The 72,089-nt window shown below is 41.0% G+C and overlaps 1 protein-coding gene across 1 annotated transcript; it reads right to left on the reverse strand.

The window, feature by feature from the left end:
- Positions 1-3,067: 3,067 nt before the first annotated feature.
- Positions 3,068-60,239, reverse strand: TEX26 (testis expressed 26). Its single transcript, XM_066254423.1, is given in 11 exon segments — positions 3,068-3,164; positions 10,938-10,991; positions 27,866-27,956; positions 27,959-28,030; positions 29,796-29,866; positions 29,868-29,958; positions 50,306-50,459; positions 52,311-52,484; positions 53,570-53,594; positions 58,866-58,950; positions 60,068-60,239. Coding segments are annotated over 11 exon segments (1,086 nt in total).
- Positions 60,240-72,089: the final 11,850 nt, after the last annotated feature.

Raw genomic sequence — 72,089 nt, forward strand, 5'->3', positions numbered from 1 at the left:
ACCAGGTGGTGGCGCAGTGGATAGAGCATCGAACTGGGATGCAGAGGACCCGAGTTTGAGGCCCCGAGGTCGCCAGCTTGAGTGCGGGCTCATCTGGTTTGAGGAAAAGCCCACCAGCTTGAACCCAAGGTTGCTGGCTCCAGCAAGGGGTTACTCGGTCTGTGGAAGGCTCACGGTCAAGGCACATATGGGAAAGCAATCAATGAACAACTAAGGTGTTGCAACGTGCAATGAAAAACTAATGATTGATGCTTCTCATCTCTCTCCATTCTTGTATGTCTGTCCCTGTCTACCCCTCTCTCTGACTCATTCTCTGACTCTGTAAAAAATAAATTAATTAATTAAAAAAAACGGTGCTGGGAAAACTGGAAAGCCACATGCAAAAGAATGAAACTCAACTACAGCTTGTCCCCTTGTACAAAAATTAATTCAAAATGGATCAAAGACCTAAATAGAAGACCTGAAACAATAAAGTACATAGAAGAAGACATAGGTACTAAACTCATGGACCTGGGTTTTAAAGAGCATTTTATGAATTTGACTCCAAAGGCAAGAGAAGTGAAGGCAAAGATAAATGAATGGGACTACATCAGAATAAAAAGTTTTTGCTCATCAAGAGAAACTGACAACAAAATAAACAGACAGCCAACTAAATGGGAAATGATATTTTCAAGCAACAGCTCAGATAAGGGCCTAATATCCAAAATTTACAAAGAACTCATAAAACTCAACAACAAACAAACAATCCAATAAAAAAATGGGAAGAGGATATGAACAGACACTTCTCCCAGGAAGAAATACAAATGGCTAACAGATATATGAAAAGATGCTCATCTTCATTAATTATTAGAGAAATGCAAATCAAAAGTAAATGCGATACCACCTCACACCTGTTGGATTAGCTATTATCAACAAGACAGGTAATAGCAAATGCTGGAGAGGCTGTGGAGAAAAAGGAACTCTCAATCACTGTTGGTGGGACTGTAAAGTAGTGCAACCATTATGGAAGAAAGTATGGTGGTTCCTCAAAAAACTGAAAATAGAACTACCTTATGACCCAGCAATTCCTCTACTGGGTATATACCCCAAAAACTCAGAAACATTGATACGTAAAGACACATTCAGCCCCATGTTCATTGCAGCATTGTTCACAGTGGCCAAAACATGGAAACAACCAAAAAGCCCTTCAATAGAAGACTGGATAAAGAAGATGTGGTACATATACACTATGGAATACTACTCAGCCATAAGAAATGATGACATCGGATCATTTACAACAAAATGGTGGGATCTTGATAACATTATACAGAGTGAAATTAGTAAATCAGAAAAAAACAAGAACTACATGATTCCATTCATTGGTGGGACATAAAAACGAGACTAAGAGACATGGACAAAAGTGTGGTGGTTACTGGGGGTGGGGAGGAGGGGGGGCGCAGGAGGGAAGGAGGAGAGGGGGAGGGGCACAAAGAAAACTAGATAAAAGGTTACAGAGGACAATCTGACTTTGGGCGATGGGTATGCAATATACGTGAATGACAAGATAATCTGGACATGTTTTCTTTGAATATATGTACCCTGATTTATTGATGTCACCCCATTAACATTAATAAAAATTTATAAAGAAAAATAAAAATAAAACCACGGCCTCAGAGGATCCTATGACCTGTCCTTCCACCTGCCTGCCCTCACCTCCTACCATTTTCCCTTACTTCCTTGGGACCTCAGGGACCTTCTCTTGGTGCACATAGGCCTTCTGCCCCTGTCATCTGCATCTGGATGGCTCTTCCCTGGTGTCTACAGTACTCTTCCCTGCTCCCTCTCTTCTGTTAGGATTGAGTGTGATGCCATCTTAGGTAGGCTCCTTGCCAACTCGCCTAAGAGAGCGACCCCTGACACCTCACTACCCTGAGTCCTGCTGTTTCACTCTATACTCCTGGATTTAATGCTGGATTATATATTGTATACAAAATACATATTTGCATTATAATGTACATTTTTTTATATTTCTGTAATTGTCATCTTCGCATATATGTATTATTTATGTTATTAGTTTTCTCCCTTCAGAACCTGAGCTCCATTGACATCTGTTTCTCTTTCCCTGCTAAATCCCCACAGCGTAGAGATGAGCCTAGTACAGGTGAAGAAAGTTGCCCCAAACTGGAGGCAAACAGTGAGTAAACTGTGCTACAGCCATGCTCAGCAATAAAAAGGAACAAATTACTATAGGTTACACAACAACAAAAATAATCTCAGTTCGTTTTGGTAAATGAGAGAAGCCAGACATAGAAGGTTAGATATTGTCTGATTCCCTTTATAGAAGTGGTCCCCAACCCCTGGGCCACAGACCGGTACCGGTCCATGGGCCATTTGGTACCAGTCCACAGAGAAAGAATAAATAACTTACATTATTTCCGTTTTATTTATATTTAAGCCTGAACAATGTTTTATTTTTAAAAAATGACCAGATTTCCTCTGTTATATCCATCTAAGACTCACCCCTTGATGCTTGTCTCGGTCACGTGATACATTTATCCATCCCACCCTAAAGGCCAGTGCATGAAAATATTTTTAGAATGATCAGAGAGATGCCAGGTGAAGAAAGTCTTGCTGCTTTCTTGTGAGGTGTGGCCAGGGCTGCTGAGCGCCCCCTGCAGTGTGGTTTGCTTCACTGGCCAGGGTCTGTAATGGAGCAGCGAGGTTCTCCTTGCTCAGCTCCTCCCCAGGACATGGATCCTGTCACATGTGAAAGTAAAATGCTAACCTGAAGCTGGGAGGTGTAGTGGGAGGAGATTAAACCAGTCCGTGGCCCAAAAAAGGTTGGGGACCACTGCTTTACAGGACATTCTGGAAACATCAAAACTAGAGGGATAAAAACAAAGGGCGTTCCTTCTTTTCTATCATGATTCTGCTGTTGGATGTAGTACTTTAGGCACCTACACGCCAAAAAGAGTGTATTTTATTGTGTATAAATTATACAAAACATTTCTGGATTTTCTTAAAATCGTCCCTAACTGATACAGTCTGATTGGTTGACAGTTGACTAGAGAGAGCTTTGGCAGCCCCGTTAGGCACAGCGGATGCTCTCCAGCTTGCCAGAGTCCTCACCACTCTTACGATCTCCCAATTGGCCCGCTTCCCTCATGTAAGTTACCCGCAGGCCCCTGTAGGTGTTTAAGTTTGAGAGTTGCTTTGGAAAATGCCCTAATTATAGTGCCATTACCTCTCATGAAGATCTGGGCCCTACACTGTTTAGGCAACCTGGCCTGACCCTTTGGGCTGCGTTAGGCAAGCCACTCCAAAATCCATAGCCCCCTGTGTGTGGCTCTATCAGACCACTCTTCCAAGTTTATTGACATTTTTTTCCTGTGTGAGTTAGAATGCTATTGATTCCTGTGGCAGAAATTCAGCTCAGTCCAGCTTTAGTCAAATGGGACCAAACTGGACTGGTCAGTGTGGCAGGGGTGGAGCTGGCCTCAAGAACTCACTCTCCAGCCTCCTCAGGGTCCTCTCTCACTGGCCCTCTCTCAGACATCCATGCGTGTGGGTTGGTTGTCCTCATGAGGCTGGAAGAAAAACTACAGGAAGCTCTGGACATGTCTGCGTACAGCCTCATGACCACAGAGGAAAGAAAGTTCTGCCACATCTCCGCTGGGGGAACCTGGAATTGAACCCCAACCGTGGCCAGAATGAAGATGTACCACACTTGGTCCAGCCTGGGCAGGGCACAGTGAGGTTCCAGCTGACATCAGAACCATGTCGTTGGAGTTTGGAGTGAAAATGTCCCCAAAGTGATACATACTACTCTGGGCTGAAAAAAGATCATATTTGCTAACTTGTCTTTATTTTCCACCAGGCTTTCTGATCTTTTAAGAACAGATCCCGCTTCTTTGATTTCTACAATATATCTAATACAGTACAGTGTTGGGCAGAAAAACACTTTTAAACAGTATTTTTAAATCAATGGTGACTGAAGGATAAAGTTTAAAGGGTCATAACCAGTAATGTTGCACTTTCTGAAACAATCCCAATGTCATAAAATATGTTTTTTTTTTTTTTTATTAAGATGAGTCTTTAAATTCATAATTATTTTCAACTTATGTTTTGTGAAGCATTTTATAAAGTTACATTTGGACATCATGTTCAGTCCTCGGCACACTCTCTATTGGTTTTGGTTCAGAAAACTTAGCTGTTGTGATGATTTATATTTTTTGTCCTCCACATCCCTTTCAATGCCTTCTCCAGAGCTTTGTATCACTGGAGGCCGACCCTGTGGCTTCATTGCCTGCACTGCTTTCTGGTGGGCATGTTGGTCTTGGCTGGTGGGAACCACTGCAGGCCACACTCTAGCAGAGGGAAGGACAAAGGGAGAGTGGGTTATTATTTCTCCCCTTTCTCTCCCTGTTTTGTATCTCTCCTTTGTGGCTACAGCTCCCAGGGGACAGCCGCTGAGCCACACGCCCAGGCCTCCCTGAGCTGCAGTCACAGTGTGCGTTCAGGTTTACCGGTGGTACCAGCATTCACTCGTTGGTGCTCTCTGTGAAGCTCACCTGCAGAGGTGTGAACTCCCATCGTATAAAACAAATGGAGTGGCTGCTGTTTCCTGCTTAGCCCTTGACTGAACTATCAGCTTAGCCCTAGCATGTACTGTTGTCAATTAGGTCATTTCTCTAGGTCAGTAGTTTTCCTCTGCTCCATGAGGAAATCATCTGGGGAACTTTAGGACAGACTGTTGCTGGGTTCCATCCCCAGAATATCTGATGTCATTGGTCCAAGAAGTGGCCTGGGCATCAGGTTTTGAAAATCTCTGCATGCCCTTCTGATGTTAACACAGCCAAGGTTAAGAAGCATTGCTCTGACTCGTACACCTCCAGTACAGAGAGGAGATTTGTGGCTTATAATTAAAGGTCAACCACACAGTTGACCCTTGAACAGTGTAGGTTTGAACTTCACAGGTCAACTTATATGTGGATTTTTAAAAATTGGCTCTTGCTGCTCAAACCCATGTTGTTCAAGGATCAAATGGTGGTTGAGAATCCACATATTCAGAGGGCTGATTTAAGTTATACACAAATTTTCAACTGTGTGGGTGGTTGGTACCCTAGACCCTTGCATTGTTCAAGGGTCAACTGTGTATCATCCTTTATGGAGTATTTATTTATTATAAATTTGCCATCTCAGTTGAAAATAATGTTATTTTTCTGCTCTTCTATTCATGAAAGCATTTTTTAAGCAAAATAGAACAAGTTTAAACACACTTATCCAAAGGTTTCAAGTGTTTAAATGCAAAGACAAGATGTTTCTAGAAAGAATAGAAATCTATTCGATGTACTTTTTGGTTTAGATGGGTGGGTGGTGGGGAGAGTTTTGCAAGAGAGCGGAAAGGAAAACAAAAGCTCCATTGGGGGTTACCACAGGAGAAGATTTGTGTTGAAACTCTGCTCTCTTTGAACAGCAATAATAGAAGTACTGGTATGACATAATTAACTCATATCCAGTACACCGACTTATCTGGTCTTATCAACGTGCACTGAGAAGGAACCACATTGAAGCAGCAGCTCATGTCCTTTGGCACATTAAATTCAGCCACAGTTTCTGGGCTCATGAAAACCTTTCAAAGGTTCAGTGTTTAAGATGCCTTCACTGTTTGGTCAGTTTTTAAATACAAAAGAACCACAACCACACTCTTTTATTTAAAAGACTACACATTTGTTAGTAGTGATCAGACTGAAAATTCTTAAGAGGGAGAACTTACTCTGTTGAGGCTTTCATTTTATTTTGATGTTTTCAGAGCTGTCCCATCTAAATAAATACTGTGCCTGTATCGATTAGCTGTTGCTACATTAATCTCAGTGGCATGAAACAAAAAGCATTTATTTCTCATAGTTTGTGGGTCACTAGGGCAGGTCAGCTGGGGTAGCTGTACTAGTTTGTTTGGGCTATCATAACCAAATACCATAAACTGACCAGTTAACAAACAACATATATATATTTCTTGTAGTTCTAGAGGCTTGGAATTATAAGATAATGGGGCCAGTAGATTCCAGGACTGCTGAGAGCTTCCTAGTTCATATACAGTTAGTAGTCTTTTCTTGTGTCCTCACATGGTAGAAGGGACAAGGGAGCTCTTTTATAAGGGCATCAACCTCATTCATGAAAACTTTACACTCATGACCTAACCACCTCCTAATACTACCACCTAAAGAAATAGTATGTCCACATATGAATTTTAGGGGGACACAAACACTCAGACCCTAATGGTAGTTCTCTTCTATGTGTCTCATCCTACTCTGGTGGGTCAGTGGGCAGCCCAGGTTAGTGTCTGCTAACCTCTTATTGGCTAAAGCAAGTCACATGGTCAAGCTCCCAGTCAAAGGCTGGAGAAAGACATTCCATCTTTAATAAGAGGAACTATAAAGTTACACAGCCAAGTGGATACAAGGAAAGATTAGGAGATGGGGACAATAATTCAATTTACCACAGTGCTTAGAAAGAATGTCTGTTGAATGGTCCATCCCAACACTGTATTTATGGGAGACTCTCTGGATTTTACCTGTTCTACAACTCTGTAAGTAGGACACATATATGTGTCCAGCCTGATGTAGGGTGATTACTCATCCACAGACTGTCTGCCAAAGGCAATGGAGGTGATGTTAACTTATCTTGACTGTCCTGGCCATTATTACACCAAAAGTATCTCCAAAGACATAATGAAGGGTTTAGGGGCAGGAGGGTTGAGCCCATGAAGCACAGAGGATATTTTAGGGTGGTAAAATTATTCTATAATATGACACTGATATAACACTATGCTTTTGTCAAAACTCATGGAACTTTACAACACAAAGAGTGAACTTTAATGCATAGATATTTATAAAAACATCACTTAGGAGATCAGGGATCCCCTTGCGGACTCCAGCCTGTATGGCTTGTTCCTTTTGGAGGCAGGTGAGAAGCTTGAGATGCACCCATGATGTGTCTGCCATGGCTGAAAACTCCCACCTCAGACAAAGCTTTGGTAGTGCAGTTTGAAGGAGAGGGTTAGCATAAAACCCAACCATGCTCATGAGTGAGAACAACTGAATCAGCAGAAATGTATTGAATATTCTGGAACACAGAAAGTAGAATGTGAGTCCATGCTATCACTAACCATTGGCAGAGTCAATGGAGAAGGTAAAAGATACGTTTTACAAAAGTTAACTAACTGAAAGAAATTCAGTTACAGAGAAAAGGATGACTTTCTAGAATAAAAGCTAAAAATAAATTTGATACATAGAGTTTAAAATATGTTATACAGAACAATCACTGCCAAGAACCAAACTGATGTTGTGAGAAAAGGAAGAAATGTCACAGAAATAAAAAACTAGAAACTATAAACAAAAAGAAGATTTGAATAACAGATCCAAGAGGCCTCTCATGCAAATATGACTTCATTCAGAAGGAGAAAATGTATTGCAGAGAGTAACAGATAAGAAAAATAATAATTAAAAAAAAAATAAAAAATTTATTTTAAGGTAAAGAGTCTAAATGAAATTGAACATAGCCTTGTAAAATTACTAAACTATTTCAAAGGTAAAGAGACAATCCTATAAACATTCAGGAACCCCCCCCAATATCATTTAATGGTGGTGATTGAATCTGACTTATAAATTATACTCCAACTCAAGATGATGGAATGGCAAAGCACTACTGAGAACATAAGAATAAGACCCAAAAATTCTATACCCAGCCATGATATAATTTAATGCAAAAGAATGACATTTTGGGACTAGTAAGGATTCAGTGTGTTGCTGCCCTAGGAATCTATCTTAGAAAATATATAGACACTATTCTATCCAAATAAGAGTAAATCATAAGATAACTTTCAGAATTTGGAAAAATAAGAGCTGTAGGAAACAGTGATAATTAAATATAAATGGATGATATGACATTAACATGACTGAGAATTTGTAATAAGCCTTGTTTAAACAAAAAAGGAAATTGTAAGGACATCCCTGATAAAAGCTTGAAGTGAAAATTTCCTACTTTCTCAACAATGAGGTGCACATGTAGGGGTGTCCATGTGCATAGGCAAAGGCAGGGGGAGTGCAATACAGGGAAAACTAAAGCTCTACTAGTAATTGGGCATGAGAGGAATTGTGAAGGAGAAGGTACTGTGGCATAGGGATTATGGAATTTGTTTAAATTAGTTTTCCAAATTGTTATATATTAGAAACCCAAATTTAGTAATAGCCAAATGTGATAAGTAAATCTACTAGTAGAGTGAAAAATGGTATCATTTAAATTTTTTTAAGTGAAAAGAGGAGAGATAGAGAGACAGACTCTCACATGCCCCCTGATAGGGATCCACCTGACAAATCGGTCTGGGGCTGATGCTCATACCAACCCAGCCATGGGCTGCAAGAGGGGAAGAGGGAGAGAAGGGGGAGGAGAAGAGAAGCAAATGGTCACTTCTTATGAGTGCCCTGACCAGGGATCAAACCCAGGATATCCTATCATTTACAGTCATCCCTCACCGTATCGTGGTTCACTTTTTGCAGGCTCACCATATCGTGGACTTTAAAATTCTATAAATATATATCTGATTTTATATCATAAGTTTTTCACTATATTGTGGGATATTGCGGTATATAGGTATTTTTATATATTTATTATTTTAATTATTTTTGTGGTAAAATAAACAAAATAAGTGTGGGAAAGGTTAATAACAGTGTGAGAAAGGTTTATAAGAGTGTAGGGAGGGTTTATAAAGCCTATAAGTGGATTTTTGCCTATCGCAGGGGGTTCTGGAAAATAACCCCATAATACAAGAGGGACCACTGTAATTATTTTTAGAGAGAGAGAAAGAGGAAAGGAGAGAGAGGGAAGAAGGAAAAGAGAGAGGCATCAACTCATTGCTTTAATTAGTTGGGCATTGATTATTTCTCATACATGCCTTGACCAGGGATTAAACTGGTGACCTCAGGCTCAAGCTGACAACTCTGCTCAAACCAGCAACCTTGGGCTAAAGCTGGTGACCTCAGGATCCAGCCAGAGAACTCAGATTTCTAACTGGTGACCTTGACAGTCCAGGTCAATGACATTCCAAGTCAATGCTCTATCCACTATGCCACAACCAGTCAGGCAAAAAATAGTATTAACAATGAAGAGTGTAATAAAGAAATTAGAAAAAGTGAAACTAAAATGAAAAACAAAGAATAGCAAACAAAAATTACATAGAAATCATGAAACCAAGTATGTAGGGCTTCATAATTACTAGGTATTGACTAAATTCTCCTATCAAAAGATGAACTGGCATTATAATATAAAACCCAGACATAAGGTATTTCTATAAACACACAGAAACAAAATTACAAAGAAATATTGAAAATTAAGGCAAGACAAACATATACTAAGCAAAGGCAAAAGGGATAAAATAGAACTGAGCATTAATATCAACTAAAGTGTAACTCAAGGATAAAAGCATTAATAAGGTCAAAGAGGAAAAAAGTAATGAGGTAAAGTTAATGAACAAATTGTATATAAATCATAAACATTAATAAACAATATGGGGTAAGACAAGATGGCGATGGAGTAGACAGACGTACCAACTTCCACCTCCCAGAACCAAAGTGGATTACAAACTACTTATAAGAACCATCATCTGGAAAAACCAACTTTGGACTAAACTAAGAGGACTCTGCAACCAAGGAACACTGAAGAAGCCACACTGAGACTGGTAGGGAAAGTGGAAACACAGAGAGGGCTGCCCAGCTCCCCAGAACGAATGCAGCCAGGAGAGACTCGCATGGCAGGAAGTGAGTTTAGGGAAAGGGGAGGGTCCTGAGTCCCAGGAACAAAGCCCCAGCCTGCAGCCCAGAGCCTAGAAGAGGCGTATGGACAGTATTTAGCTGGAAACAAGACAGGATACAGTTTGTGAGAAAGAGACTGATTTCTCAGACCCAGGATTTTTCTTAAAGGGACCGTGCAGAAAACCTCTCTCACAACCACCCACCTGGGGCCCCGAGGGATGGAGAGAAAGGAGAGGACTGGAGCAATGGGAAAAGAGTGTAATCTAGGAGGCACAGAGAGAAACATTTTGAGAGACAGCCACCCTAACCCCTGGGACGATTCACTCCCCAAATCTGAAGTGAATATTTCCCCTGGAAACAGCAATACCAGCAAAGGGAAGCAGGACACCAGCCAAACAAGCTCTCCTGCGGCACTCAGAGCAGAGTTGCTTAGAAGGAGGGAGCATTTGGGACTACAGTAGTGAGTCTTAGGGTCTGAGCTGCAGCACCCCCACCTACATGGCTGAGGGATCACCCAAGGGCGGGTGGCAGTGGGATGTGGAAACGCGGTTCTGTCGGTAAGGGTGGAAGCTGGCTGGCCACCACTGAGGCCCAGGTGTGAGCTCAGTCTTGCCCAGCTGGGGAGGAGGTGGTGTGCAAAAGTGGTCAAGCCCAGCTACAGGCAGCCTGCAATCCAGCCTGTGAGGGAAGGGCAGGAATCCGGAAGGGGCAGAGACCTGCCCTTGAGCAAGGGCACAGGAGCACAGCTTTGTCCCACTCACAGAACTGAGGCTTGCAGCCTGACTTTGGGGCTGGCTCCTCCCTTGGGGGTGGAGCCAAAAGCCCAGAACAAGCAGAGTCCTGCTACTGAGCATGGGCATGCAGTCCTGCCTGGTCTGTGGAGCCAAGGCTTGCAGACCTCCTGTGAGGGGGCTCCTCCTGCAAGGGCCGGGTGAAAGCCCAGAATCAGGTGGAGACCCACAGCTGAGCAAAGGTGCTCACCGCTGTCCTTAGGGCTGAGCATAATGCCGCCCGTGGGGGCAGGGCGAAGGCTAAGGCCAAGGCCACCAAGGCTTGTACACCCGAGCACGTGATCATAGCCACTCCCATGAAGGAGAGGCAGAAACCACAGCAACAGCCCCAGTGGGCAGGCACCGGCGACGCCCATACCTGAACATCCTAGGCAGCAGCAGAGGGGGTGGCGGGCCTGCAGTGAGACCACACCTAGGGAACACAGAGGCCACACTCAGTAGACTCCAGTGGCCAAAACCTTCTTTTACACAGACAAAATGAGAAGGCAGAGAAATGCAACACAAATGAATCAAGAGAAATCCCCAGAAAAGGACCTGAATGAGTCAGATATAACCAAATTACCAGATGCAGAGTTTAAAATAAAGACTGTTAGGATGCTTAAAGATATTAAAACAACAATAGATGGTCATTATGAACACCTAAATAAAGAGATAGCAAATATAAAAAAAGACATTGAAATAATAAAAAAGAATCAGTCAGAAATGAAAATACAATATCAGAAATGAAGAACACAGTGGAAGGAATTAAAAGCAGAATGGATAAAGCTGAGAATTGAATCAGTGAGTTAGAGGACAAGATAAATAAAGGCATGGAAGCAGAGCAGAAAAAAGAAAAGAGACTCAAAAAGTCTGAAGAAACTCTAAGAGAGCTCTGTGACAACATGAAGAGAAATAACATCCGCATTATAGGGGTTCCTAAAGAAAAGATAGAACAAGGGATAGAGACTTTGTTCAACATATCATAGCTAAAAACTTCCCTCAATTAAGGCAGGAAAACACCTCACAAGTTCAAGAAGCACAGAGAACTTCACTAAAAAGAAACCCAAAGAAACCTACACCAAGACACATCATAATTAAAATACCAAAGCTAAGTGATAAAGAGAAAATATTAAAAGCTGTTAGAGAAAAAAAGACTATCACCTACAAAGGAGCCCCCATAAGGATGACTTTCGACTTCTCAACAGAAACACTTGAGGCCAGAAGGGAATGGCAAGATATATTCAAAGTAATGCAGAACAAGAGCCTACAACCAAGACTTTTTTATCCAGCAAGGCTATCGTTTAAAATTGAAGGACAAATAAAAAGCTTTCCAGACAAAAAAAAAAAAAAAAAAAAAAACCTCAAGAAATTTACTACAACCAAACCACAGCTGCAAGAAATGCTAAGGGGCCTGTTGTAAACAGATCAAAGGAGAAAAAGAATACAGCAAAAGAGGAATACAATTTTAAAGAATAAAATGGCAATAAACAACTATATATCAATAATAACCTTAAATGTAAATGGATCAAATGATCCAATCAAACAACATAGGGTATCTGTGTGGATAAGAAAACAGGACCCATACATATGCTGTCTACAAGAGACACACCTCAAAACAAAAGATGCACGTAGACTGAAGATAAAAGGATGGAAAAAAAATTTTATGCAAATGGAAACAAAAAAAAAAAGCTGAGGTAACAATACTTAGACAAAATGGACTTTAAAACAAAGACTACAGTAAAGGATAAAGAAGGTCACTACATAATGATAAGGGAGCAATCCAATAGGAAGATATAGCCATTATAAACATCTATGCACCTAATATAGGAGCACCTAAATATATAAAGCAGACTTTGATGGATATAAAGGGCGAGATCAACAGCAATACTATAATAGTAGGGGATTTCAATACCCCACTAACATCACTAGATAGATTCTCAAGAAAGAAAATTAACAAAGAAACAGCAGACTTAAAGGACATACTAGATCAACTTGATTTAATAGATATCTTCAGAACCTTTCACCCTAAAGGAGCAGAATATATATTCTTTTCAAGTGCTCATGGTAAATTCTCTAGGATAGACCACATGTTAGAGCACAAAAGCAGTCTCAACAAATTTAAGAAGTTAGAAATCATATCGAGCACTTTCTCTGATTACAATGGCATGAAACTAGAAATCAACCACAACAGAAAAACTGAAAATTACTCAAACACTTGGAAACTAAATAGCATGTTATTAAATAATGAATGGGTTAACGAGATCAAAGAAGAAATTAAAAATTCCTAGAAATGAACAATAACGAGAATATATCAACTCAAAATTTATGGGACACAGCAAAAGCAGTCCTGAGAGGGAAGTTCATAGCATTACAGGCATACCTCAAGAAGCTAGAAAAAGGTCAAATAAGCAACTTGACCCTGCATCTAAAAGAACTAAAAAAAGAACAGCAAGTAAAGCCCAGGGGTAGTAGAAGGAAGGAAATAATAAACATCAGAGCAGAAATAAATGACATAGAGGCTAAAGAAACAATACAGAGGATCAATAAAACCAGGAGCTGGTTCTTTGAAAAGGTAAACAAGATCGATGAACCTTTAACCAGACTCATCAAGAAAAAAAGAGAGAGAACTCAAATAAATAAAATTAGAAATGAGAGTGGAGAGATAACAACTGATAAAACAGAAATACAAAATATTGTAAGAAAATACTATGAAGAACTGTATGCCAAAAAACTAGACAACCTAGATGAAATGGACAAATTCCTTGAAACATATAATCTTCCAAAAATTAATCTGGAAGAATCAGAAAACCTAAACAGACCAATTACAACAAATGAGATTGAAACAGTTATCAAAAAACTCCCAAAAAAGAAAAATCCTGGACCTGATGGCTTCACAAGTGAATTCTACCAAATATTCAAAGAAGAACTAACTCCTATCCTTCTCAAGCTATTTCAAAAAATTCAAGAGGAAGGAAGACTTCCAAGCTCCTTTTATGAGGCGAGTATAATTCTGATTCCAAAACCAGGCAAAGGCAACACAAAGAAAAAAAATTATAGGCCAATATCCCTGATGAATTTAGATGCTGAAATCCTCAACAAAATATTAGCAAACCGGATCCAGCAATATATGAAAAAAAATCATACACCATGATCAAGTGTGATTTATTCTTGGGAGGCAAGGCTGGTACAATATTTGCAAATCAATCAATGTAATTCATCACATAAACAAAAGGAAGGAGAAAAACCACATGATAATTTCAATAGATGCAGAAAAAGCAATTGATAAAATCCAGCATCCAGTCATGATCAAAACTCTCAGCAAAGTGGGAATACAGGGAACATACCTCCACATGATAAAGGCCATCTATGACAAACACACAGCCAACATCATACTCAATGGGCAAAAATTAAAAGCAATCCCCTTAAGATCAGGAACAAGGAAGGGGTGCCCCCTTTCACCACTCTTATTCAACATACTTCTGGAAGTCTTAGCTACAGCTATCAGACAAGAAAAAGAAATAAAAGGCATCCAAATTGGAAAAAAAGAAGTAAAACTATCATTATTTGCAGATGATCTGACATTGTATATAAAAAACCCTAAAGTCTTAGTTAAAAAACTACTAGACCTGATAAATGAATTCAGCAAGGTGGCAGGATATAAGATTAATACTCAGAAATCAGAGGCATTTTTATACACTAACAATGAACTGTCAGAAAGAGAAATTAAGGAAGCAATCCCCTTCACCATTGCAACCAAAAAAATAAAGTACCTAGGAATAAATTTAACCAGGGAGATTAAAGAATTGTACTTGGAATATTATAAAATATTGATAAAAGAAATCAAGGAAGATAAAAACTGGTGGAAGCATATACCATGCTCATGATTAGGAAAAATAAACATCAATAAAATGTCTATATTACCCAAAGCAATTTATAAATTCAATGCGATTAAAATACCAATGACTTACTTCAAAGATATAGAACACATATTCCAAAAATTTATATGGAACCAAAAGAGAACACGAATAGCCTCAGCAATCTTGAAAAGGACAAATAAAGTGGGAGGCATCACATTTCCTGATATCAAGTTATACTACAAGGCAATTGTACTCAAAACAGCCTGTTACTGGCATAAGAACAGGCATATAGATCAATGGAACAGAACTGAGAACCCAGAAATAAACCCACAGTTCTATGGACAACTGATATTTGAGAAAGGAGGTAAGAGCATACATTGGAGTAAAGACAGCCTCTTCAACAAATGGTGTTGGGAAAATTGAACAGCTATCTGTAAAAAAATGAAACTAGACCACCAACTTACACCATTCACAAAAAATAAACTCAAAATGGATAAAAGACTTAAATGTAAGCTGTAAAACTATAAGTATCTTGGAAAAAAACATAGGCAGTAAGCTTTCTGACATCTCTTGCAGCAATATATTTGCTGATTTATCTCCACGGGCAAGTGAAATAAAAGACAGGATAAACAACTGGGACTATATAAAACTAAAAAGCTTCTGCACAGCTAAAGACAATAAGAACAGAATAAAAAGACAAACTACACAATGGGAGAACATATTTGACAATACGTCTGATAAGGGGTTAATAACCAAAATTTATAAAGAATTTGTAAAACTCAATACCAAGAAGACAAAAAAATCCAATCAAAAAATGGGCCAAAGAAATGAATAAACACTTCTCCAAAGAGGACATACCGATGGCCAATAGGCATATGAAAAATGCTCAATATCACTAATCATTGGAGAAGTGCAAATGAAAACCAGTCAAAATGGCACTTACCAACAAAACAACACATAATAAGTGCTGGCGAGGATGTGGAGAAAAGGGAACTCTCCTGCACTGCTGGCTGGAATACAGACTGGTGCAGCCACTGTGGAAAACAGTATGGAGATTCCTCAAAAATTTAAAAATCGAACTGCCTTTTGACCTAGCTATACCACTTTTAGGAATATACCCAAGAACACCATAGCACTGTTTGAAAAGAAGAAATGCATCCCCATGTTTATGGCAGCGTTGTTCACAATAGCGAAGATCTGGAAACAGCCCAAGTGTCCATCAGTAGATGAATGGATTAAAAAGCTTTGGTACATATATACTATAGAATACTACTCAGCCATAAGAAATGATGACATTGGATCATTTACAACAACATGGATGGACCTTGATAATATTATACTGAGCGAAAGAAGTAAATCAGAATAAACTAAGAACTATATGATTTCATACATAGGTGGGACATAAAAATGAGACTCAGAGACATGGACAAGAGCGTGGGGGTTACAGGGTGGGGGGGGGAGAATGGGAAGGAGGTTGGGGAGTGGAGGGGCACAAAGAAAACCAGTTAGAGGTGACGGAAGACAATTGGACTTTGGGTGATGGGAATGCAGCATAATCAAATGTCAAAATAACCTAGAGATGTTTTCTCTAAACATATGTACCCTAATTTATCAATGTCACCCCATTAAAATTAATAAAAAAACCCCACAATATGGCAGCCACTATATATAGCAAAATCCCAGGAATACAAGGAGATATTAATGAAAACATTTTAATTGTGGAATATTATTAATGTTTTTTCAGAATTTGGCATTCAAGTATATAATTGCCGAAAAGATACAAGTGATTTGAAAAAATACAATAAACTATACAATTTTTCTTATACTCAAATAATACAGAAATTAATCATATACTTCGCATAAGATAAACTTTGCGAAATTTCCCAGTTTTTTTAACTTTCAAACAAAGAATAAATAATAAAAAATTTTTTTAAATCCTCTAATTATTAGAAAATTTAAAAACCTCTTCCACATAATTCCTGGTTCAAAGAGGAAGTAGGAAATAAAATCACAAATTAAGTATGCAAAAGAGAATAGAAAAAAACTTTCTATCAAAACAGACTGGATCAGTTACAGAGCTATGTAGGTGGGGATATATAGCCTTGAAAAAAACAAAAAATTACAGAGTCATGACTATCATATTTGAAACTAATTGGATATTTTTTTTCTTTATTTTTAATAAAAAGGCCCAGTGGGTCTTTTCACAGCTTTTTAGATTTTCTTCATTTGGACTGTTTTCTTTTTCATTCTGTTTCTTTGTCAAAATCACAGTAGAAGTGAACAAAATGATCAAAATTTTTCTGTCTTAAACTTATGAAGAAAAACAAGATAAAAATTTTCATTTAATGCTATTTAACTTCTTATATTAAATAGTTATCTATTTAACTTCTAAATAGAGAAATTCTAGGAGGCTGGCAAATATCTGATAATAGTACTCTATGTACAAATTTGATGAGACCAACATAATTAAAGGACATTATATCTAATAGCTAAAAACACAGTTCTGTGATTATTGATTTTTAAAAAAGCAACAATATTCAGGGATCAGCAAGGCATGGGAGAGCATGGATTTTGGAGTGAAAAAGATGTAGGTTTCAGTTCTGCACTGGTGACTAATAGAAAGTCATTTAACCTCCCTCTTTTAAAAATTTTTCTTATCTTTGAATTCAAGTACTAGTACTTAATCATGCACAGGTGTGGGAATGGATTAGGAATGCTAGGTGTGAGGCGCCTAGACAGTGCCTAGTCCATGAAGACACGCAATAAATGTTATAGCTTTACCCTTTTGTTACTGGGTTCACAGTAGTAAATAGTGCTAATAATGAAAGAGACCATTATTCCAAAAGTTCCACTGAAGCCAGGACTGTGTTTCTTTTCACCACCATTGGTAGGCTTGGCTCTTTTGAGTGATAAATGACTGTGGGAAGGCCTTTCAACTCCTTTGCCTCCATTCCCTCCTCTGGAAAACAAGGAATCTTGCCTGGTCTTAACATCTGTGGTTCGCTGATCTTAACTACATATTTTAAATAGTAGAGGGTAGGGCTGTGAAACTTTGCTCATGCCTGTCAACTGGCACCTGTGTAGCCTAAACCAAAAGAACCAAGAGAGGAAGAATGCAAGTGATAACTTGTTATCACAGTCAGTGTTAAAAATGCCAGCTGAGGTCTACATATCAGGTGTGTGTTACTGTTTTCTCTCCAATTAGGTTTGCATTTAGTTGTTTTTGTGGTCTCATATTTAATTTTGAACCATTTCTACTCTATCCAGACCATTTTTGATCCCAGCATTTTTTTAAGTTGAAATTTTACACTTTATAAAAAGGTTACTGCACTGATATTCCAGTCTAGTCAATGACTTAGCACTTGTGCACATGTAGACCACACCCATATAACAGTGTAGATTATGTCCACCACCCCATAAACACCCAGCATGCTCCTTCCCGGTCAATAGCTAGCGTCCCAAGATGGAGGCTTCTGAGGTCCTTCCCATAGATAAGTTTGGCCTGTTGCAGACCTTTGAATAAATGAAATCATGCACAATGTATTACTTGATGTCTGGCTTCTTTTGCTCAGCATACTGTTTTTGAGGTCATACTTTGTGTTGAATATATCAATAATTTATTCTTTTCATTCTCTAGGAGTATATCATTATATGAGTACATCACAGTTTGTTTATGAGAGAGATCTGGGTTCTACCCAGTTTGGGACTCTTAAAAATAAATGGTTCTAAACATTTTTGTACAAGTCCTTTTGTGGATCCAGCTGGTTTTTTCCCTTAAGCAAATACCTGAAGTGGAATTTCTGGGTAATAGGGTTGGGATATGTTCAGCTCTGTATGCCAGAGTGGTTGTACTATTGTATAACTACTAGCAATGTACTGCCCTGTAGAGTCAATATTTGCTATCATCAGTCCTTTTAATTTTAAACCTAAAATGTCTCTATTTTTCACTCTTATACCAAAGAAGAGTTGATTTTAAGAGAAGAAAAAAAATGGTGGCTCGATATCAAAGATAAGCATATAAGTTGAATCAATCAAGTTTGGCATGAATTAATAAAAAAGACAAGGTTGTATCAAATTTAATGTCAACTTAAATAACTTCAAAAAGGCCACCAATTGTAATCCAAATACTATTCATATTTATTATCTGTAGATACAGATTTAGGCCCCTATGGTTTTATTTATGCTGTTTTCTCTGTTTAGGAATAGCCCTGCTTCTCCTTATCATGCGGCCCATCCTTGACACATAAAGGCTGCCTCCTCTGAGCAGCCTTCCTTAATCCACTGCCAACCCACAGGGTTGAGAGTGCCCCTTGCAGGCTTCTAGTGGACCTAAAGAGTACTTCGATTACAGAATGTGATAGCCACGTACTCTCTTCCACCCTTGACACAGATTCCCTGAGAAAAAGAACTTGTTTTTCTATATATTTTTGTGTCACGTGAGCATTATAGGCATTCAGCCAGTGGTTGAGTGAATACATGCATTTTTAACAATAATGAATACACCCTAAAAAGAAATACCCTTTGAACATCCATATTCATGGGAGCTTCAACTGGAGACAGAGATAGTGAGGGAGACATAGCTGAAATATTCTGAAAAGCAGATGTCAGATAAATTTATCTTTCAAGGGGGGGATAAATGGGGAGCTGTTTTCACCAATACTCAACAGAGGCCCAAAGGTTAATCTGCTGGGTACCCCAATCACATGGAGATTAAAACCATTTTGGAAGCAGAACGGCCACTGAAGATGTCTAGTTCAGATCCCTTAGGTTGTAAGTACAGAAACTCGGCGCCAAACAGCAGTCAGTGGGAGCGAAGATTCCCCTTCCGCTGTGTTGGTCAAATAAGTTTGCAAATATGATGTATATGTTTGCTCGTTTATAGTTTGCATTGAGTGTGGGGGACAGGCTGTAAGCAGGCAGGGTTGTTATAGTTTTAAGCCTAAGCCTTTCCCACCCTTTTGAGGAATCCCATATGCCTCAGATAAGTGACTTTGTATCAGACTTCCTCTTTTGTATATTGGATTAAGGTTTTGATTTCTACACTATAAAATGGGACAGAGGAGCCCATGCTGGAGGAGAGCAGAGAAAGGCCACATGGAGGAGAGGAAAAGCAGGCAAGATAGTGAGTGCTGAAGGAGAAGCCAGTTTGTGCAGAGTTTGAGCAGAGAGAAGAGATGGGGAACAGAGGTGAATAAGGCTGGTGAGGTTAGAAACCTTTGATTCTAGGAAACTCGGATAAGTCAGTGGCTTTGGGAGCCCTGAATGGAAAGGGAAGTGTTTTCCCACTGTGTGTATTTCTTGCCCGCTGGGTGCAAGCTAGGATTAAAGCTAATGACCCACCAGTTCTTGGCTCCGTTGTTTCATTATCGTCTGTCCGAATCAAATGCGAACCTGCATGGGCCAGGCGGCTGTGATGGTGGCTGTGGCTACTGGCTTTACACGCTGCTCCTGCTTTCTTCTCCCAACCTTTATTTTGAGTCTTTCTTGATAGATATATAAAATTCCAATATTTGGTGCCGAAACCTGGGGCAGGGTACTAACTGCTGGGACGATACCTCTTTGCCATCCAAACTTACAACCAGGGAGGCAATGGGTAGTGGCAGCTCGTCCCAGGATTACTCCCTGATTCTGTTTGGACGTGTAATTGTAGGTTGATTGGCCAGCGATCTGTCCCTGTCCCAAACCCCTGCTGAACCAGAAAGGTAAGGAGTTTTCTCCCTTCCCCTTCCCTGGTCAGCTTCTCTTTTGCACAAAAATTTTCTCTGGTTGGACAGTTTTCTCTGACACGCCTCAGCTTTTGAGGGGTTTGACTTTCAGTCTCAGTGGACTGCATGGAAGACTAGGCGCCTAGCCAAACTCTCCACTCTCTCTCTCTCGGAGCTCCCTCACAGGTGGTGATGACCTCTATCAGGGATGACTCCCCCACATGGAGATTTTCTCCTCTTGGGACAGTGACAAAGGTGGGGACGCCTCCTCTTGCTCACCTGTCTCCACGGCTCTTCAGAGTCTAGCCTTCCGACCAGACCCCTCTAGGATGTCTCATAAAAATCCTCACTAAGTTGGGCCTCTCTGACCTTAAGCCAAAAAAACCTCATTTTCTTCTGTAACATGGTGTGGCCCCAATACAAATTAGACAATGACTCCCATTGGCCTGAAAATGGGACATTCGATTACAATATTCTGAGAGATCTAGATAATCTTTGCCACTGGATGGGAAAGGCTTCTGAAATCCCTTACATGCAGGCTTCCTTTTACTTTCGCTCTTGTCCTTAATTTCTGGGCCACCTGTTCTACACACAGGCTGTTTTTTTGGCCAGAGAAACCTCACCTAAAATCTCCGCTCCTAATCTTTCCTTCTCCACAGACTCCCAACTCTCTCCCCCTCCTGCCTAACCCCCAGTGGCACCCCTCTTGGGACCCCTCTCTGGTCCCTCTGCAAATCTCTTTCGCTCGAGTCTCTTCCCTCCAAAAGCTCCCCCTCCTTTGCAAAATCCTGTTTCTTATTTACCTGCAAATACCAGTCTCTGTTTCTCCTCCCCTGTTGGTCAGGGGCCCCTCCCTTCTCCACTGTGTTCTTAAAACCCTCCTCCCTTTTTACAGATCAGCTTTGGCTGTCTCTTTTTCTTCTTCAACCCATCCTCCCCCCTCCTCAGAGACTGACTGTGCCTTCCACTACCCCTCATCATCTCCCCTCTCCTCAGAGCTCTAAATCTTTTTAACTCCTCTGTCCATGTGGCACCACCACCAGCACTTCAACCTCCTCCTCCTCCTCCTCCTACAGATTCTGACCCTCCTTCTTTCCTTCTCATGTCCCTCTTTCCACAGCAAAGACGTGTAAACCGGTAATGCCGGGAAGCCTGGCAGGCTTCCGTGACCCTCACACTGTCCATCCATCTGCTTCCTCCCTTCCCCCCTCTATGTTGGCAACTCCCTGCCATCTTGAAAAGCTTTAAAAAAGCAGAGTTGTCTATTGAGTTATGTGAGTGAGTAATCTGTTTTGTCTCTTTGTCAGAAAATATCTCTAGTATAATTTTAATTGAAACAAGTAAAGCATGTTCATTTAAATTCCTTAATTTATAATTTGTATGTGAAATCTTTGTTTAATGTGTAACTGTGTCTGTTTCTAAGGCCTTAAACCAATAATTACCCACCTCTTAAATCAGGCTTACTCATCCACGGACTCTCCCTGCAATACCCCCATCCTTCCTGTTCAAAAACCTTCAGAAGCTTATCACCTTGTACAAGATTTACACCTGATCAATAAGGTACTTATTCCCCTCCATCCAATAGTCCCTAATCTCTACAAGTTACTGTCAAACATTCCCTCAAACACCACTCACTTCACGGTCCTAGACCTCAAGAATGCCTTATTTACCATTCCTCTATACCCTGACTCTTACTTTCTGTTTGCCTTTACCTGGACACTAATGCAGCCCAGCAATTTATGTGGACTGTCTTACCTCAGGGGTTCAAAAACAGCCCACACATGTTTGGGCAGGCACTAGCTCAGGATTTAACAGCATGCAATCTCAAAACTAGTACTCTCTTATAATATGTAAATAGCCTACTTCTCTGCAGCCCCTCCCTGCCTGCCTTAAGGAGATAAATCACCACCCTTCTTAACTTCCTCGCTATGAAGTGATATCATGTCTTCTCTGCTAAGTTTCAACTTCATTCTTAGTCCATAGTCTATCTGGAAATCGCCTTAACCCCCACCACCTGAGGTCTTACCCTAGATTGAATTCAGACTCTCCACAGTCTCCAACCACCTACCACTGCAAATCAAATCCTTTCTTTCCTTAGTCTAATAGGCTTCTTTAGACACTGGATTCCCAATTTTGCTCTCTTAGTCAAGCCCCTTCTGAGCATGGCTTTTAAGGTTTATGACCAAGGAAGTAACAGAAAAGACACATAAGGCCCAAAAGAGATCAGGAAAGACTAGCTTTTGGGATATGCTCTTAAAGGCTCCAGCGCCCTAAAGGGCTTCATAGGATTCCATCAGGGCCCTGCTCCAGAGTGGAAAGAAAGGTATTGAACTGAAACCTGCCAGACTTCCTGACCCCATCGGTTTACACGTCTTTGCTGTGGAAAGAGGGACATGAGAAGGTAAACTGCCCCCTTGCTCCATGGAGGGAGGGTTCAGTCTCTTCTAGCCCTGTTCCAGCTACCTGTGACCTGACCTTGCCCAGCATGCTGGGAATTGCCACTGAAGGCCCAGGGACATCATTCACAAGCCTAAGGTATTTCTTCCAAGTAGCAGATAAACTGATCTCATTTCTTGTGACCATAAAGGCCATCTACTATACCTTGCCTGAATATTTGAGTTTTATTTATCCCTCGAAGATTTCTACTGTAGGCATTGACAGTCTGATTTTGTTACTTTATTTAATGTGTAATATCTCCTTTATTCCTCTTGTATCAATGCCCCATGCCTATTGTAGGCTGGGACCTGTTGCTAATTCCAGCTAGAAGCAGTGGTCACTAGGACTTAAACCCTAACTGCAAAGTGTAGAAATGTAACCACCTTTTCCCTAAGTACTCGCAGGATTTACAGGTTACTCAGCAAACTGTTCAAAGACTGTCCAAGAGGCACTTCCAGCAGTACATCACCTAAGGACTGACTTTCACGTGGATAGGTCCACACACCGTCATCCTGACAACCCCCACTGCTGCTAAAGTAGAAATACGGCATAACACCTATATGTGTCTCCCTACTAATTAGACAGAAACCTGTACCCTAATCTATCTCACCCCAAATATCAACCTAATCTCACCCCATGAGCCTCTTTCAATTCCAAGTAGACTACCCATCAATCTAAGGATCAAACGAGGTATACAGGTAATTCCTCTTCTTGTTGCTGTAAGAATTTCTATAAAAATAGGTCTAGGGGCAGGGGAACTGGCCACTGCCCTGTCTTATTCTCTTTCTTTCTTTCTCTCTCTCTCTCTCTCTTTCTCTCTGAAGCCCAGCAAATTCATAAACATGGAATCAGTGATTTCTCACAAACTGGGTGTCTTGACTATTGCCTTTCATTGGTCACCTCACTCTCCTATTTATTTTTCTAACTTTTGGACCCTGCCTCTTACGTTTGTTCACTAGTTTCTTACAGATCTGCATGCAGATTTTTGCCAATCAGAAAATTGGAAAAATCTACCTAACCCTACACACCAATCCTAAAACTTGCCCTCGTGAAACAGAAAAATCTGGAACCCTATAAAGACATCCCTACTCTGAACAATGGTGGGAAAACCCCTTATTCTCGATGCTAGCACCAATTATAGGACCAATCCTAATTTTGTGCCTAATTTTAATGCTTGCCTCTTTCTTTATCAGGTTCCTGCAGGCTAGAATGAAAGAAATCTCCAGGATTACCTACAATCAAATGCTTTCGCAATCCTTACTCCAACTACCTCAAGGGAGGGTTCACGAAGGAGGCCCCCAATAGGGATAACAGCAGGAAGTCACTCTAGAAGATGGTTGGTCCAAGCCAAACTTCCTTCCTGAACCCCATACCCTCTCCTTCCTCCCACCTCTTTTCCTTTTTTATCATACCACAGAGTTGAGAAATGATAGATACATAAAATTCCAACATTCCTGGGGATTTTTTAGTCCTCCTTCACCTTTCCACCACCCCCAACTTAAGACATTATGCTGATTCTCCCTCCTCCCCCTCTCTTTCAAACTATACCTGAATGGCTCCTGTGCTAAGAGGGATGACCCCATAAAATAATTTAAGCTGAGGTGGTAATAAGTCAGCCTAACACATCTGCCCGGTCTTTATTCTCCTGCGCCTGCTCAGCCCGACCATGGACAAGCTCTGCTGAGCTAGTTATTCACTAGCTGAAAAGCATTAGTGTCATCCAGATGGTGGAAATGACAAGATGTTTGGGGCTTCAGAATTCACAGCTGGCATCAATGAGCAGGCCATTCTAAAACAAAGCTAAAAGGAAAAAACTAGAATCCACTGGAAGCAGATCCTACATGACTCCAGTCAATGCAAAATGGTGAGGCTGTGGGGCCTGAGCATTGGGGTGCCTGCCTCTGTCCTGTCCCAAGGGAACCAGAGAAGCAGCCAGAGAAGGAGCCACAGCTTAGACTGGCCTACAGCCACATTGTCAGGGGACAGGTCATGTTCAAACTGTCCAGGGGTAAATCCCAACTGGAGGATGGCATCTCTGTGCAGGGTCAACATGCCCAAGGGGTCTTAAAGAAAGCCAACTGAGCGGAGCAGAGGCTTCCAGGGTACTCTGAGGAGTTTTTATCACCTTGAGGGGACATGGCTGAGGCTCTGACTGCAAATGACAGAGAGGGACCCAGAAGCCAGCATGGTTTCCCTGCAGGCAGGGAAGGGAGGGTTCCATCTGCACGGCGAATTCTGGGCAGATGGGAGCATCTGCTTTCAAAAGACAGAAACACTCAATCTATAGGGCCACGCAGCCTGACTAGGTGGTGGTGCAGTGGATAGAGTGTCAGACTGGGATGCAGAAGGACCCAGGTTTGAGACCCCAGGATAGCCAGCTTGAGCGTGGGATCATCTGGCTTGAGCAAAAAAATTCACTAGCATGGACCCAAGGTCACTGGATTGAGCAGGGGGTTACTCAGTCTGCTGAAGGCCCATGGTCATGGCACATATGAGAAGGTAATCAATGAACAACTATGGTGTTGCAACGAAAAACTGATGATTGATGCTTCTCATCTCTGTTCCTGTCTGTCTGTCCCTACCTATCCCTCTATCTGACTCTCTCTCTATTCCTGTAAAAAAAATAAAAATAAAAATTATAGGGCCATGCAGATGTGGCCCTATTGGAGGAAAGAACCGTGAACCCCATAAGTTCCCATTGGGGAACTTTAGTTAAAAACCCTGAATGAATCTCTCTTGGATGCAAACACCAAGAAGCTGTATGAGTAAGTGACCTTTGTTCAGACACAAACGATGGTTTTCTACGTCTGAACCAAAGCTGGAGAAAGGCTCGAGGAGCAGGCACAAGCCACTGCATGCTTCTGCTCTGCTTCCTGGGAAGGTCTGAGTAGTGGGCCTTTTCAAGGAGCCCCCGATATCCCTCTGAGCTGTCAGAGTGGCCCAGAGGCAGCTGTTAACAGTAATGAAGCTCTCAGTGGGAAATACAGGCTTCTGCCTCTGCCTTAGAGAGAGGTAGGATGCCTGCTGCTCGTACCTCCTCGACACCCAACACTCAAACTCTCTCAGGGACCTTTGGGGCATCAACCTTCAGTCTTTAAAAGTGGAAAATACCCCTTTCCCCCAAAATACCCACACACATGTGTAGGGAATCATCCGTGTAACCTTGAACCCTCTATGACTTGGATTGGGGAACTTTAGTTAAAAACCCTGAATGAATCTCTCTTGGATGCAAACACCAAGAAGCTGTATGAGTAAGTGACCTTTGTTCAGACACAAACGAATGCATGTGAACGGGCTTTAGAAAATTAGCCTAGAGAGACACGGACAAGAGTGTGATGGTGGGGGGGGGGGAGGTGAAGGGAGAGGGGGAGGGGCACAAAGAAATCTAGATAGAAGGTGACAGAGGACAATCTGACTTTGGGTGATGGGTATGCAACATAATTGATTGACAAGATAACCTGGACATGTTTTCTTTGAACATATGTACCCTGATTTATTGATGTTACCCCATTAAAATTAATAAAAATTTATTTTAAAAAAAGAAAATTAGTCTAGAGGTTCTAAATTGCCCCTTCCTTGTACTTGTTAATTAGCCAAAGAAAAATAATGTACTGACCCAAATTAGCCCTTTCTCCATGTCAGCAAAATGGCCATTAGTCATTCTTTCCCCTTACCACCTGGCCTCCATCCCTTGTAATCCTGTTACCTCTGTTCTGCTTCTGATAAAATGGAATATTATGGGCTATGAGGAAGAAGGAAATATTACCTTTTGCAGCAAGATGGATGGACCTAGAAACTATTATGTTGAGTGAAATAAGCCAGGCAGAGAAAGAAAAATATCATATGACCTCACTCATTTGAGGAATCCAAGGAACAATGTGAACTGAGGAACAGAATTAAACCTGAAGGGAAGGGGGGAGGGTGCTGTTGGGAGGTGGTAAGGGACATGTTGGGGAGGAACATGGGGGAGGGTATGCTTTTGGGGAGACATTAGAATCTATTTAAACACAATAAATAAATTTTTAAAAAAAAGCTGAGGGAGAAGGAAATTCAGGAGGTCCCTCTTTGCCTCCCTTGTCAGGCCTGCCCCTCTTCCTCTTGACATCAGTTTGTGTCTTGAGTAGGTTTTTTCCACATGACGCTGGTAGTTCCAAGTGGGTTGGAGTGCTACACACATGCACACATAGCACATGCACACAACCGCAGGCACGCACGTCCCCTTTCTAGTATTGCCTCCAGCAGGCTCACAGTCTGGTGTGGGGCAGGAGATTCGTGAATGGAAATGTTTCAGCAAGGATTTCAGAGGAGCAAGCGTCTCTGATCATGGCTACAGACAGAAACTAGGGATCCAAGAGAAGGAGGAAACAGAGAGCAGTGGGAGGGTTGTTGAGTAGTTGGTAGAAGTTCTGAGCTCAAGCCTGACTGCAGGGCACAAAGCACGGCAGTGACCCCTACACAGTGTAGAGCACTGGTCAGGTGAGCAAGACGGTCCATGGGAGCAGGAAGAAATACTAGAGCCTCTCTTATGTTTGCTTCTTACTTTCTCCTTCCACATTTTGTCTGTCTCATGATGTACATCAGACATTAGTTTAGTGGTATATGCATATCCTCTATATAAATATACACATCTGCATTGGGTCATGTGCTCCAAAATGAGGAGTGATAGGGTACAAACTAGCATTGGGTGCTGGGAGGCAGCTGTCAGATGAGTGTAGTCTCCTCTTTTCCAACTCTGATTCTCTGAGTTGACTCTTTACATGCTCAAACTGACAAGTTTCCCCCAAGATGTTCCTAAGTAGATTCCTGTCACCAGGCCCCAATCTGGGGTAAGTTATTGCTATGTGAAGTGAGATAACATGGTTCTGGGATTGGCACTTACTCTCTTAGAGGAAATGATGAAGATATTCATGTACCTCAAAAAAGCCTGTCACAGAAAAGTAGCTCCCAAACCAGAAAATAACGATTATACAGAATAAGACATTAACTATGAGGCAGTTCCAACAGCCACTGGAGGAACCCATCAACTATAAGGAAAAGTCATCCCGGAATAACTCAACCACTGGCAAGTGAGGTCAGCAATGAATGGAAGGCTCAGTATCCTTTTTAACAGTGGGCTTATAATTACTGGGACTTCTTCAAGGAAAAAATATTTTCAGTGGGTTCAGATTCGTACAAAAACCATGGATTTCTTTGAGGCAATATTTTTCTTTTTGTGAACATTTAACTCCCATGGCTGGAAGTTGGAACAATTTCTATTTGGTGTACGGAAATACAGTGTGCCCTGTAAACTCATGTAAAAGTAACCCTACGACATCCTCTCATCTTTTTAGGAAACACTTTGCAGCTGCTGTGTTACCTGAGCGTGAGTGAGTGAATTCAAGAGCATTAAGAATCCAGTTGGACTTTTCCGTAATCACTCTGGTACACAGTCCACTTCTTTCTGTGGTCCTAATTCTTCATGTGGATGGAAGGGACTAGGGGACACACGAGAAGGAGAGACACAGAGGTTGTCACTTAGCAAGGAACTCCTGTCCTTATTTGTCAAGCACACTCCTGACATCCCTGAGCCAGCCTGGTGTCTACTCAGCACCCTTAATGGTACTGGAATGGGGGAGCACTGTGTGAGGGACTCATGCCACCACGCAGCACAACTGGGACTCAGCACTGTTGGTGCGGGAGTGGGAGGGGTTTGAGATACGGCCAGAAGATTGAGTTTGAACACTGTCTTCAGAAAAGTTTTCCCTGGAATTGGCTCTTCTGCAGGTCAACATATTAGGATGGTAAAACAACTCCCCAGGTGCCTTAAGAGCAGTTTGGAAGGAGAATGACATTTACAGTCAGCACTCATTGCACATTCAGACCAATGGAGGTATGAAGGGCAGAGCATTTACATTTGATTCTGAATGTTAATCATTTAATGTAAGTCCTGATAGTCATAGACTCATTAAAAAAAAAGGCAGTGAGGATGATGTGAAAATCTGTCTACATCTTGTCCAGTCTTTTTAAATCTTAACCCTTTGAGTAGTTCAAACATTTATATATGTCCTCATGCCTCCTGACCATCCAGAGTATGACTGATTTATTTTAAAAATGTGTAAGGCAACATTAAAAAAGGGCAAATGTATGTTCTTGTTTCCATAAATTGGTTATCAAACAAATATGATTTTAAGTTACAGTTTTAACTCTAACTGGAACTAATTTTATTTTTTGAAAAAAATCTCACTCCCGACGGTCAGCAAGCATGAAAAAACTCACTACTCGAAGGGTTAAGGACACCATAACTACTGCTTTGGTTCCAGATGTATCCTTGAAATGGACCATTGGCCAGATGGAGAAACCAGGCTGGGGAGGGGACTTGACATAACATCCTGAGAAGAGTGTTTATAGAGTCTAGGAATGTTTAAGTGCAGGAGACTTAGAAGGCATATACTAAAGTTTTTGTAGAACAATAGATCTATACTCTGTGGGAAGAAGAGAACTAATGGGTAGAAGATTATAGCTCTTCAGAACATTCAAACAGTTGAAATATCTAAGAATGGAGGAGCTCCCTGGGGATGAGCACTTGGCTAAAGAGTTTGGGCAGGGATGATGTCACCCCTTGGCAAGGATAGTGTAGCGATGACTCATAGAATGTACGAATCTAGACCAAGTAACATCTCGGCTGCCTTCTAACCCCTGATGCTAAAGCCTGTTCTGTGATTTCTGTGTAAAGTACTACTTGGTCCCAATTCCATGCCAGGAATCAATCACTATCTCAGAATGACACCCAAGAATCCTCTCAACCAGCATGTTGGAGGTGGCTGGGTCATGGAACTTCTAAAAACTTTCCTGTTGAAAATAATAGAAAATCTGGGTCACCCACAAACTCCCCTTCTCAAATCTGAAGGTGCCTTGTACATAAACTTTCAGTGAATAATTGACAAAACTAATTTGATTCCTACCTAATCTCTTTCCCTGAGGATTTATGGCTACTGAATCCTTCCTTTCAAATTTTAATGGATAGAGATGTCCCTCAATCCCATCCCCTGACCCTCTGAGGTTGAGAGTGTACTCATTCTTTGAAATAGCATTCGGTTCTCTTTGAGATTTACTTATTCCCTGAGTCTGAGGCTAGGTACCATGGAAGCATAGTTTTAATTCCATGCTGGCATTCTCTGCAACTTTTAATAAGATCAAGAAGAAACTTGGAACAACAGGATAGATCTATGCAGTTGTTTTAAAAGCTACAGCTGTACTTACCTATACCCTGAGAAGCAATTGGTAAGCTTGAGTAGCATCCATATTTGAAACTAAAATCCTGAAACTCAGGATTGGTAATTGTGTCAATATTCAGTGTCTGCAGGTTGGGGAAGTAACTTTTTCCATTCCAGAAAGACCTGAGAACTTTGCTTAATCTTCTGAACTGGGATGGGGGTAAAAAGAAAAGGCAATGATTACTCCTATTTGGCTACTTCTAAATAGAGCCATATTTTCATTCCATTCTGCTTTGGGCAGTAGCTTTCAATTCATCGTGCCAAACCTCACTCTCCTTGTATATTATATTTAGCGGTATGGTCCATTTCAACTGGGAAATAATTTTCTGCTTTATCAGGCACTAGAGTAATTTCTAGTGAATATGCTTTACGGTGGTTAAGAGAGTTCTTTGTCAGGCTCCAGGGACAGAGAAGGCACTCCTCGCACCAGCAGGCCTGCCTTGTCCCTGGGGCAGGGGTCGGAAGCAAGGAGAGAGGTTTTGAGACAAGGCTGTGGTGCCATATAAAACATAGGACCCCTATTAAATATGAATTTCAGATAAACAATGAATAATTTTTATTGAAGACTGTTTAAGTGCTCAATATTTATGTACTATTTATAGTTCAGATTTAACTGGGCACCTGTGTTTCTGTTTGCTGCATCTGGTAACCCTAGAGGGGCACTTTTACCCCTTTTACCTGGAAAGAACCATGCAGAGCTTATCTCTTACTAGTGGAGGGTTAAATGATGTCATGGTCATTAGTGGACAATAGCACTACTATTTCTTTGAAATAACCCTAACAATTAGTCATTAAATCTACAACTATTATTTATTAAGCACTGACGGAACACCAGGTTACACAAGCACAATACCAGACTGCCATGCAAAAGCCACCCATCTAGACGAGTTCACCCTTAGTTCTGCTCTACACTGTTGGTTCAAAAGCATATGACAGAAACCCAACTTTATTCAGGGAAAAAAATTTTAGAACCATGGATGTCACAAGCAGTATCCAGATAGTGTCAATTACTGTTGAAACTAAACTCAATTTGTATTCCCAATTATTTTTAATAGCTCTTTCTAAAATATATTCAAAAGTATATTATATATCAAAAAATATCTGCTGTCATCCACTGGCACCAGGAGCGTTTTGCTATTGATTTTTTAAAAAATGACCTCATTTACATCAGCACACTTTTAATTTAGATGACTAGGGAAGATAGGACGTGGGCAATCAGTGGCCTCATAATGAACCAATTCACTGCCCCAGGACAAGACAAGTTATACAGAGGAGGAAAATCTGGGACTCGAAATCAGAGATCTCATAAATTATTTTGGAAAATTATCTGGTATTTTTCCTAGTAAGCACCATCTATAACTTTTTAAAAAAATATTTATAGGTTTATAGAAGAAAAAACAAATTTCTGTTGAAATTCTTAATGCTACTACTCAAAAGCAAATGTGTTCAGCTCCTATATGTATTCTGTGCCACAATTAAAGATAATTAAGCCATTGTTCTACATTAAGACACCTTCAAACAGGTATTATTAGAAAAATAGATACAGAATAAACACATATTGAATCTGATGTCTTGCAAGCATAACACTTGGAACAATAATTATCACAAGGAGATAATCCAGCAGAATTACCTGGGATGGTTTTTCCAAATTATACCTGCCGAACCTCATCCCAGATATTGAGAATCTCTAGAAGTGGGACCCAGGCCCTCATATTGTGAACAAGCTTCTCAAATGCTTAAGAATCATTGACTCAGAGCTTTGCATAAGGTACTACAGAAGCCCAGAAACTCTGTTAGGGGAAGTAAAGGAAGACAGGAGTTAAAAGGCAAAGGGCATGCTTTCACAAAGGACCAGACCTGGAGCAAAAGGTGCATAGTGTGCTCATGAAATATGTTCTGGATGGCAGGAGTGCAGGATGGGAGAAGTAGCTGAGGGTGAAGAAGAAGAGGTAATTGAGGAACCAGGCTCTGAGGGTCTGAGGGGTTTGGTCCATGTGGACCTGGATGGATCAACATAAAAGCAGAGCAATTGGAGATGAAGACCCAAAAAAGACAATAATTGCAATAATTGGCATCCAGACTTACTCTCAATTCCTTTAAAGATTAAGTCTATATTTCATTGATCCTTAGTCTTTATCACAGTAATAGACATCATTTAATATTTACTAAATTAATAAGTAAACAAAAGAAAAAACTAGGACAGAATTGCTATAGGTTAGCAATTAATCTGAAGCTCACACTAGTGGCTGCCTATGTAATAATATGCTTAAAATAACTCTTAGTTCTTAGTTCTTTTCAACTGATGCTTTCAGTGTCTTTATTAAATTTTATGTTAATGAGTTCCTTTGGAATTATTAAGGAGAAAAGTTCCTGATACAAAGGGCTCCAACCACCACCTGAAGTCCCAACAGTGGTACTAACGTGTGGATGGAAAAGACAACCTGGAGCAAAGCTAACTGCCCTAAGGCGGCCTGGACCCTCTCTGCTCCTCAGGAGCTCAGGTCCCCTTGTTTCTTTCCCACTTGATAAAGGTGACACATACAGCACTTACAGCCCAAAAAGAGAAACTGGCTCCTTGAAGATTAGGGATGGTGCCTGACCTGTGGTGGCGCAGTGGATAAAGCGTCGACCTGGAAATGCTGAGGTTGCCGGTTCGAAAGCCTGGGCTTGCCCGGTCAAGGCACATATGGGAGTTGATGCTTCCTGCTCCTCTCCCTCTTCTTCCTCTCTCTCTCTCTCCCTCTCTCCTTTCTAAAATGAATAAATAAAAATAAAAAGATTAGGGATGGCATCTGTTGAAAGGTGCAATTCAAAAGGAAATCTACAACACTAGGACCCTCTGCACATAATCCACAGCCAAGTGAGAACCAGTTCTGTTGCTTTTACCTACTGTTCTAAATCATCTCCATACCTGGATTTCATGAGAAAACAAGCACCTTTTAGTGCTTCTCACTCATTCATCCTAATTCAATAATGAAGATACTCAGATAAGACATGGTCCATGATCTTCCAAAGCTTAAAGTATTAGAGAAACAGATACAACAAAGATAATTACAATATTATATGATAAATGCTTTTATAAAAACATATCAGAGAGCCATCCATTTGAACTGGGGGGTGAGAGAAAATTCCTGGGAAAGAAATGGAGCATACATTTAGACTTAAATGATGGACAGTCATGGGCTAAAAGAAAGGAGGAAGAGGCAGTCCACAGGGAGGAGTAGTGTGTGCTAAGGCATGAGGCTGCAGGGGCTTGCTGAGTTTGGAGGATGGAAGGCAGTGAGTCTCGTAGTGTGGGGACTGGCAGAGAGAAATGCTGGACAGTAGGCAACACCAGATTGTACAGAACCTTGAGGACAATGGGAAGTCATTGAAGGGTTTTCAACTAGAAGGTGATATCAATTAGACACTTGGAAATTCACTATGGCTATAGTCTGAACAGTGGAGTAGAACAGACAAAACCAAAAAAGGGAGTTGGACTAGAAGTCATCTCAGGGAAAGACAGTGGTAGCCTGAATGAAGGCAGTGGCTATGGGGAAGGATAGAAACAGATGGAGTTAAAAGTTTTAGGAGGGTGTCTTGAGAGGTCTTTGGCATTTCTTTACACAAAGGTACATGGTAATTTGCACATGCTGAAAGGGCAATTTTGATTGCAAGCTCAATTATATCTTTTAAGAATGCTGGCATTTCAAATATTTTTCCATGACCTTAATGTTCATCTGCAATACGGAATCTGGTACACTAAGAATAGAAGAAGGGTGTAGTGAGATTCTGGACCAGAAAAAAAGAGGGGTTCAGGGAGAGTATGCACAGCAAGCTGAAGACCCTCCATCGCCCCAGTCATGTGCTCAGCATGCCAACAGCCAAATGTTTACCTTTATGAAAAAACTGATCTATAAATACTAGCACAGGGATCCCCAAACAACAGCCCGTGGGCCACATGCGGCCCCCTGAGGCCATTTATCCAGCCCCCGCTGCACTTCCCAAAGGGGCACCTCTTTCATTGGTGGTCAGTGAGAGGAGCATAGTTCCCATTGAAATACTGGTCAGTTTGTTGATTTAAATTTACTTGTTATTTATTTTAAATATTGTATTTGTTCCCATTTTGTTTTTTTTACTTTAAAATAAGATATGTGCAGTGTGCATAAGGATTTGTTCATAGTTTTTTTTATAGTCCGGCCCTCCAGCAGTTTGAGGGACAGTGAACTGATCCCCTGTGTAAAAAGTTTGGGGAACCCTGTACTAGCATTTGGGGATTTCCCAACAAAAAGAGATCTCACCACCTAAATCAAACACCAGCTAACAAGTCCATCGCTGTATGTAGTTTCCCTCAGATTTGAGTACCTCTCTTGTAGATTTTGTGAACCCTAAAGCTTAATATTTTGGGTAAACCCACATTAAGAAAAAAAGAGCCCACAAAAAGGAGACTTCAGTTTTATTAGCTTCGTAGTAATCTGCTTTCATTTCCTTTTAAATTTGAACAAAAACCTAGATTTTCTTTAGACCATTAAGACCCTCAGAGAAAATAGAGATGAAACAAAGGACAGATGAAAACACTTAAAATTAATAACATTCTAAATATCCTAAAATTTGTAAGAGAATGACTGCACCTGTAAAATAAGAACAGAATGCTATTTTTACAAAAGAATCAGTGAGAAGAAGAAAGAAAGCTTGGAAATGAAAAACATGAGAGCTGAAGTTAAGAATTCAATGTAAGACTTGAATTAAAAAGTAAAAAATACTTCAAATAAACATAAAAATACATTAAAAAAGATACTGAAAGAGAAAACTAGAAAATCAAACCAACTCACAAAAGTCCCAGAAGAGAATAGAGAAAAGAAATGGGAGAAAAATAAGAAAAGGGTATACGGAAACACTTTCCAAAATTGAAGGACATAAGTCTCTAGATAAATGTGGAGAAAAGGGAACCCTCCTGCGCTCCTGGTGGGAATGCAAACTGGTGCAGCCACTGTGGAAAACAGTATGGAGTTTCCTCAAAAAATTAAAAATGGAACTGCCTTTTGACCCAGCTATCCCACTTTGGGGAATATATCCTAAGAACACCAAATCACTGATTCAAAAGAAGAAATGCATCCCCATGTTTATTGCAGCATTGTTTATAATAGCCAAGATCAGGAAACAGCCCAAGTGTCCATCAGTAAATAAGTGGTTTAAAAAGCTGAGGTACATATACACAATGGAATACTATGGGGCTGTGAAAAAAAAAGAAATCTTACCTTTTGCAATGGTAAAAAATATGGGTAGCTACATGGATAAGAAAACAGGACCCATACATATGCTGTCTATAAGAGACCCACTTCAGAACAAAAGATACACACAGACTAAAAGTATTTCATGCAAACAGAAATGAAAGAAAAGCTGAGGTAGCAATACTTATATCTAACAAATTAGACTTTAAAACAAAAGCTATAGTAAAGGATAAAGAAGGTCACTACATAGTGATAAAGGGAGCAGTCCAACAGGAGGATATAACCATTATAAATATCTATGTGCCTAATATAGGAGCATCTAAATATATAAAGCAGATTTTGATGAACATAAAGGGCAAGATCAACAGCAATACTATAATAGTAGGGAATTTTACTGCTCCACTTATATCAATGGATAGATCCTCCAGACAGAAAATTAACAGAGAAAAAGCAGCCTTAAATGACACACTAGATCAGCTGGATTTAATAGATATCTTCGGAACATTTCACCCCAATGCAGCAGGATATACATTCTTTTCAAGTGGTCATGGTACATTCTCTAGGATAGACTACATGTTAGAACACAAAACAAGTCTCAATACATTTAAAAAGATTGAAATCATATCATGCATCTTCTTGAATCACAATGGCATGAAACTAGAAATCAACTTCAATAGAAAAACTGGAAAAACATTCCAACACTTGGAGGGTAAATAGCATATTATTAAATAACAAATAGGTTAACAAATGAAAATGAACATAAAACAACTCAAAATTTATGAGACACAGCAAAAGCAGTCCTGAGAAGGAAGTTTATAGCATTACAGGCATACCTTAGAAGCAAGAAAAAGCTCAAATAAAAACCTTAACCCTGCATCTAAAAGAACTAGAAAAAGAACAACAAATGAAGCCCAGAAGAAGTAGAAAAAAGGAAATAATATAGATCAGAGCAGAAATAAATGACATAGAGGCTAAAAAAACAATACAAAAGGTCAATGAAACCAAGAGCTGGTTCTTTGAAAAGGTAAACAAGATTGACGAACCTTTAACCAGACTCATCAAAAAAAAAAAAAAAAGAGAGAGAGAGAGAGAGGACTCAAATAAATAAAATTAGAAATGAAAATGGAGAAGTAACAACTGTCACCACAGAAATACAAAAGATTGTAAGAAAATACTACGAAGATTTATATGCCAAAAAAATGGACAACCTAGGTGAAATGGATAAATTCCTAGAAATATACATACAATCTTCCAAAACTCAATCTGGAAGAATCAGAAACTGTAAATAGACCAATTACAATAAATGAAATTGAAACAGTTATCAAAAAAGACTCCCAACAAACAAAAGTCCCAGACCGGATGGCTTCCCAGGCAAATTTTACCAAATATTCAAAGAAGAACTAACCTCTATTCTTCTCAAGCTATTTCAAAAAATTCAAAAGGAGAGATGACTCCCAAGCTCCTTTTATGAGGCAAGCATTATCCTCATTCCAAAACCAGGTAAAGACACTACAAAGAAAGAAAACTATAAACCAATATCCCTGATGAACATAGATGCTAAAGTTCTCAACAAAATGCTAGCAAACCAGATCCAGCAATACATTAAAAAAGTCATATATAATAATCAAGTGAGTTTTATTCCAGGGAGACAAGGCTGATACAATATTCGCAAATCAATCAATGTGACTCATCACATAAACAAAAAGAAGGATAAAAATCACACATTTATATCAATAGATGCAGAAAAAGCATTTGTAAAATCCAGCATTCATTTATGACCAAAACTCTCAGCAAAGTGGGAATACAGGAAACATACCTCACCATAATAAAGTTCATCTGTGACAAACCCACAGCCAACGTCATATGTTGTGGACCTTAAATGGCAAAAAGCCATTGTAGATTTGAGGCTTAGCAAAAGGCTAAGCTCTCCCCCCACCACCTCCATATTGGCTTTGATGCTGAGTATTTGCACCCACTTCACTTGCTTCCTTAAGTTGCTAGAAGCAATTTACCTGCCCTTCCTCTTACTCTTTGTTTGTTCAGATGTTGGTTGATTTCACTTATGCATGGTAGGGGGATTCCTGTTTATGCCTTAGAGAGTTCCTATTTTAGCTTCAGATGTGTAACTTTGTATCAAGGACTTCCTTGATTTGCATATGGCTATATAATAAAGCAAACTGGGGCTATGGGGCACTCGGATATTGCCATCAGCATTGAAGAGGCCTCCCAATCCCATCCTTTTTTCTTAATAAGTCTATTTTCTTAATTCCACACCATTCTCTCTCAAAACCCAGAATTAGGAGCTGCGCTGGTCCACAGCAGTCATACTCAAGGGCTAAAATTTAAAAGCAATCCCCTTAAGATCAGAAATAAGGCAGGGGTGCCCCCTTTCACCACTCTTATTCAACATAGTCCTGGAAGTCTTAGCCACAGCAATCAGACAAGAAGAAAAACCCTAAAGTCTCAGTCAAAAAACTACTGGACCTGATAAACAAATTTGGCAAGGTTACAGAATATAAAATTAATATTCAGAAATCAGTGGCTTTTTTATACACCAACAATGAACTGTCTGAAAGAGAAATTAAGGAAACAATCCCCTTCACTATTGCAAAATAATAATAATAATAAAATACCGAGGAGTAAATTTAACCAAGGAGGTAAAAGATTTGTACTCAGAAATAATAAGACATTGAAAAAAAAAATCAAGGAAGATACAAACAAGTGGAAGCATATACCATGTGCATGGATAGGAAGAATAAACATTAAAATGTTTATATTACACAAAGCAATTCATAAATTCAATTCAATTCCTATTAAAATACCAAGGCATACAGGTATTGATCGACTTATGACCTATGCAACTTATGACCATTCGACTTTACGACCACAATCGCTAGCCATGACTGCTCTGCGTCTGGCAGCGCAAGTGTTTCCAGCTGGGCGTACGACAGTGTGGACCAGCTTCTGGCAGCACTACCATCTCCATGTGCACCATTTCAACTGTTATCCCAGACTTGGCACAGCAATTTGTGTTTTGTGATTGGATATTTTTCATCAAACCCCTCCCAAGATGTCTACCAAGAGGAAATTGTCTTTGTCTATGCCTCAGCCTGCCAAGAAGAAAAGAAAGAAACAAAATGGTGTAGAGATGATACAAATGGCATAAAATGAACAAAGAAAATTATGATATATAACAATAATGAAAGAAAATTATGATAAAATATGACTTAAAGATTTTTATAACATCATTTCACAGTACTGTACATATAGCCTACTCAACTTACAACCAAATCGTGTTACGACTGGTCTGTCGGAACCAATCGTGGTCATAAGTCGAGCACTAGCTGTACTTCAAAGATATAGAACAAATATAAAAATTTATACGAACCCAAAAAATAAGCTGAATAGCCTCAGCATTCTTGAAAATGAAGAATAAAATGAGAGATATCACACTTCCTCATATCAAGTTATACTACAAGGCCATAGTAATGAAAACAGCTTGGTACTGGCATAAGAGCAGGCATATAGATCAATGATACAGAAGAGAGAACCCAGAAATAAATGCACACCTTTATGGTCAATTGATATTTGACAAAGAGGTAAGAGCATACAGTGGAGTAAAGACAATCTCTTTAATAAATGGTTTTGGAAAAATTGGACAGGGACATGCAAAAAAATGAAACTAGACCACCAACTTACACCATTCACAAAAATAAACTCAAAATGGATAAAAGACTGAAATGTAAGTCACGAAACCATAAACATCTTGGAAGAAAACATAGGCAGTAAACTCTCTGATATCTCTTGTAGCAATATTTTTGCTGATTTATCTCCATGGGCAAGTGAAATAAAGGACAAAATAAACAAATGGGATGCTATCAAACTAAAAAGCTTTTACACAGAAAAAGACACCATGATCAAAATAAAAAGACAACCCACACAATGGGAGAACATATTTGCCAATACTGGTGCAGCCACTGTGGAAAACAGCATGGAGTTTCCTCAAAAAATTAAAAATGGAACTGCCTTTTGACCCAGCTATCCCACTTTGGGGAATATATCCTAAGAATACCAAATCACTGATTCAAAAGAAGAAATGCACCCCCATGTTTATTGCAGCATTGTTTACAATAGTTAAGATCTGGAAACAGCCCAAGTGTCCCTCAGTAGACGAGTAGTTTAAAAAGCTGAGGTACATATACACAATGGAATACTATGGGGCTGTGAAAAAAAAGGAAATCTTACCTTTTGCGATGGCTTGGATGGGCCTGGAGATTATTATGCTAAGTGAAATAAACTAGGCACAGAAAGACAAATATCATAGATCTCACTTATATGTGGAATCTAATGAACAAAGTGAACTGAGGAATGGAATAGAGGCAGAGGCGGGGTCACAGGGAGCAGAGGGACAGCTGTCAGAGGGAAGAGGGATGAGGGGATGGGATCAGTGAAGGTGAAGGGATTAGTGAAATTATATATACATAACACAGAGATACAGACCACAAGATAGCAAATCCCAGAGGGAAGGGGGGAGGAAGTTAGGGGGAGGAGGCAAAGGAAGCATAATAGGGTACATGGGGGTGGGGGTAAGGAAGTTACAGTGAGTGGGAAACTTGAATCCATGTTAACACAATAAATTAAAATTAATAAAAATTTTTAAAAAGTTAGTGGCGGGGAGGTAGAGAGACAGACTCCTGCACGCTCCTGAACCAGGATCCACGCCGCAAGCCCTCTACTGGGAGATGCTCTGCCTACAAGGGGCCACTGCTCCAAGCTGTTTTAGCACCTGAGGCGAGGCCATAGAGCCATCCTCAGCACCAGGGGCCTATTTTGCTCGAATCATTTAAGCCATGGCTGCAGAAGAGAGAGAGAGAAGGAGGAAAGGGAGAGGTAGAGAGGCAGATGGTCACTTCTCCGGTGTGCCTTGACTGGAAATCAAGCCTGGGACTTGATTATGATATGCCAGCAAACATTCTACCGCTGAGCCAACCTGCCAGGGCACTCGCGCAGCAAATTTACAGAGCAACTGTTCTAGGCTAGAGGAGACTAATGGAAGGTGTCAGTTCTCCAGGAAAATCTTAAACTGATAGAATGTCTGAAACTGTATTTGAAAAGAATCTTGGTTGATAAAGTATTTGAAAAAAATTAATGACAGGTACATAGAAAACTAAGCAAATTAAAAAAAAATTAGTAACTCTAGTAGAAAAACACAACAACAAAAAAAGAAACATAATCAGAAACAACAACCTGACTCAGCAATAAATGTTTACACCTCATAATATATTATATTATCATAAGCACAATATAAACCCTAGGAATTGAATTACCCCAAATTTTGTAGTATAACTATATTTAGAGGATGGATGGAGTGTAGACAATTCCTGCCAGGGGTGAGGATGACGGAGACGCAAAGACCCGACTCGGGGGACCAGCTTCAGTGACACAGATCCATTTTATTCAGGAAGTAAGCCAGCTTAAATACACAGGTTCAGCCTATAGGGTGTTACAGCATGTTCCTCAAAACCAATGGCTGAAAAGATCAGTGAGCTGTGTGGTTGCCACTGAGCCACTTCCTTATACTGGGCAAGCTCCCTTCCAGGGTGTGCCCAGGAGGTTTCTGGGAGCTGGAGTATTCTCACAGCATTTCATCAGCCACAGCTGCTAGGAGCGCTCTGCGCTCCACCCACAATGGAGAAAGAGTGAGGAAGAGTCAACACTTCAATTGCCATAACAGGAAGTCAGTAATAATGTCTAAAATTTTTTTTATATAAATAAATTTTTATTTTAATGGGGTGACATCAATATATCAGGGTACATACATTCAAAGAAAACATTTTCAGGTTATTTTGTCATTTAGTTCTGTTGCATACCCATCACCCAAAGAGAGATCGTCCTCCGCCACCCTCCATCCAGTTCTCTCTGTACCCCTCCCCCTCCCCCTCTCCCTTTTGGCCTCCCCCCACCCCCCGTAACCACCACACTACCGTCCATGCCTCTTAGTCTCGCTTCTATGTCCCACCAATGTATGGAATCCTGCAGTTCCTGTTTTTTTCTGATTCGCTTATTTCACTCCGCACAATGCTGCTAAGACTCCACCATTCCGCTGTAAGTGATCCGATGTCATCATTTCTCCTGGCTGAATAGTATACCATGGTGTATATGTGCCCCGTCTTCTTCATCCAGTCCTCTATTTTTTTTTTTACAGTGATTAAGAGCCTTTAAGCAAACTCTTAGCCAATACAGCAAGAATCCATAAAAGAGTAGTGTCCTTAACATGTTCACCAAGTCCAAGTTGGCCCCATCACCATGCCAAATCCCTGAAAAATGCAACCCAACCACAGTTCAGTCTGTTAGGAGCTGTCATAGGGAGCAGGAGTCCAGGAAAGTTCCCCACAGGAAAAGTCTGCATGGCACTGGAATTGTTGTCACCATTCTATACTTTGCAGCTCATGTCGAAGTCCCAATGACCGCTGCTTCTAGCTGGTAATGATTCAGGTAGACTGGAAAAAGCCATTTGCAGCATGCATGGATATGGAGCTTCTGTTCTCCTCTGCCTGGAGAATTGAGACCAGGTTGCTTTTCCCTGGAGCTCTGTGACTGTGGCATGGTAAAGAGAACCTTGGGATACATTAAGCTGGGTGGCAAAGGTAAATTCATAATACAAGTTGGCAAAAGGAGGAAAGAGAGCTCTAAATTAGGAGTAGGTCCCAGCCTGAAATATGAGTGGGGCATTGAGGTAGGAGGGAAAAAGGAAACACTATATATTAAGCAAAGCAGCAGAAAATAGGACTATCAATACCCACAACAGAGATCTTTGAGGGAAGAATAAAAAACCTGACTATTCAGGCAAAACATAGTTAAGTGGCCCTTGTGCAAATGAGATCAGTTTACCTGCTTCTTGGAAGAAATACCCTAGGCTTGTCCACAGTGTCATAGATGGGGCCGACGGCCCTGGGCACCTTCAGCCTTCAGTGGCAAACCCCAGCTTTCTGGGCAAGGTTAGGTCATAGGTGGCTGGAGCAAGGCTGGAAGAGACTGAACCCTCCCTTAGAGGAACGAGGGGGAAGCCCACCTTCCAGTGTCCCTGTTTCCTCACAGCAGAGGCGTGTAAGCCTGGCAGGCTTTAGCTCAATGACCTTCCTTTCCACTATTGAAGCAGGATCCAGATGGCATCCTCTGAGACTCCTTTGGGGCGCTGGAGCCTTTAAGGGTGTATCCTAAAAGCTAGTAGTTCCCCTGATCTCTATTGGGCTTTTTCTGCCTCTAGGTATCTTAAAAGCCATTCTCAGAAGATCTCTCTGAGGGGTTTGAGGATCCCCATCCGCCTATATAAAACTTTTCCATATATCTGAAGCTATTTGGAAAAAGGCAAAACAGTGTTATTAGCTAGATCTAATAAAGAAGGTAGTAGTTTGTAGGTGAAAATGATTTGGTGTCTCCTGTTCATCAGCATTCAAAAGAAATGTAATTTTTTTTTTTTTTAAGTAAAAAGCATGATATGGTAGACCCGTCGGAGTCATTGGCCTAGTGTGCAGAATTCCCGGGTTTGATTCCTGGCTAAAGCATACAGGAGAAGCACCCATCTACCTCTCCAGCCCTCCCCCTCTCCTTCCTCTTTGTCTCTCTCCTCCCGCCCGCAGCCAAGGCTCCACTGGAGCAAAGCCACCCCAGGCACTAAGGATGGCCCCATGGCCTCCACCCCAGTCACTAGAATGGCTCTGGTTGTAACAAAGCAACACCCCAGATGGGCAGAGCATTCCCCCCGGTTGGCATGCCAAGTGGATCCCAGTCAGGCGCATGCTGGAGTCCGTCTGACTGCCTCCCCATCTCCATCCTCAGAAAAATACAAAAAATAAATAAATAAAAGAAAAAATACTACAAAAAAAGGGGGGGCATTCCCTTGTGCTAAAGCTCCAGGGAGCATGGAGTGAGCTTGAGTATGTCCTATGAAAAATGGAGCTCTATGTTGACATAAAAGTCTTTGAAGAAGGAGGAACTGCTGAAATAGTTTATCAGCATTTGTCCCTAAAACAGCAGTCTTTATAGTGGGAACACCATACATAAATATTTGCTGTCTGTCTATAGATCAAGGGAGGAATATGGCAAATGCTGAAAAGCCATGATCTTTGTGCCCCTCCCTTTCCCCAACCCCCTCCCTCACCTCCCCCCACCCTGTAACCCCAACACTGTTGTTCATGTCTCTGAGTCTCATCTTTATGTCCCACCTATGTATGAAATCATATAGTTCTTAGTTTTTTCTGATTTACTTCTTTCACTCAGTATAATGTTATCAAGGCCCATCCATGTTGTTGTAAAAGATCCTATGTCATCATTTCTTATGGCTGAGTAGTATTCCATAGTATATATATACCAAAGCTTTTTAATCCACTCGTCCTCTGATGGACACTTGGGCTGTTTCCAAATCTTTGCTATTGTGAACAATGCTGCCATAAACATGGTGGTGCATTTCTTCTTTTCAAACAGTGCTTTGGTGTTCTTGGGGTATATTCCTAACAGTGGTATAGCTGGGTCAAAAGGCAGTTCGATTTTTAATTTCTTGAGGAATCTCCATACTGTTTTCCACAGTGGCTGCACCAGTCTGCATTCCCACCAGCAGTGCAGGAGGCTTCCCTTTTCTCCACATCCTGGCCAGCACTTATTCTGTGTTGTTTTATTGATGAGCGCCATTCTGACTGGTGTGAGGTGATATCTCATTGTGGTTTTAATTTGCATTTCTCTAATCATTAGTGATGTTGAACATTTTTTCATATGCCTGTTGGCCATCTGTATGTCCTCTTTGGAGAAGTGTCTATTCATTTCTTTTGCCCATTTTTGGATTGGATTGTTTGTCTTCCTGGTATTAAGTTTTACAAGTTCTTTATAAATTTTGGTTATTAACCCCTTATCAGATGCATTGTCAAATATATTCTCCCATTGTGTAGTTTGTCTTTTTATTCTGTTCTTATTGTCTTTAACTGTGCAGAAGCTTTTTAGTTTGATAAAGTCCCATTTGTTTATCCTGTCTTTTATTTCACTTGCCTGTGGAGACAAATCAGCAAATATATTGGTGCGAGAGATGTCAGAGAGCTTACTGCCTATGTTTTCTTCTAAGATGCTTATGGTTTAACGGCTTACATTCAAGTCTTTTATCCATTTTGAGTTTATTTTTGTGAGTGGTATAAGTTGGTGGTCTAGTTTCATTTTTTTTGCAGGTAGCTGTCCAGTTTTTTCAACACCATTTGTTGAAGCGGCTGTCTTTACTCCATTGTATTGTCTTACCTCCTTTGTCAAATATCAGTTGTCCATAGAGCTGTGGGTTTATTTCTGGGTTCTCTGTTCTATTCCATTGATCTATGTGCCTGTTCTTATGCCAGTACCATGCTGTTTTGAGTACAATGGCCTTATAATATAACTTGATATCTGGAAGTGTGATACCTCCCGCTTTTTTCTTCCTTTTCAAGATTGTTTAGGTTATTCGTGTTCTTTTTTGGTTCCATATAAATTTTTAGAATATGTGTTCTATGTCTTTGAAGTAAGTCATTGGTATTTTAATCGGTATTGCATTGAATTTATAAATTGCTTTGGATAATATAGAGATTTTAATGATGTTTATTCTTCCTAACCATGAGCACGGTATATGCCTCCATTTATTCGTATCTTCCCTGATTCCTTTTATCAATGTTTTATAATTTTCCGAGTATAAGTCTTTACTCTCCTTGGTTAGATTTATTCCTAGGTACTTTATTTTTTTGGTTGCAATGGTAAAGGGGATTGATTCCTTGATTTCACTTTCTGACCGTTTATTATTAGTGTATAAAAATGCCTCTGATTTCTGAGTATTGATTTTATATCCTGCTACCTTGCCAAATTCATCTATCAGGTCTAGTAGTCTTTTGACTGAGACTTTAGGGTTTTCAATATACAATATCATGTCATCTGCAAATAATGATAGTTTTACTTCTTTTTTTCCAATTTGGATGCCTTTTATTTCTTTTTCTTGTCTGATTGCTGTGGCTAGGACTTCCAGAACTATGTTGAATAAGAGTGGTGAAAGGGGGTACCCCTTCCTTGTTCCTGATCTTAAGGGGATTGCTTTTAATTTTTGCCCATTGAGTATGATGTTGGCTGTGCGTTTGTCATAGAAGGACTTTATCATGTTGAGGTATGTTCCCTGTATTCCCACTTTGCTGAGAGTTTTGACCATGAATGGGTGCTGAATTTTATCAAATGCTTTTTCTGCATCTATTGAAATTATCATGTGGTTTTTCTCCTTTCTTTTGTTTATGTGATGAATCACATTGATTGATTTGCGAATATTGTACCAGCCTTGCCTCCCAAGAATAAATCCTACCTGATCATGGTGTATGATTTTTTCCATATATTGCTGGATCCGGTTTGCTAATATTTTGTTGAGGATTTTTGCATCTAAGTTCATCAGGGATATTGTCCTATAATTTTTTTGTGTGTTGTCTTTGCCTGGTTTTGTAATCAGAACTATGCTCGCCTCATAAAAGAAGTTTGGAAGTCTTCCTACCTCTTGAATTTTTTGAAATAGCTTGAGAAGGATAAGAGTTAGTTCTTCTTTGAATATTTGGTAGAATTCACTTGTGAAGCCATCAGGCTCAGGACTTTTCTTTTTTTCATTTTTCTGAAGCTGGAAACAGGGAGAGACAGTCAGACAGACTCCCGCATGTGCCCGACCGGGATCCACCTGGCACGCCCACCATGGGGCTATGCTCCGCCCACCAGGGCGCGATGCTCTGCCCATCCTGGGCGCCGCCATGTTGCGACCAGAGCCACTGTAGCGCCTGGGGCAGAGGCCACAGAGCCATCCCCAGTGCCCGGGCCATCCCCGCTCCAATGGAGCCCCGGCTGCGGGAGGGGAAGAGAGAGACAGAGCGAAAGCACGGTGGAGGGGTGGAGAAGCAAATGGGCGCTTCTCCTGTGTGCCCTGGCTGGGAATCGAACCCGGGTCCTCCGCACGCCAGGCCGACGCTCTACCGCTGAGCCAACCAGCCAGGGCCAGGACTTTTCTTTTTTGGGAGTTTTTTGATAGCTGTTTCAATCTCATTTGTTGTAATTGGTCTGTTTAGGTTTTCTGATTCTTCCAGATTGATTTTTGGAAGATTATATGATTCAAGGAATTTGTCCATTTCATCTAAGTTGTCTAGTTTTTTGGCGTAGAGTTCTTCATAGTATTTTCTTACAATATTTTGTATTTCTGTTGTGTCAGTTGTTATCTCTCCACTCTCATTTCTAATTTTATTTATTTGACTCCTCTCTCTTTTTTTCTTGGTGAGTCTCGTTAAAGGTCCATCGATCTTGTTTACCTTTTCAAAGAACCAGCTCTTGGTTTCATTGATCCTTTGTATTGTTTCTTTAGCCTCTATGTCATTTATTTCTGCTCTGATCTTTATTATTTCCTTCCTTCTACTAGCTCTGGGCTTTACTTGCTGTTCTTTTTCTAGTTCTTTTAGATGCAGGGTTAAGTTGTTTATTTGAGCTTTTTCTAGCTTCTTGAGGTATGCCTGTAATGCTATAAACTTTCCTCTCAGGACTGCTTTTGCTGTGTCCCATAAATTTTGAGTTGATGTATGCTCATTATCATTTGTTTCTAGGAATTTTTTAATTTCTTCTTTGATCTCAATGTTAACCTATTCATTGTTTAATAACGTGCTATTTAGTTTCCAAGGGTTTGAATGTTTTTAATTTTCCTATTGTGGTTGATTTCTAGTTTAATGCCATTGTGATCAGAGAAAGTGCTCGATATGATTTCAATCTTCTTCAATTTGTTGAGCCCGCTTTTGTGCCCTAACATGTGGTCTATTCTAGAGAATGTACCATGAGCGCTTGAAAGGAATGTATATTCTGCTGTTTAAGGGTGAAAGATTCTAAAGATATCTATTAAATCAAGTTGATCTAATATGTTCTTTAAGTCTGCTGTTTCTTTGTTAATTTTCTTTCTTGAGGATCTATCTAATGATGTTAATGGGGTATTGAAATCCCCTACTATTATAGAATTGCTGTTGATCTCACCCTTTAAGTCCATCAAAGTCTGCTTTATATATTTAGGTGCTCCTATATTAGGTGTGTAGATATTTATAATCGTTATATCTTCCTTTTGGATTGCTCCCTTTGTCATTATGTAGTGACCTTCTTTATCTCTAACTATGGTCTTTGTTTTAAAGTCCATTTTGTCTGATATAAGTATTGCTACCCCAGCTTTTTTTTCATTTCCATTTGCGTGAAATATTTTTTTCCATCCTTTTATCTTCAGTCTGTGTGCATCTTTTGATTTAAAGTGTGTCTCTTGTAGACAGCATATGTATGGGTCCTGTTTCCTTATCCACACAGCTACCCGATGTCTCTTGATTGGATCATTTAATCCATTAACATTTAAGGTTATTACTGATATGTAATTGTTTATTGCCATTTTTTTTTCTTTGAAACTGCATTCCTCTTTTGCTTTATTCTTTTTTTCCTTTGATCTGTTTACAACAGGTCCCTTAGCATTTCTTGCAGCCTTGGTTTGGTTGCAGTGAAATCCTTGAGTTGTTATTTTTTGTCTGTAAAGCTTTTTATTTCTTCTTCAATTTTAAATGATAGCCTTGCTGGATAAAGTAGTCTTGGTTGTAGGTTCTTGTTCTGCATTACTTTGAATATTTCTTGCCATTCCCTTCTGGCCTCAAGTGTTTCTGTTGAGAAGTCGGAAGACATCCTTATGGGGGCTCCTTTGTAGGTGATAGTCTTTTTTTCTCTAGCAGCTTTTAATATTTTCTCTTTATCATTTAGCTTTGGTATTTTAATTATGATGTGTCTTGGTTTTGGTTTATTCAGGTTTCTCCTTAATGGAGTTCTCTGTTCTTCCTGAACATGTGAAATGTTTTCCTGCCTTAATTGGGGGAAGTTTTCCGCTATAATATGTTTGAACAAAGTCTCTATCCCTTGTTCTTTCTCTTCTTCTTCAGGAACCCCTGTGATGCGGATGTTATTTCTCTTCATGTTGTCACAGAGCTCTCTTAGAGTTTCCTCAGACTTTTTGAGTCTCTTTTCTTTTTTCTGCTCTGCTTCCATGCCTTTATTTATTGTGTCCTCTAACTCACTGATTTGATTCTCTGCTTCATCCATCCTGCTTTTAATTCCTTCCATTGTATTCTTTATTTCAGATATTGTATTTGTCATTTCTGACTGATTCTTTTTTATTATTTCAATGTCCTTTTTTATATTTGTTATCTCTTTATTTAGGTTTTTGTAATGGCCATCTATTGTTGTTCTGATATCTTTGAGCATCCTAACAATTGTTATTTTAAACTCTGCATCTGGTAATTTGGTTATATCTGATTCACTTAGGTCCTTTTCTGGGGATTTCTCTTGGTTTATTTGTGTTATATTTCTCTGCCTCTGCATTTTCTCTTCACGGGAGTGGCTGTGATCACGTGCTCGGGTACACAAGGGTTGGTGGCCTTGGCCTTTGCCCCGCCCCTGTGTGTGACGTTATGCTCGGTCCTGAGGGCACTGGCAAGCACCTTTGCTCAGCTGCGGGTCTCCGCCTATTTCCGAGCTTTCGCCCTGCCCTTGCAGGACGATCCCACTCAAGGAACAGCTGCTAGCCTTGGCTCTACCTCCGGGCAGGGCTGCGTGCCCCAGCTCAGCTCCGTAGCGGAACTCCGCCTCTTCTGGGCTTTTGGCTCCACCCCCACGGGAGGAGCCGGCTACCAAGTCAGAGCACAAGCCTGGGTTGCATGGGCGGGGCAGGGCTGTGCTCCTCTGCCCTTGCTCAGGGGCTGGTCTCCACCCTTTCCGGGGTTCCCCCCCTTCTCCCGCAGGCTGGATTACAGGCTGCCGGCAGCTGAGCTTGACCGCTTTTGCACAACCCCTCCTCCCCAACCGGGCAAGATTGAGCTCACACCTGAGCCCAGTGGTGACCAGCCGGCTTCCGCCCCTGCCAGCAGAACCGTGCTTTTTTCTCCTGCTGCCACCCACTCTTCAGTGTGCCCTCAGCCGCGTGGGTGGGGGCGTTGCAGCTCGGACCTTAAGACTCACTACTGTAGACCCGAAAGCTCCCTCCTTCTATGCGACTCTGCTCTGAATGCCACGCGGGAGCTTGTTTGGCTGCTCTCCTGCTTCCCTTTGCTGGTATTGCTGTTTCCGGGGGAAATATTCACTTCAGCTTTGGGGAGTGAGTCATCCCAGGTGTTAGGGGGGCTATCTCTCAAAATGTTTCTCCCTATGCCTTGTAGATTACACTCTCTTCCCGTTACTGTGGTCCTCTCCTCTCTTCCCCCATCCCCAGGAGCCCCAGGTCATTGTTTTTGAGAGAGATGTTCTGCGCGGTCCCTTTAAGAAGGATCCTGGGTCTGAGAAATCAGACTCTCTCACAAACAGTATCCTGACTTGTTTCCAGCTAAATACTGTCCTTATGCCTCTTCTGGGCTCTGGGGCTGCAGGCTAGGGCTTTGTTCCTGGGGCTCACGACCCTTTCCCCTCTGCTAAATTCACTTCCCGCCACGCGAGTCTCTCCCTGCTGCCGTTCGCTCCGAGGAGCTGGGCAGCCCTCTCTACATTTCCGCGTTTCTGCTTTTCCTACCAGTCTCGATGTGGCTTCTTCAGTGTTCCTTGGTTGAAGAGTCCTCTTAGTTTAGTCCAAAGTTGGTTTTTCCAGATGATAGTTCATAAAATTAGTTTGTAATCCACTTTGGTTCTGGGAGGTAGATGCTGGTACGTCTGCCTACTCCAGCGTCATCTTGTCTCTCTCTCCATCTAAAATTTTTGAACCAAAAAATAGCAGTTATGAGCACATTATTTTTAAATATAGAGGATGACATAAAAAAAAACAGTTGAAATGACTGAAAATGATTGTCAATGTGGAGTAAGACTTGGCATGAATAAAGCTGCTTCTATTTCATTATGAGCCTGTAGGAAACTACTTTTTAAGTATATGCATGAACTGGTATAATAAAAGTTTTAATTTTTAAAAATAGTAAAGAAGCAGTTAAGAATTGGAACCAGTATGATTAACTCAAACACTTCATCTTCACGTGGTTCTCTTGTTCTTGTCCTTAAACTAAGAAGACTTTCCTGACCTCCTTCCCCACATTCAGTCAGATATCCCACTGTGTGCACCCACAGCACCCTACATTTTCCATAACATGTACCTTTTTATACTTGACTGTTTCTGTTGGTAAACTGACTTTGTCCATGTCTGTGCTGTACATTTCTTGAGAAAAGATACATCTGGTATCCAAGAACTTTAGCATAATAACAAGGAAGGAGAGAAATGACACACTTACCCTCAGTTCTGTCCAGTCTCTTCTAGCATGGAAAACTAACTGATTTGATATGGCCTTCCTGAGCTTATCCATAGAAGCAGCAATTTTCCAAGGGAAGTAGCTCTTCATTGACATTGAGTGACCTGGAGGTAGTGTCCAGTGAAAGTAGCCCTATCAATACAAACACAATTTTCACGAATATCCACATAGGTTCACTGAATGGTGTGTGTGCATGATTGCATGTGTGCATGCATGTGTGCATATTCTTTTGAGTCCTTTACACCCACGCACCACACTGCAGATGCTGTGTATGCAGGAGCCTGTCCACAGGAGCCATCAGCTTCTCCAGCTCTCAATTTATACAGGCACTTTGTCACTTCTTTGACATTTACATTGATGAAAGAAAATGTGATTGCAAAATCCAAAGAATTGTGCCTCCAAGTAGAAATGTCCAGACAGGACCAGAGGAAGAGAAGGTCCTGTGAATTTTAGCTTTGGTCACAGGTAAGACAGCTGTTGCTTTCCCTTGGGTACTCCAAGCCTTCTGCTCCTTTTTGCCTCCAAAGAGATTTATGATTATAAAACGTGGACCCTCCGTGCCTCTTTTCCATCTTCCGTCTCATCCCTCTTGCTTCCCTGTTCCCTGAGAAAATTGAAGGCATCAAAGAGAACTGCCCCTGGCCCACCACAGCCACCTCCCAGTCACTGCACCACATCTGTGACAGAAGAGGAGACCCGGACCTCCCAGCTGCGCCTGAGCCTCTCTGGTACCATAAAGCCTGCATGTAGTCTATGCCAGCACATCACCTCAACAATTCTCACCTTGCTAGCAACTTTCATTCCTCCCTCTCTCGGGTGGTTTTAATCTGTACCCAAGCTTGCCTTTATTTCTCCTATCTTAAAAAGAAAACTCTTCACCCAACTCCCCTTTCTACTATTTTCAGTTTGTCTTTACACTGAAATTCTTTTTTTCTTTTTGTGACAGAGATAGAGAGAGAGACAGAGAGAGGGACAGATGGGGCAGACAGACAGGAAGGGAGAGAGATGAGAAACATCAATTCTTAGTTGTGGCACCTTAGTTGTTCATTGCTTTCTCATATGTACCTTGACCGAGGGGCTGCCCCAAAGCGAGTGACCCCTTGCTCAAGCTAGCGACCTTGGGCTCAAGCTAGCAATCATGGAGTCATGTCTGTGATCCCATGCTCAAGCCAGTGACTCTGTGCTCAAGCTGATGAGTTCTGCTCGAGCCAGATGAGCCCATGCTCAAGCCAGCAACATTGAGGTTTTGAACCTGGGTTCTCTGCATCCCAGTCTAACACTCTATTTACTGTGCCACCACTCAGTCAGGCTACACTGAAATTTTTCAAAATACTCATTGTCCTGAATTTGTCTTTTAAGTCTCTTTTAACTTTTAGATTCCTGTCCTGACCTGATTGGTTGGCTCAGTGGTAGAGTGTTAGCTTGGTGTGTGGATATCCTGGGTTTGATTTAAAGGCAAGGCACACGGAAGAAGAGATCATCTGCTTCCCCATCCCTCTCCCTCCTTTCTCTCTCTCTTCTCCTCCCATGGCTCAATTGGTTCAAGTACATTGACCCCAGGTACTGAAGATGGCTGATAGTGCCTCCACCCCAGGTGCTAAAAATAGCTCAGTTGCTAGCATCAGCCTCAGACAGGGGTTGCTAGATCCTGGTTGGGGCACATGCAGGAGTTTATCTCCCCTCCTCTCACATGGAAAAGAAGAAAAAAAATATTTTTTTAAGATTAAAAAAATTAGTTTCCCTCTCTATCCCCTTCTTTCCTTTACAATTTTTCTGTGTGGCTCTCACTTCAATTTTTAAGTCTTCTTAAAAATGAGGTGATAGGGAAGAAGTAGTTTTAAATAAATGTGAAAAGGAAGACAAAAAGAGTCTAAAAAGAATCATAACTGTAGATAAGGAAGGATCTTTGGGAAATATTCAAACTCTCAGTAATAGATTATTGATACAGCATTGAATTCAGCAGACATGTAGATATTATCTTACTTGACTGAAGCGAGGATTGTGGCTCCCAATCTCTCTTGGAGTCCCAGCTTTGATCAAATCTTCTTTAGACTGTAATTTCCCAATGCACTTGTACTCATCATTGTAATATGTCTGATTGGGAAGGGGATCACTAAGTTAAAATGTATATTCTAATGTTCGTATACTTTTTTTACTCTGAGAAAAGATAGTGTAAAGTAGAGTAAGGCATTAAATACTAAGTCTCACAACAGTACACATGTCAAAGAATTTTACACGTTATTTTTTTTTAAGATTGTATGGCTTAAGATTCGATGCCAGCCCTGGCCGGTTGGCTCAGTGGTAGAGCATCGGCCTGGCGTGCAGGAGTCCCGGGTTCGATTTCCGGCCAGGGCACACAGGAGAAGCGCCCATCTGCTTCTCCACCTCTCCCCCGCTCCTTCCTCTCTGTCTCTCTCTTCCCCTCCCGCAGCGGAGGCTCCATTGGAGCAAAGATGGCCCGGGCGCTGAGGATGGCTCTGTGGCCTCTGCCTCAGGCGCTAGAATGGCTCTGGATGCAACAGAGCGACGCCCCAGAGGGGCAGAGCATCGCCCCCTGGTGGGCATGCCAGGTGGATCCAGTCAGGCGCATGTGGGAGTCTGTCTGACTGCCTCCCCATTTCCAGCTTTGGAAAAATGCAAAAAAAAAAAAAAAAAAAGACTCGATGCCAGAAATCATTTAATTTCCAGAATTGCCTGAAAAGAACCAATCTTGTATTTTAGAATAGATCCATGAGAGGCTAAAATGAAGTTTAAAAGAATAACAATGAGAATTTATTAATTTTAAAATTCATTAAAAAAATTTTTTTCTCATTGATTTGAGAGAGAAAAAAGATAGAGAAAAGCATCAACTCATTCTACTTAATTATTCTATGTTTAGTCATGTGCTCATTGATTGCTTCTCTATGTGACTGGGGATTGAACCTATGACCACAGTGTGATAGGATGATGCTATATCCACTGAGCCACCTGGACAGGGCCTTAATTTATTTTTTTAAAGACCTAAGTACTCTTCTTTAAAAACAGTACTTCTGTGTCACCAAATAGTTGGTAAAGAAAAGTTTCTCTCTTTAGAAATATTTCAGTTAATAAAAGGAAGAAATATTAAAATGAGGATATCACTGGTTTACAAGTCCCAGACAAGACAATGCATCCTGGTGGTGACCAGCAGTTTTCACTCCCAGCTCAAAGAGATGGGCCACAGGCAGAATGGACGGACATGCACAACACCACTGATTACATACTTTTGCCAAAATAGTCAACCTGAATCTGATGAGTTTTTAGAATGTCAGATTACAGCAACTCTACTAAACAAATATTTTAATCACATGATGGGAATGAAATCAGCAAAACCCAGAGCAATAATCCATTTCTTCCACAAAGAAATTCTCGGGGGAAAAAAAAGAGGAGAATCTGTAGGTTAAATGGGGTAAAAGATATAATAACCAAATGAAATGTGTAAACCTTATTTGGATTCAATTTTAAACCAACCATTTAAAAATTATGACACAATTGGGAAAGATTGATTGCTGATTGGGTATATTTGATATTAAGAAATTTTTCAGGTGAAATAACAGTATTATTATATATTTTTTAAAAGTCTCTCTTTTAGAGATACACAAAAAATATTTAGAATTGAAATGATATGTAATGCCTGGCATCTGTTTCAATATTATCCAGTGGGAAGAGGGGTGCACAGGGAATTGTCCGTGTGCTCTTGATTACTAAAGCTGGGCACTAGCTGGAGACTCGCTGTGTATATCTGAAATTCTTCATATTGACTTTTATTCAAAAAGAGGGCAGGGTTAGATTCAGATTATGTCTGTAAGAAACCAAACATCTTGAAAGTGGGGTATGTTTGGGTGATGGATTATTTTAATTGTCACCCAGATGTGTGGTACTAAATCAAAGGGAAGTAATCACAGATACATGTGAAGATGCTCCAAAGGGAACAGAGCACAAGTAGCTTTAAAGGGACTGATTTTCAGATCTCCATTTGTGAGTATATTCTTTCCTAGCAGGTGTCTTCCTGAGAGCCAACCTGCAGAGCTAAGGTTTCTTTCTTTCCTGTGGCCCGTTCTTCCTTCCACCTCCACCACAGGGTCTTATGAAGATGCATTACATCTCACCTGAAAGAGTGAAGGGTGAGGCATCACCAGGGTATTATAGTCTGTGCGGATGTTCTGAATTTAGGTACATTATAGAGGCATCGCTGAGAGTAATGTCTAGTTTTCTATCTCCTAAAAGTTAGAAAATGCCCGTTGCTCTTTAGGGAGAAGCCCATTAGAAGAGAGCAGAGCATATAGAATGCTTCGCATGTCTGGTTTCCCCACATATCTAAAGCAGTATTTGGGGGGGGGCTTTAAAAGAATCTCTAGGGGTAGGTCTTCAGCTGGAGAGAAAAGTCCATCTGAGCAGACGAGCAGGGGAGGATGGTGATGCTCGTTCTTTTAAATGTAACTGGAATCTTTGCCAAAGTGACTAGATTTTTAAAAATTCACTGGAACCTAAGAATCTTGTGACTTTGTTTTTTCATATTTCATGGTCCTCATTCAATAAGGTACTTAAATCTTATTTTTAAACCCAATCATTTTATAAAATATTTACCCCAGTACAGCCAGTCTTCATTTCATTTCATGTTGTAAAATATTAACAACACATGACCGTGTATGCTGGCTTGCCAAACCAATTAATTTTCACCACATACAACTTTATCTTTTATTAAATGCATAATAAATGTTTGATTTGGTATCTAAAGAATTCAGCAAAATTATTTAATTTCTATATATGATTATTTTTTAATTATTCCCAAATGCTAAACACCAAAGTTCTAGACACTTGAGAACATAATTAACTAAGGAACATGTTTTATTAATTAATTTATTTTTATCATACTGCTCACTTCACAGGTAACTTACATATTTGATTGAATTGTTTTTATTACTTGGATATAATTAATCATATTAGACTTAATCTTTTTATACTTCCCTACTTTTAATAATCTTTGCTAAACTATATATTTCATAATTTATCAATAGCTTTCATAATATTCCTCAAAACATATATTGTAGGATACAACTCTACACCAGTATAAATGACAGTTAACTGCAAAGCAAAAGTTAATAAGAGACAGGAAATCTTGGAATATGTTGGCCATAAAAAGACACTGGCCTAAGTTACTCAAGTACATATACACAAAATTCTTTAAAAAAATGCCTACAAAAACCAAATATACTTTATAATTAATAAGCTCTAAAACTCTGACTCCTCTTGTATCTTTCTTCATAAAAAAAAAAAATGCAGGGTTGGGGATGAAACAAATAAAAAAAAAAAAAGACCTGTATAACTCTCTAATTCTAAGTACTAAACTATAACTTTTAAAACTCAATAAATAGCCTAACCAGGTGGTGGCACAGTGGATAGAGCGTCAGACTGGGATGCAGAAGACCCAGGTTCGAGACCCCGAGGTCGCCAGCTTGAACGCGGGCTCATCTAGTTTGAGCAAGAGCCCACCAGCTTGAACCCAAGGTTGCTGGCTCCAACAAGGGGCTGCTCGGTCTGCTGAAGGCCCACGGTCAAGGCACATATGAGAGAGCAATCAATGAACAACTAAGGTGTTGCAACGTGCAATGAAAAACTAATGATTGATACTTTTCATCTCTCTCTATCCCTGTCTATCCCTCTCTCTGACTCACTCTCTGTCTCTGTAAAAAAAAACAAAAAATAAAACCTGGAAAAAAAAACTCAATAAATATGCAAAAATGCTATTCCTCAGGACTAAATCCACCTAAAAATTCCAGTCCTCTACACATTATACATATCACCCAATATATCTTTTGCCTCACAAGTCCCGAGCGTAAAATATTTGTAACAATATATTAACAATTATTTGAATCAGCAGTGTAGTCAGACTTTGACTATAAATAAACCTAATTTTTCTTGGTGGTTGACAACAAAGACTGATTTTTACCAACAAGGTAAACATGTGAAAATTGTATGAATTAAATCTTCAGCTTGAAGATTTTGATAAACATATAAGTATGTGATCATAAAAGCTTTTTATGAAAAAAGTATTATAATGGAAAGCATTTATTGAAATCAATGTTTCCATTTTCTAACTCCTTTTTTAGAATATAATATTAAACAGGTTTCCTCCAAGTAAAAGAGTTATGTGTAATTTATAGTCATTTGTTAAGACATGCCTTTTCAATATACTTCTCAGAAAATGAGACAGGAAATAATTCAATACCTGGATGACAAATCATCTAATTATTTGCTTTCAATAAAATGAACCAGTACCTATCCATGGTGTCAGCTGATCAATCATTAAAAATATAACTCAGAGTTCAGAGTGTTGAATGACAGTAAAGATGTCTTTTATTCATGTATATTTACTTATGTGAACAATATTTCTCAACACTAGCATCTACAAATTTTAAAATAATTTATAGAGTCAGAAAAAAATTAATTCTGAATGTAGTCTCATTCTGAAAGTCATAACACTCAAAATTAGATAATAAACTCACTGAAAATAAAACAGCCTCATTATCTCATTAAAGATGTAGTTCCAAAAAATTTATTTTTTTTATTTAGTAATCATTAACATTTGAATGTATTTATTGCTTTGAGCAAGTGTGTGCTAAAAATAATTGTGATAATTCAATATTTAGGGTCACAAAACATATTTAAAACTTAATTTCAATTAATATACTAAAATAGTTGCCAAGAAGTATAATGGAGTGATCGAAAAAATTGCTTTTAAACACAAAATATATTACAGCAGGGTAAAATCCTATCGAGGAAGTAGAATGGAAATAAGAATTCAAGAAAGAAAAGAAAAAAAATAAATTATCTATTAAAGAAGAGCTTGTAGGTGCATTGTTTAAAAGAATCATGTAGTGTGTATCAATTTTCTAAGGTGTTTAGATTACCCATTGGTTATATTCAGAGAAATGAGTTAACAGTTTTATTTTTTAATGTCAATATTTAGGATGGCTTGAAATTTTATCTTTTGCAGCTATTTAAGTTGGTGACGAAAATTTTTCTGTGAACTTGAACATGTGAGTTTGAGGCCCACTGACCTAGACTTGGTGTGCCCTTTTTAGGGTTTCATCCCAAATGATTCTCCTTCAGACGACTGTTACTGTCTGGAAAGCTGGCGGAATCGTTACTGTCAGAGGATGAAACTCCCAGGGAAGGATGTAATATGATGGAGTGGGATAGCCAAATCCCTAGAGTCAGTGGCCTTGCAGCCCTGCACTGTTTGGAAGTCTGTCCTTTGTTATGCTGGGGCAATGAATGCAAAGCAACATTTTAAAGGAAGCTCTCAGCTCTATTCTGTGCTGCTACTTTCATTCTGTCCTCAGCACAACCACCAACCACACACTAAGCCACAGATAACTTGCTTCTTGCCTCAGGTTGCAAAAATAATACAAGTTAGAGCAGGGAGCTGAGGGTAGCATCCACTCTTGCCTGACTCCATAGCCACAGCCTTGCCAGTATGCCATCTGACCCTTGATCATTTGAACTTGTAAGGTGAAAAGATCCTCTTTACTGGAAACAATTCACAGAGTAAACACAGACCAGGTGAAGCGTCTCCATGTTAATTTCCCACCTACCACTCATGCCATGAAAGATGCCAGGCCTCTCCTAATTTCACTCTCACTCCTCTACTAATGAGCTCAGAGAGGCTGCTGACATGTAGAAATTCCCACCATCCACATTTCAGGTGGAATTGGAAAAGTTGCCGCCAACATTGTTGTAGGAAGCAAAAAGTGGAGGAGTGGGGGTAAGGGTAAGGGAACTGTGGCCTGGCCTTCCTCCAGCTTCCAAGATAAGTCTTGATAAATATGCTAACAACTGGTCATTCTTCCACAGCTCAGGCAATGGATTCAATTCCACTAGCCTGCTTATGGCTCTTTTGAAAACATGACACACAGTAACTTGATGAAAAACCCATGGGTCGCCTGACCGGGCAGTGGTGCAGTGGATGGAGGGTCAGACTGGGATGCGGAGGACCCAGGTTCGAGACTCCGAGGTCCCCAGCTTGAGTGCGAGGTCATCTGGTTTGAGCAAAGCTCACCAGCTTGAGCGCAGGGTCGCTGGCTTGAGCAAGAGGTCACTCAGTCTGCTGTAGCCACCCCCCATGCCCCCACCCTGGTCAAGGCACATATGGGAGAGCAATTAATGGGCAAGTAAGGAGCCGCAATGAGGAACTGATGCTTCTCAGCTCTCTCCATTCCTGTCTGTCCCTCTCTCAGACTCTCTCTGTCACTGTGGCAAAATTAATTAATTAATTAATTAATTAATTTTTAAAAGGAAAAAAAACCCCATGGGTCCGTTTTCTTAGTTTTTCTGCTGGAGGTTTGGACGGTTTTGAAGTGGGGGTAGGGGCACTCTCTAGTGCTTGGAGGAGAACTGTGTCTGCAATACGTCCTACCTGAACGCATTTTTCAGAAGCCCTCTCTGGTTTCTTTTCTATTTGTTTTGAATTCTGAATAATCAGAGTATGTGTATCAATCTAGCCCTGTAGGGATGTACCGAGTTAAAGCACACACTGCTCCTGTCATAGGTGTGAACGCAATCATCATCATGTTGGTATAGGAGTCCCAGTGGGGACCAACTGCTAAAAGTACAGTAAAACAGTTTGTAATGGGTCAAACCAGCCTATACTGGTCAAATATTGTTTTAATAATTAAAATAACTTTGCAAGAGAAAAATGTTTTGGATGGTAATTTTGAGTCTAAAGGAATAAAGGCCAACTTGTGGCCTATAATTAAGGGAGGAAGCTCAATTTAATTATCTGAATTTTCCCACTTAGTGACCAACTTTTCATACATCACATTAGACAAACCTATAAACACATAAAATGATAGTGCATAAAGAGGCTCAGAGTCTACATGCAGGTTTCATCCCGGACACCGTCTCCTTGCTCCTCCTTCTCTGTGCTCATTATCACCTGCTTCCTATCCCTCCTCCCAGGTAGTCCATGTTAACAAGTGTGCCTGTTTCCTCCCAGACTTTTATAACTGTTTTGATATATTCATATACTGATTTACATAGACACATAAATGCATTGACATATAGGGTTTTAATTCTCACAATTTTTTTACAAAAATGGGCTCTTTAAACCTATAAAATTTTATTAACCAATGTCACCCCAATAAATTCAATAAAAAGTTCTAAAAAAGGATGCTCATATTATACCAAGGGTCCTTTTCTTCTGTCATATAACAGTGTCATATGGGAAACCCCTCAAACTCCTCTGCTGCAGCTCTGGTTGATTCTTTATAATGACTGTGCAAGATTCTGTGATATAAATAATTGCATAAAAATCTGACAGTGGGTGAGATCAACAAGAGAGGAAGCATGGTTGGAGGAGATGGAGCCTGTGGCATGCCAACATCAAGAGCTGGGGCCAGGAGGGGCAGCCAGGGAAGGGCCTTGAGGACAACAGTCAGAGAGCTAAGAGGAGAACCAGGGGCGTGGTGTCCTGGACCCCGGAGGAAGGGATCACTTACGGCAAATGCTGTTGGCTGGTTGCAGAAGGATGAGGACTGAGAAGTCACCATTAGGCAGATGCTAGCAACAACAGGATTTATCTGCCTTATATGCCCATTGTCAACAAAGCACTACCCAATTTCTTAAAGACATATATATACATATATATATGTATAAATTTACATATATATATATATATAAATTTAAGTCAGTCCTCTCATTCTTCATATTCAGGCAGTTACTTGCCGCCTTTTCCATTTCACTAGGACCTGAGTTGACATGCTTGATTACAATAGTGTCTGTGGCCATCACCTTGCCCCAAGAACACTGCAGCTCTTCACTGCAAGCTTTGCCCCCACTCCCACTTCTGGCACACAACGGCTGCCAAGGATCTGTCTCATGTACTTCTTCCATTTTCCAGTGTTCCTCAGATCTGTATGCCACTGCCAAGCATACAGAGCCCTGACCAAACGTTTCATTTTTGCCACCTGTGTGCTTCTTATTGCTCACCACCTCAACCCTCCCACCAGGGCTTATGTTTGAGCGAACAGGCCCATGGGTTCAGCCGGACAGCCAGACCTACTCCTCTGGACAATTTACCTGCTGCCTTCACACAGGTTGAGTTTTGCCTCCACCAAGAGGCTTTCCGTCAACTAAAGCCTCAGCCCTATGTGTCACACTCCCAAGCCTTTCCCACCCTTTTAATACTAGTCTGGGCTCAACACACACTTCTGCTGTCCACACTCTGATCCTTTGATACTCCTGCTGCAGTGGAAATCACTGTACATTTAAAGTATTTTATCCCACCAGCAGAATCAAATGCCCTAAGTTAAGAGAACCTCAAGTATAGTCAAGTCAATGGCAAGAAACTGTGAGGTGCTGCTCTTCAAATAAGTCATTTAACTTGACTGCAACCTCTGAAAAATGCTGACAGCTACCAGAGGCTAGAAGAGCCAAGAAGGGATTGTCCTTTAGAGCCACGAGACGTAGTGCAGTTCTCCAACACCTTAATTTTGGGCTTCCAGGCCTCCAGAATCTGAGAGAATAAATTTCTGTTGTTTTAAGCCACTAGTTTACAGTAATTTATGTCAGTCCTTGGAAGTAACACAGCACTTAAGAGCTCAGTTTATAATAATAGTTCAGTAGTAGTTAGCCTATCATAGTCATCATCAACCTCATCCTCTTTGAGGACAAAGCTGGGCACATCAGGCCCACCTTTTTTTTTTTTCACTTTTTTAAAAAATTTATTTATTAAATTTAGTGCAGTGACATTGATAAATCAGGGTACATATGTTGAGAGAAAACATCTCTAGATTATTTTGACATTTGATTGCGCTGTATACCCCTACCCCAAAGTTAAATTGTCTTCTGTCACCTTCTATCTGATTTTCTTTGTGCCCCTCCCCTCCCCCAACCCCTCACTCCTTCTTCGCCCCATCCCCCTCCCCCTACCCCCCATCCCTGTTGCCATCACATTCTTGTTCATGTCTCTGAGTCTCATTTTTTATGTCCCTTCTATGTATGGATTCATATAGTTCTTAGTTTTTTCTGATTTACTTATTTCACTCCGTATAATGTTATCAAGGTCCATCCATGTTATTGTAAATGATCCAATGTCATCATTTCTTATGGCTGAGTAGTATTCCATAGTATATATGTACCAAAGCGTTTTAATCCACTCGTCCTCTGACGGACACTTGGGCTGTTTCCAGATCTTCGCTATTGTGAACAATGCTGCCACAAACATGGGGGTGTATTTCTCCTTTTGGAGCCGTTCTATGGTGTCCTTGGGGTATATTCCTAAAAGTGGGATAGCTGGGTCAAAAGGCAGTTCGATTTTCAGTTTTTTGAGGAATCTCCATACTGTTTTCCACAGTGGCTGCACCAGTCTGCATTCCAGCCAGCAGTGCAGGAGGCTTCCCTTTTCTCCACATCCTCGCCAGCACTTATTCTGTGTTGTTTTGTTGATGAGTGCCATTCTGGCTGGTGTGAGGTGACATCTCATTGTGGTTTTAATTTGCATTTCTCTAATGATTAGTGATGTTGAGCATTTTTTCATATGCCTATTGGCCATCTGTATGTCTTCTTTGGAGAAGTGTCTATTCATCTCTTTTGCCAAAAAAATAAAGTACCTAGGAGTAAACTTAACCAAGGAGACCAAAGACTTGTACTCGGAAAATTACAAAGCATTGATAAAAGAAATCAAGGAAGATACAAACAAGTGGAAGCATATACCGTGCTCATGGTTAGGAAGAATAAACATCATTAAAATCTCTATATTACCCAAAGCAATCTATAAATTCAATGCAATACCAATTAAAATACCAATGACATCCTTCAAAGATATAGACCACATATTCCAAAAATTTATATGGAACCAAAAGAGAACACGAATAGCCTCAGCAATCTTAAAAAAGAAGAGTAAAGTGGGAGGTATCACACTTCCTGATATCAAGTTATACTACAAGGCCATTGTACTCAAAACAGCCTGTTACTGGCATAAGAACAGGCATATAGATCAATGGAACAGAACAGAGAACCCAGAAATAAACCCACAGTTCTATGGACAACTGATATTTGACAAAGGAGGTAAGGAAATACAATGGAGTAACGACAGCCTCTTTAACAAATGGTGTTAGGAAAATTGGACAGCTACCTGCAAAAAAATGAAACTAGATCACCAGCTTACACCCCTCACAAAAATAAACTCAAAATGGATAAAAGACTTAAATGTAGGCTGTGAAACCATAAGCATCTTAGAAGAAAACATAGGCAGTAAGCTCTCGGACATCTCTCAGAGCAATATATTTGCTGATTTATCTCCACAGGGAAGTGAAATAAAAGACAGGATAAACAAATGGGACGATATCAAACTAAAAAGCTTCTGCACAGCTAAAGACAACAAGAACAGAATAAAAAGACAAACTACAGAATGGGAGAACATATTTGACAATACGTCTGATAAGGGGTTAATAACCAAAATTTATAAAGAACTTGTAAATCTCAACACCAGGAAGACAAACAATCAGGTCCACCTTTTGAAGCATGCTGCTTCTGGAAGTGATAATGGAGTAGCACACAGTGGCTGGGAGAGGCCCCAGACTGACCGTGAAGAGGAAACTCACCCCGGGGGAGGTAACTTTGGAGCAGAAGCAGTGAGACCTGGTGATCAAACGAGGTGTCAACAAAGCTGCCCTCCCTCGCAAAGTCTAGGAGGATGGGAGAAAAATTTTGTGAGCACTGAGCTTGAGGCCTTTCTGACATCCAAACTGATCTGGTACACAGTTGAATATTTTAGTCTGAAAAGTAGGAGGCACATCCCAGTTAAAGACTAGAGAGCCATCAACATTTTCAGGACCTGAAGTCCCGGGCAGGAATGGCCACTCACAGGGGATGTAAACAGAGAAGGGTACATCTAGAGGATAGCAACTTTTCCCAACAAGAAGGTAAGAGGAAACAGTGAAACAAAGACAAGGTGGCTGGCAAGGGAAGGGGAGAGCCGGGGTGCACTGCCCCTCTCTGCCTTGTCACCAGAGAAACTGCATTTTGACACATTTTTTGTTCTTAAGTGATAGATACGTGAATTCCAAACTGCCCTCTTGATGTTCCGCTTATCTGTCAGACCTCACCCTTACTGGACTATTGACCCTGAGACAGAGGAATTCCAAAAACTGACAAGCCGCCCCAAGGAGGGGCTCCGGACATACCAGGATTTTTGATTCAACACCCACATGCTTGAAGCCCCCCAAGGAGGAGCATTCCGGACATACCAAGACTTTTGCTTCAGTATCCCCTCAGGCTCTCCCAAACACTATATAACTTGCCCCCTAGTCTGTAACTGGTGCTCTTCTCCCCCAGGAGAAGTGCCTGGCAGGGTTCCTTTCTTCCTTTCAATAAAGCCTGTTACTCTGGTCTTTCGGACTCCCATGGATTCCAACATTAAGTATTTTCATTTTCTATCCTCAATTTACAAAGAGATTGAATGGAATGGGAAAGACATTTCATTCATTGTTGTCGGACTACAATTCTAGAGAATTTGCAGTTAAACAATCCCCATTGCTCAGCAGCTACTGTGGAACCACAATTGCCCCACCGGAAGGCAGAGAGGGGCTGTTAGTGCCAGGAGAAGGGTCAGGATAGAGCTGCAGACACAATAATCATGCCACCAGCATTGTAGCCAGAGTGGCTCTCCCTCCACTAACACAAAAAGCTGAGTTAGTAAATTTGCTGCATTTATGTTAAAAATTAGTTTTAAAAGCATTACAAAATCACTTTGAAAGATAAATCAGCAAAGGTTACAAGCAATAACTGAAAGCCATAGTTCCCAGCTTTTGCTACAGCCACGTGGGGGGTAGGACAGGCTGCCACTTGGGCGCTGTGTTCCTGCTTTCTATACCTCCCCAGGGGTCAGAACTCCTGCTGGGTCTGCTGTGTTTAGAGCTTCCTGACCTCTCTTCTTGCTTTGTCTTTGCCTTTGTCCTGGAAAAACACTAGTCCCTCCTTTTGCCTGTCCGCAGACAAGCATTTCTTGGGGTGTTTAAAAGCATCTGAGCATTTTAGGAGGTGTTGGTTAAGTAAGTTTGTAAATATGATACATATGTTTGCTCGCTTACAGTTTGCATTGGGTGTGGGGGACAGGCTGTAAGCAGGCAGGGTTGATGTTATAGCCTAAGGCTTAGTTTTAAGACTAAGCCTTTCCCACCCTTTTAATACTAAGATCTTTTCAAAACCAAGCTTTTCCCCATACCCTTGACTGTTGCATGATATGGGGTGGTGCACTCTTATAAGGAATCCCATTATGCCTCAGATAAGTGACTTTGTATCAGAGACTTCCTGTTGGGCAGATAAAATGTATTATGCTCACTTTGTTAAAGAGGCCGTTGCCCAGGTGATATTAATGTGTGTTGAGAATTGTTGTAGCCTGAGGCTTGGTTTTGGGATTAAGCCTGTCCCACCCTTTTTGGTGTGACGTGGTACAATTCTATCATGCCTCATAGAAGTGATTTTGTATTAGAGACTTCCCCATTATGTATATTGGATTAAGGGTTTGGATTTCTACACTATAAAATGGGAACGGAGCGGGAGTTTGCTCTCTTGGTTCCTGAGATAATCATTAGAAGAGAGCAGAGGAGAGCAGAGAAAGGCCACGTGGAGGAGGCCAGGAGAAGCAGCCAAGATGGTGGAGTGCTGAGTGAGATGCCAGTTTGTGTAGAGTTTGTATTTGGGATTAGGAAGGAGACAGGGAACAGAGGTGAATAAGTCTGGTGAGCTAGAAACCTTTGATTCTAGGAAACTCGGATAAGTCAGTGGCTTTGTGAGCACTGAGTGTGACTGGGTTTTGGAGCCCAGTGTGTATTTTTACTTGCCCGCCGGGTGCAAGGTAGGATTAAAGGCTATGGCCCACCAGTTTTTGGCTCCATGGTTTCTTTACCGGCTGTCCGAATCCAATGCGAACCTGCATGGGCCAGGCTGCTATGATAGTGGCCCTGGCCCTGCCTTCTGGCTTTACACTTCCTTATTTGTATATTGGATTAAAGGTTTTGATTTCTACACTATCAGGAGATCAGAGAAAGGCCATGTGGAGGAGAGGAGAAGCAGCCTAGAAGGCAGAGCGCTGAAGGAGAAGCCAGTTTATGCAGAGTTTGTGCAGAGAGAAGGAGATGGGGAACATCTGGTGAATAAGGCTGGTGAGCTAGAAACTTTTGATTCTAGGAAACTCGGATGAGTCAGTGGCTTTGGGAGCTCTGAATGGAAAAGGAAGTGTTTTTCCACTTGTGTGTATTTCTTGCCCACCGGGTGCAAGCTAGGATTAAAGCTCTTGGCCCACCAGTTCTTTTTTTTTTTTTTTTTAATTTTTTATTTATTCATTTTAGACAGGAGAGGGGGAGAGAGAGAGAGAGAGAGAAGGGGGAGGAGCTGGAAGCATCAACTCCCATATGTGCCTTGACCAGGCAAGCCCAGGGTTTCGAACCGGCGACCTCAACATATCCAGGTCGACACTTTACCCACTGCGCCACCACAGGTCAGGCTGGCCCACCAGTTCTTGACTCCATTGTTCCATTACCATCTGTCCGAATCAAATGCAAACCTGCATTGGCCAGGCAGCTGTGATTGGTGGCCGTGGCTACGGGCTTTACAAACAGCCACTCATTTTCCCTGATTCAAGCCTCTCCTTAAATTCAGTCCCACCCCTGAGAGAGAGGCTGGAACGCTCAAAGACGGAGCAGCCTTTGCTTTCAAGTATTCCTTCTCCAGGAAGGACCCTTCACCCGCGGGCTGGCAGGGTCCACAGTCTTACCTGGCTGGATCTTGCGAGGCATTGAGAGGGGTCCTGGGCCTCATGCCCAGGCTGTGTCAGTGGCTTTGGGATGACACACCTTATTACTGCCTCAACAGGGGTTCATCAGGGCCCTTGTTGCAGCAGGAACCTGGGCCACTGGCTTTCTGATGCTTTGTGATGCGTTGCCATGGAGACACGGGTCTGCTCACACTCAACCACAGCGAACCGCACCAGGTGGGCTGGGGGACCAGGTGTGGAAAGCAAGATGCGCTTCTAGTAATATGGACACCTGGCTTTCATGTACTGGTAGGAGCTTTCTTGAACATTGCCTTGCGTATTTGGGGAGAGAAACAAAATGGGAGCGGAGGGAAGAGAAAGAGACATTTTAGATTTTTCAACTGCAAAGTTTCATTTATTCCTAACTTTCAGATTAAGCAAAAGAGGGTGAAGTGGTCACAGATCTCTGCAGGAAGTAGGATCCAGGCAAGAGGACAAAACAACCTCCTGTAGGTAGAACCAGCATCAGATTTCCTGAGATCATTTCATGGCCTCCCGTGGGTCAGCGCTTACAGGAATTAGGAGAGAACAGCAGGGTGAAAGGTGCCCTTGGGATCAGGAGCTTGCAGGTGTGTTTATGACAACTTCCTCTTCATAGGCTGCTTCCTATCCTTGTTTTGTAGTTCCTCTGTCTCTGCAGCTGAAACTGTGTGTCTCACCCAGAGTCTGTTAAAGAGTTTCCCCAGAATGTAGAGGATTTATCTTCATATTCTTGGCAACTACCTGGTAATTTGACACATAGTAGGTGCTTAGTAATATTGAATGCCTCCAGGTTAGGACACAGCTATTCCCACTTGGATGAAAAGAGAAGACATTAGATGGAGACTACTGGGAACATGTTTATAAAGCAACTTACACCATTCCTTATCCTTAACGGTTTTTTCTAGTATAGGAACTTGGGGGAACAGTAAAGTAGAACAAAGGGAGGGTTGCCAAAGAACACAGAACAGGCATCAAAGCCAGAATTCCAAGTATATATGCAGAGAGTATTTTTAAAAGATTTTATTTAGTAATTTTACAGAGGAGAGAGAGGCAGGGGAAACGAGAAGTATCAACTCATAGTTGCTTCACTTTAGCTGTTCATTGGTTGCTTGTTGTCTGATAAGGTGCCAGGGAACTGAAAAACTGTTGATATTGGTATTTTAAAGAGGAAAAGTCCGACCTCTTACCCCCTCCTTTCTGTGGAGAAAGGAAAGAGAAGAATGCAGGAGCTTCCTGGCTTAGAAGGGCAGCTGAGTCATCTAGTCATAGTTTAGCTGATTCCTAGAATTCTCTGAAAGGGTGCCTGGGGCCACTTGCCACACAGAGCAAAGAAGATAGAACTTATCTGAAAACCAAGAAAACAATGTTTATGTACCTTAATCAAGAATTTCTATACTTGGACTCACCCTAAAGTCATGAGAGTAATGTTATACCTCTAGACAAAGGGATCACAAACCCCTCCTTACCCACTCCAACCAGTAGTTGATTTTGTATAAAAGCAGGCTCAGAACTCTATTAGGCCTACATGATTTGGGATTGTGCCCTGTGTATCTAGCCGGCTAATTAATAAAGCTTCTCCTAAAATTTCTTCTGTAACCTACGTTGCAATCAATGAACAATTGTAACCTGCAGTTTAAAGTACATTTTTTTATAACAGTCTGTTGGGCAGATAAAATATATTATGCTCACTTTGTTAAAGATGGCGCTGCCCATGTGGAAACCCATCACCCAGGTGATAATATTAGTTGCCCTTCTTGCTTGGGATGGGCGTGACTATATTAATGTGTGTTGGAGGAGGGCTTTCGCTCCAAAAGGTTTTAAAAGGAAGAGAGATCATGTTGCTCCAGGGAAAGAGTGATTATGTTCTAGAAGGAGTCCATGCTAGAGGAGAGGGCAGAGAAAGGCCACATGGAGGAGAGGAGGAGAGGCAGCCAAGATGGTGGAGTGCTAAAGGAGAAGCCAGTTAGTGCAGAGTCTGTGCAGAGAGAAGGAGATGGGAAACAGAGGTGAATAAGGCTGATGAGGTAGAAACCTTTGATTCTAGAAAACTCGGATAAGTCAGTAGCTTTAGGAGCCCTGAATGGAAAGAGAAGTGTTTTTCCACTGTGTGTATTTCTTGCCCACCGGGTGCAAGCTTGGATTAAAGGTAATGGCCCACCAGTTCTTGGCTCCATTGTTTCATTACCATCTGTCTGAATCTAATGCGAACCTGCACTGGCCAGGTGGCTGTGATGGTGGCCGTGGCTACTGGCCACCAGTCGTACGTGCAAGACTAGGGTTCAGACCCAGCAACCTCAGTGCTCCAGGTTGATGCTCTATCCACGGCACCACCACAGGCCAGCCCTGCAGAGGATTTTTTTAAAATGAGGATCTAACCAACATTTTCTGAAAGTTGAGCCTTATCCATATAATGGAATGAAAATAACACATTTTAGGCTCTTACATTTTATAGCAATGAATGGTGGAACACGTTAGAAGGCATAGACTTCTGTTGATGTTATTAAAAGGAGTAAGTTAGGATTTAGTAGTGACATCTAAATTAAGAAAGTAGCACCAAATAACATTACTGTGTGTAAATGGGAGAGGTAATAAAAGAAATGTATTTTTTTCTAAATAGAGCAGTGCATATACAGAATTTTAAAAACAAATTCTTATTATCTTACATTTTTCTCCTCTTAGATAAGCTGTGAAATGGTGGGGTTCACACTGAATGAAGAGCTCCTTGTACTTTCTGCCTGGGGGCCCTTGGAGTAAAGCAGAAACTTCTCTGAGCCCCAGTTTCTTGTGAATACCTCTCACAACAATTTAAAAATTGTAAAGCCACACAAACTCAAGGTCTTACTCTTTTGTCTTATTGCTATTCTGATCTTCATCTTTTTATCATCTTTAATTTCTGTTTTAAGATGGATTTTTGGGACAGGTTCATTTTATTGTGAACACTACAGCACAGGGCAGAAGGCAGCCTGCCTTTGGATTTGGGTTGCTTGAGGCAACCCCTTTCAATGATAAAATAGAAAATTTTTTCTTCTTTTTTTCCTGCACAAATACTGACTGGAAGTGGAGCTGCATGGTGACATTAAGGGTAATGCCCTGGGTATTATAGAAACTTGTGGAGGTTGTTCTAGAAAAGAAAAATTCTAAGCTGGGTTCTCCCAGATGCCCGGGAGGCAGTCAGGAAAGAGGGAGAGGTGCATATGGCTAAACAGGGCTCAGGAGGTGTGGAATAGCCTGAGTACTCAACAGCCTGAGTGGCTTAGCGCTGCTGGATTGTAAAGAGTGAATGGAAGTCTTGTCTGAGTAACTCAGTTGGTTAGAGCATCATCCTGATATGCCAAGGCTGTTGGGTCAATCCCTGGTCAGGGCATGTACAAGAACTAACCAATGAATGCATAAATAAGTGGAACAACAAATCAATGTTTCTCTCTATATACATCTCCCCCCTTCTCTCTCTCTAAATAAATAAAAATTATTTTAAAAGGAGGGAAAACTGAGAGATGGCTGGAGCAGGCTGCTATAGGTGTGAGCGTGTTGTAAGGTACCAAAAAGCTGCAAATTAATATTAATATTCTGGGAGAAAACTTCAGGCTTTCCTGTTCTTTCTTTGGAAAATGGAGGAAGGAGAATATAGAAGTCTCCTGACTTACAAGGACAACTAGGGTCATTTGGTTTTAAGTTCTCTGAAAGGATTAAGGTTATCTAAAGAACTCCCTTTCGCTTTTAATAAGAGAGAAAATTAACGTACCACCCTACATCGATTTTAGCTCTCCCTCCCTTCCTGGAATCTGAGATTAACATGTACCTCTAGGCAAAGGAAGAGAGATAGATACTGAAAGAATTTGTGAATGTCTTTGATTGTATTACCCTGAAAGTTTTAACGTTTTTTGTAAATTCCCTAGACAAATGTTAATCTTGTTAATGTAACGTAAATCTTGTTAAATGTTGATTTTGTTAATGATTATGTCATGCTGTCATGCCCCCCTACCTGTATGTAATCAAAGGGTATAAAACCAGCCTCTGAAATACACTCAGTGCTGCATGATTTGGGTCTGAAGAATCCCCCATGTATTCTATCGGCTTAATCAATAAAACTCCTCAAAATTCATTTTTGGACTTGGTGTCTCTACAATACCCGCTTAAGTGAGGTACAATACTTTTCAGAATCTGGGGTATGGTACTTTATAACATTTGGGGGTTCATCCGGGATCTGGTGTTTCATGTCACCAGGTAGAGACACCCCAAATCGGCTGGTCTCTCCGGGGGACTGCCTGACCTCGCTGGTTTACTAGGAGGGGTGTCCCCTGAAACATTTCAGGCTCCAGTTCTCCAGTGGGTTTAGACAGTCTCTCAGCAGATACCTCCAGTTCCTAAATTCTACAATTCAGCAGAGAGATCAAGGAGTTTCTGGACCTTGGAGATTTGTAGGTATGGTCGATTTTTGCTTTGCTGATTTGTGACCTTGGAGTTATGTAGGTTTGCTTTGCTGATATGGGACTGTAAAGCCAGGAGGCAAGGCCAGGGCCACCATCACAGCAGCCTGGCTCTTGCAGGTTCGCATTGGATTCGGACAGTCGGCAAAGAAACAGCGGAGCCAAAAACTGGTGGGCCATAGTCTTTAATTCTAGCTTTGCACCCGGCGGGCAAGTAAAAATACACACTGGGCTCCAAAACCCAGTCACATTCAGTGCTCACAAAGCTACTGACTTATCCGAGTTTCCTAGAATCAAAGGTTTCTAGCTCACCAGACTTATTCACCTCTGTTCCCCATCTCCTTTCCTTATCCCAGATACAAACTCTACACAAACTGGCATCTCACTCAGCACTCCACCATCTTGGCTGCTTCTCCTGGCCTCCTCCACATGGCCTTTCTCTGTTCTCCTCTGCTCTCTCTTCTAATCTCAGGAACCAAGAGCCCAAGCTCCCACTTCGTCCCCATTTTATAGTGTAGCAATCCAAACTCTTAATCCAATATACAAAATAGGGAAGTCTCTAATACAAAGTCACTTCTCTGAGGCATGATTGGATTGTACCGCCCTACATCAAAAAGGGTAGGAAAGGCTTAATCCCAAAACCAAGCCCCAGGCTACAAGGATTCTCCCTGCCTTTAGCCCACCCCAACACACATTAATATCACCTGGGCAATGGCCTCTTTAACAAAGTGAGCATAATACATTTTATCTGCCCAACAATCCACCCCTATGCTCACTTTACTACCCACAATTTACATCACCAGCATTCCTGTGCAAGGAAATTAGAACATTACACAGATTACAACAGCAAAAATCATACAGTTTCAACAATTACAAAGGTACATTTCACCAGTCTCTGAGCAATTAGCCCAAAGCGCAAAATGTCCTCGGCCTATGGGAAAAGCTTCCCGGGGCAGGGGAGTGCTTCCAGCAAAGCCACCCCCCCCACCCCCATCAGGGTATTTCACATTGTCCAAAATCCATAATCTGTAAGTCCATCCAACAAAGGAACCAATGCCCACTCCGGTCGTAGTCCAGGAAATCAGTCCATCTACATGGGGCGTCAGCCACCCCCCTCATTCCTGCCGTCCTGGCAGGTCTTCCACTGTCCCAAAGAGGGGCACGTGGCAATGGCAGTCAGCATTTCCATCTCTGCTCCGGAAAGCATGTCCAGCCCTATGTCCCCAAATCGCAGACCTACCAGGGCTGTAGTAGGTGCTCCTTCCAGCTGGGCTTCCATCTTCTGGAGACTGCAGATCACAACTCCAGTCCGATTCTCCTCATCCTCCAAAGAGGAACTGAAAACACCAGCTCCTGTTGCCGGTCTCGAGCCCCGGGCTGCCGCCACCTTCTGCTCCGCAGACGTTGCAACTCCGGACCCGGCCTCAGCCTCAGCCTCAGCCCTGGCCTCCCGCCGCTGCTGGCTCTCCATAACATCCAGGGCAAGCTGCAACTCACGAACCTCTGAATCCTCCTCCA

Source organism: Saccopteryx bilineata, chromosome 2 (genome assembly GCF_036850765.1).
Source record: "Saccopteryx bilineata isolate mSacBil1 chromosome 2, mSacBil1_pri_phased_curated, whole genome shotgun sequence".
NCBI classification, from domain to species: Eukaryota; Metazoa; Chordata; class Mammalia; order Chiroptera; family Emballonuridae; genus Saccopteryx; species Saccopteryx bilineata.